We start from the raw sequence: 70,335 nt of genomic DNA on the forward strand, positions 1-70,335 counted from the left end.
CTGAGTGGTTTAAACAGGAGACATCTATTTTCTTAAGGTTCTGGAGATCAGCAGTCTACAACGGAGATGTCAGAAGTTGGTTTCTTCTACACACCTCTTTCTGTGGTTAGTGGATGGACACCAGTTTCCACCTGTTCTCCTGGGTCCTCATCTCCTACGTTTTTAGGACACCAATATTACTTTAGGGAGGGCCTAACCTAACAGCCTCATTTTAACTAAATGACCTCCTTAAAGACTTAAATCTCCAAATACAGTCACATTCTAAAGTGACTGATTCCAGGACGTGGACACATGAATTGTGAATGACATGATTTGGCCTGTAATAGATACAGGGTATTCTTTCACAGTGATGTAGGTACTCACATTAGGCTTAATGTATGTATTGAGACGTTAAAAAGCAGGAGATAAGCCCGCATCATGTGCATATAAAAGCTGACTGGTTTAAGGAAAGAATGCTTTCCAACAAGGCTTATTTGTAGCATTTTTGGATTTACTGGAAAGGCTCAAGTTGAAAATGTGCAAGCCAAACCCAGGTATTAGGGCAGTTTAATTCAGAACAAAGGCAAGATGCACCATTACTCAACTAGCATGGTCTTTCTTCTTTTCTTTTTCTGGAGACAAAGTTTCACTGGGTATCCCGGCTGGCCTCAAACTCATAGAGAACCACCTGCCTCTGCCTCAGCCCTGAGTGCTGGGATTAAAGGTGTTTGACACCATGCTCAGGCCAACAGCATTTTCTGGAATAGCTGCTGACAACCCTTGGTTATGCTGTTTCTCCATGAGGCACATGGTCTAGGTGTGGACTCGTATCATTAGCCTGTCAGTCGTCTGTCCCCAGGAAACCCAGGTGTCTGTATGTCACCCAGACAAGAGGTGAGCTCCAAGTCTGGGAGCCTGCATTTAACAAGCACTAACCTACCCACCCATTTCAGCCTGCAGCCTCTGCCCCAAACATGGGTGCACTAGGCACCCACTCTCCACAGAAGCCAAGTGACACGTTTCTAAGCTGCTAAATTGATTACATCTTTATTTTATATGCTGTATAATCTGGTATATGAAAAAAACTAGACCAGTCATAATTAATATCCTCATTTCCATTTGGTCTATCACTGAAAACCAGCCAAATCATTTAGTTTTTTAAATAACAAAAGCAAGAATTGAGCCAACGGTTACGTCCACACAGAAGTTTTCTCATTCAGTCGTCCAGGCAGCAGTGGCTGAGGGAACGAAATGCAAACCTGACAGCTACACTCCTCTCCAAGGAAGACCGAACTCTGCGCTCAAGTATAAAGATGACCTGAAGTCTATCTTGACTATCAACCATCGAGCACACAAGTTGAAAAACCAAGAGCACTGTGGAAATTATACGCTGCTGTAGAATCTGGCCCCACAATTTGTCCGAGCAAGGTCCCAGATGCTGTTGGGGTATCAGTGCTGCTGCAAGGGCCATTCCTACGGCCCTGGGAGGCCTGTTCTGCTTACCATGGCCCTTTGGACTTATGGTAGCTACGGGGCAGACTTCAGTTGGTGAGCCCAACGGTAACATCTTAAATAGAATGATGATCTCAGGATATGAAAGCCATGTTGTAGAGGCTCCTTTGGGAGACCAAGTCTTCAACAAGGCAGTCCTGTGTCTGGTGACTCCACTCTAGCTACCTCTTCTTGTGTGACCTCATGTGTGCAGCAATCGAACCAGCTATTTCTGCCGCCTTCTTGTTTTGGCCAAAGTAATCAAGAAACTCTCCATCTGGTCCCACCAAGTACATTATTATTGTATGATCAACCTGTAAAGAGGAGAGAAAGAGATATGTTACTGAAGAGAAAGAGGCTGCAGGGTAAGAGACATTAAGATCGGTGCTTAACTAACCATTGTAGCATCTGCTCAGAGAAGCACTGTCTACCAAATGAGCCTTTGCTGACTGCAACACACTCACAGCCAGGGACTACCTGAAACCTCATGTCCCAGAAATAAGCAATGGCCACTGTTGTGAGTCAGCTTAGGAATATTTTGGTACAATTTTTCATATACTCATCAGAACATTCTCTGAGAGAATTCACCTTCTATCAGCCTTCATAAATACCCTATGTAGTAAAACAGTGATGCTGTTTTGAAACACCTTCCACTTCTGAGGGTATCTCATCTAACCCCTTCTCCATTCATTCATGGAAGCCAGAGCAGGGCTCAGAACTACTCTGAGTAGTTCAGAACACAGTCTGGGTGTCCAACCTCATGTTTAAGAAGAACTGGCTCTCATTACTGCCTAATCTCCGCTTGCCATGGTTTATGGAGAAGCCAGAAAACCAACCACTAGCTGAAGCATGTAATTTGCAAATCCTAATAGTGATTTAGTCAAGATATTAGTGATTCAAACATAAACTGGAAGATGTTTTTCTCCCCTGGGAAATCTGCATTTGCTATTATGAGCTTGCAGCTGAAGCAGACTGCTTGGAAACCCCACAAATGCTGCTCTAGGAGCCTCTTCAATCCATCATCAATTCTCCTGATTATGCTCTTTAAATGCCTCAGTTCCAGTTCAAGTTGAGACTGGTCATTCCTTTTTACTATTCATTTTAAGAGTAGATATGGCATCCTAAGTCCTTGGAATTTGTTGCAGGCTTGTTCAGCAAGACAGGAAAAGACAGGAATGCCATCACACATACCAAATGGAAACTCCCCAGAATATACCCCAACCCACATTATCTGGCCATGAGGCTATTACCTTTTTATACACACACATTCATAAGGAGATAGCAAATGGAAAGAGCCACTTGTCTGCCATCAGGAAAGAATGCCACCAAGGGCTGAGACAGCTGGTGACTTCATGTGGAGAATTGACAGTAGGAGCCAGGCAAGGCCCGACAGAGGATTCAGTACTAAAACTCTGGCTGTCCCCTCAAGCCTTTCTCTGAAGCTTACACTCCTCTTTCCTTCACTGTTTCCTTTTTTAAGAGAATTTTTGAAAATTTCATACACACACACACACATACACACATATACATACTCCACATACTCTTTCCTTTTTCTCTATGCACTTTTCTCCTTAAAGAACAGAATTCAGTATGTTGGACTTCTTTTAGCAGTCTGTAGTACAGAAATACAAACCCAGCAATTTCCTATCCTTACTTCCTCAATGTGTGTGTGGTGCTTATGTACATGTAGGGTGAGTATGTACACCCACACAGATGCAGAGGCCAGGGGGCCATGTTGGGTGGCCTCTTTTGTCACTCTCAGTCTCATTCCCTTGGAATAAGGGCTCTCACTAAACCTGAAGCATCGAGCCACTACAATGTTACCGCCCCAATAGTGCTGGAGTTTCAGGAGGGCATGACCATGCCTGGTTTTAAATGTGGCTTCTGGGACTGTGATCTCATCCCATGCTTACACAATAGGCACTGTTACCCCCTGAGCTACCGCCCCACCCCTCGCTGTCATTTCAACAGCTATTTTAATATACATTTTTATCGCCTAAAAGAGTAGTGCATGCACACTAGTCTTCCATTCTGGATTCCCCATGTCCTCTGGCTCTTCCAGCAGGGAACCGCTGTCACTAGTTACTGCTATATTTGCAAAGAAATCCTCTCCATTTGCTATGTCCATACCCAGCACCACCACCACGGCCACACAACTGACATTTCTTGACAGCCTCCTGTCAGGCAACACAGAAACCACTCTTCTACATCAGGACAGATAAAGTAACTCTTCAAAAATAGTTGACTCGGGTTTCAGTCCTTGGTCTTTCCCAACAATGCTGTAAGATTCACCTGTGAGCTAATTTCCAAGTAGCACCCAAGTTGGTGAAAGCAGCTTTTACACCCTTCCGCACTGCCCTGAAGAGGGCCCACCAGATGCATCCTATCTACAGTGCACGGAAACACCTCTTGTTTGGAACTCACACCAACAACTCTAACAACAGGTGTTCAAACTTCCCAATCACAGCCAAACTAACAGGATTTTAAAAAGATGTACCACTAAACAATCCCACTTTTTTCTTATGAATTTGTCTTAGCTTAAATTTAAAAAGCCATTTGTACTTGTCCTGAACTATTTCTAACATTTATATACAATAATGTGGCATTATGTCTATAATAATTATGCATATAGTATTGTGCAAATTTGGCCTTGTGGTGAATCCTATCTGGCATGCTCAATTTATATCCACAGTCTACAGATTCTACTTCTCTCCCCACTGTCGGAAATCATGAAAATATCATCCTGTTACACCAAGGATAATCTTTAAGCGCTGCCCCCACTGGTCCTTAAACCCTAACATATTTCCATCTATCTACAGCCTTAAGACACGGAGTCACACTAAAGAAAAACTCTAAGAACCTTGGAAGTGTCTCCAGCTCCCCCTGTTGGCTGATTTAGCAAATAAATGCACAGCAATAAAGTCGCGGAGTTCAGTCAGACCAGCAGGCCAGTATGCAGTCTAGGATACACCCTAGAAGGTCAAGGAAGTCTCCATAAAAGCTATGTATGTGTACTTTATCCTTTAAGACAAAAATAACAACTATGCTTCAGATTACCTGAATCACAAGTACAGATTTCAAGGCCTAACATGTGCTTTATTGTGATGAACTCACTGGCTCCAGGCAGTGCATGGCTGCAGACCCACAGATAACAAGGAATGGCAATTTTTACTATGTAAAGGGCACCTGATGGAGGTAGACTATGCAATCAAGGGGAAAAAAAAATCAGAAAATTGTGAAGGGGTAGTTGACAGCATTGTGGGACCACACAGGCTAGCTGCCTAACCCCATTCCTGCAGATAAGAACAGCTTTGGCTTCAGTGAAATACTTGCCATTTAAATGGAATGTTTCACTTGCTTTTATTTTTGAGACAGGGTCTCACTTATGTGGCCCTAGTTGGCCTGAAACTTGCTATGTAGATCAGACTGACCTCAAACTCACCAGGTCTGGTTGAACTCAAATGCTACAAATAAAACCAGCCATTGTGTTTACTTGAAGTTTTTTAACTTCAGGTCTATAATAGAATTTAACAAAATTTGTTTATGGCTGGAAGATTAGCCCCTCTCAGGTGAACCAAACCAGTCACTCTGTGTGAAGGGGAAATTCTGACAAGTCCTTCACCCCTGAACAAACCAGTCACTCTAACTGTGTGACAGGGAAGTCTGACAAGTCCTTCACCCCTGAACAAACCAGTCACTCTGTGTGACAGGGAAGTCTGACAAGTCCTTCACCAGTCACAACTGTGTGAAGGGGAAGTCTGACAAGTCCTTCACCCCGTGGGGCTTCCTCTTTGACACTTGCACACTTTTCCACTTCTCACACTGCAGGGGCAGCAAGACAAGGCTGCAGAGGAGCCTGACTACGCTTTCTGCAAACGTAGGGCTTCAGGAAAAACTCACTTTTTTTCTTGTCCTTTCCCCTCACAAATCCCAAGTTTCTTCAATGCTATAAGACCTTAGGCTTGAAAAATATGGTGCCATGTTGGGCTTAACTGAGGCATTGTGGTCAAAAGTCTGTTTTATTTTGGCCATAGGCTATATGGGCACAAAAGATGCTACAGGCTCAAAAGGGCTAGAGAGGGGCTGAAGGGATGGCCGTGTGTGCCAGCGCTTACTGTGAAAGCAAGAAGAGCGAGAATCGCCTGCATCCAGGTAAAAGTCAACTATGGCCACAGACATCTGTATGTGCAGTGATGTGGGACTGATTTCTTATTAATAAAGAAACTGCCTAGACCCATTTGATAGGCCAACCCGTAGGTAGGCGGAGTAAACAGAACAGAATGCTGGGAGAAAGAAGCTGAGTCAAGGAGTCGCCATGATTCTCCCACTCCAGACAGACGCAGGTTAAGATCATTCCTGGTAAGCCAGCTCGTGGGCTACACAGATTAATAGAAATGGGTTAGATCGATATGTAAGAGCTAGCCAATAAGAAACTGAAACTAATGGGTCAGGCAGTGTTTAAAAGAATACAGTTTCCGTGTAATTATTTCGGGTAAAGCTAGCCGTGCAGGCGGCCAGGTGCCGGGGACGCAGCCTGCCGCTCCTATTACAACAGTGCAGTACAGGGGAGCAGAGACTGGCAGATTCTGGAAGCTTGTTTATCAGCATCATAGTCAGCATGTACACACACACACACACTTTCACACACATTCACGCGAGAAAAGGCACAAACTATAGTGGAGACCCTATGCATGTTGCTGTAGGGACAGCCTCAGGATACTGGTAAATCAGTGACTCAGGGTCAGCCTCCCTATCAGTTTTACACATAAAATGAAATTTATAATTAATCACTTTACTCAACTAACATTATAGAAAACCCAGAGACAAGTGGAAAAAAAATCAGTAACAATACTATAGCACCATGTCAACTCTGAATGCGCTGAGAAACAAGAACCTAATAGACAAGAAAAGTCAGTCCTTTGCACACCATTAAACAACCAATCGGAAATGGGCTCAGTCTCTCAAGACTTCCCAGACAACACTGATTAACAAGGAAACAGGTCCTTACTTAAAGAACCACAAAGGTAAACTGGGCAGATCCCATCTCTCATTATTAAACCCCAAGCTGAACTAATGTCACAGATATTAAAACTTGTAGATAGTCTGTTATTTGAAGACTCTTTATTTTTCCTCTTGCTTTTCAATGAAATAAAAGACTCCCTGGGGATTACACTGCTTCTAAAAAGGAGCACTTGCCTTCTACTTCATCAAGGACCCAGGGCGAACCAATGCAGATGCCGATGAACTAAAACTGAAGACCACTGATGCCACTGATGCTCTTCTGAATCCAACATGATGCCCGAGTATTTGCTTTTATAATTGTATGTAACTAGGGAAGTCAGACAAGCTATGGAATGAATATAAATTAAGCAATAAACATCCACCTTTCAAAAACGTGTGCTACTAGATTTTCAAATAATTTATGGTAGCCTCAGCTTCATTTTTAAGTGATTTTTGTTTTATGTATTTGAGTGTTTGCCTACATGTATGTATGTGTAATCATGTGTGTGCCTAATGCCTGTGGAGTCCAGACATTGGATCCCTTGGAACTGGACTGATAGTCAACTACAAGCCACAATGTGGGTACTGGGAACTGAAGCAGGCTCTTTGGAAGTGCTCTTAATCACTGAGCCATCTCTTCTGCCCTGCAGGTTTTCCTTTATCTCAGAAGCCAGTCAACATGTAAAGTGTGTGAGAACCTGGGACCTGAGGGCAGGCAAGGAGCTGAAAGCTGAGCATTTACTTACTATGTAGTCCTCATCTTCATCCTTAGGGCCAGGGCTGTAATAGACCCTGTATGCTCTAGCCACTCCATCAATCTCTTCTTTTGTACCAGTCAAACCAACCAATTTGGGAGAAAATTCTAGATATAAAAATAAGAAAGACAGTGAAAATGAAAGACAAGAAATATAACCATCTTTATTTAAAATAAAGATACATAAATAAAAACCCTAATGAATAAAAACATTGTAAAGCAGCTTTGGTGCCACTTTGTTCCTCAGTCACCAAACATTTCTACATAATTTAAAGAAAAACAGACCCAGAGAAGAAATGAAAATTCTCCCATGATAGATGTTGGATCTTCAGTGACTACAATAAAGATCTAGAGGAAACATATTCTAGTTACTTAGACTATGTTTTAAGTTAATTTAGTTACAAACACTTGTAAGTGAGGATTCCTGAAGTACTTCAGGCTTTTCACTGCATCAGATGGAAAGATACTTAGTTCAAGAGGCTGGTAAGATGGCTCAGTGGGTGTGAGAGGCTTGTGTAGTGGTCTGAAAGATTTTGGTCCCCAAGAGAGTGGCACTATTAGGTGTGGCCTTGATGGAGCAGTATGATCTTATTGGAGAAAGTATGTCACTATGGGAGGTGGGCTTTGAGGTCTCACATACGTTCATGATAGCACCCAGTGTCTCCTGCTGCAGCACCCCGCCTGTCTGCATGTTGTCCTGTCACATCACGATGACAATGGATTATATCTCTGAAAATGTAAGCCACCCAAATTAAGCGTTTTCCTTTATAAGAGTTGCTGTGGTCATGGTGTCTTCACAGCAATAGGAGACAGCTGGGGAGGACTCAGTCTGAAATGGGATGTCTTCATCAACCCCACTCCCCTCAAGGCTCAGGATCCACATGGAAGAGATGGAAAGACTGTAGGAGGCAGAAGGGATGGAGGACTCCAAGGAAATAGGCCTGATGCACATATGAACTCAGACACTGTGACAGCATGCACAAGTCCTGCACATGCTCAAACTGGACAAAATGTGAGCTGAGAAGGGAAAGTGGACACAAGTTCTACCCCCAGTCAAGAAGCTACCTGCAACTGATGATGGTTGGGAAAAGGAAACTCAGGGTTCTCCAGTGAGGTGTTAATGGGACTATCAACTGCTCTAGGACAGGCCCCATGCTCAGGAGTAGTTGGTGCCCAACACAAAAAGGACTCCATGATCCTTTTGTGAGCTTTTGTCTCATTTTATGAGCACTTTTTGTCTTCTTGGTTTTTTGCCTGTTGGATGGGTGGGAAAACCTGAGAGTAGTTGAGTGGAAAACATGATCAAAACAAACTGTATGAAAAAAACCTTTTTTGTTGTTTTTGGAGAATTTTGAGACAGGCTATCCCTATGTAGCTAAAATGGTTGCTAACACTACCTGTCTATTTAGATGGTTTGCTACTGCAAACTATTAAATAAGTCTGTGTAAATGATCAGCAAAACACACCTTTCACATAAGCTGAGATGGCTTCTTTTGTGTCCCTTTCTGGGTCAATGGTGATGAAAAGTGGAGTTAAATTCGGCAGGGACGGAATACTGTCTGAAAGAAAGTTTCAATTAGTCCAATAGTCACCATAAGGGAAAGAGGGAGGGAGGGAGGGAGGGAGGGAGGGAGGGAGGGGGGGAAGGGAGGGAGGGAGGGAGGGAGAGAGAGAGAGAGACCTAGCAACACTAGAGACAGTGGTGCAGCAGCAAAATGTAAGGGGAGCATGGGACAGATTAGACTATCTGGAGTGGAGGAGGAGGAGTTTCTGTCTGTGATGGAGCCAGCCAGCCGTTCCACCAAACACCTCTACTGATACATAACTGCTGCTACCCCAGATTACATCTTAGCCATCTCACTTCCTAATGCAATCCAATCCCTGCAGTTTTTCCTACCGTAGCTCAGGGACAAGGTTATCAATAAAGACTGAATACACCAAAACAATTTAAAGAGGTATGCTTCCTTCTAATTGCTTTTAATTGACACAAATAAAACATAACCTGCCACTCCAGATTTCCTAATCTAATAACTATCAATGTCACTGGGGAAGCACAATGAGAATGCTTCAGTAAAAGGAGATAGAGGCACAACGACATTTTGAAGTGACCCAACACTAGGCACCCAAACAAGCCTCCTCAGGTAGAGTAGGGTCCTGGAATCACACCATCTAGCTGAACATGGACCAAACAGTTACAATACCCTGTCTGACACCCTCCAGGAGGTGAGAAACAGCACCGTTCAATAGTGCGGTTAGGGCTGTGCTCTTACCTATTTCATCTACAACTTGAATCATTTTTTCTAGTTCTTCTGGACAGATATCAGGGCAATGAGTGAAGCCAAAATAAATCAATACCCACTGGCCCAGGTAGTCCTTGTCAGTCTTGGGCTCGCCATCATGAGTTACGAGGGAAAACGGTCCCCCTAGTAAAGGCTTTCCAATGCTGCGATGCCGCTGCTTCTCCAGCTCTTAAAGAGATACACCAAACAAGTCACTGTAACCAGAGTCACAGAAACATCTGACAGAGTTAGCATAATACTAGTAACAGTATGTGGGTGGAGTGGGAAGTAGAAAATAAATATATCAGCTTTCAAGACACTAACAAAAATACTGTCAGAAAAACAAGCATAAAATAAGAAAAGTAAATGCTGTAACACACGGTAAGCACTGAAATGAGTGGTAAAAAGTGTTCTCCTAGAACAACCCAGCACTAAGCTGTTCAGCGTGGGGGTGAGGGCTGGGTGTTAGAGGCAGCCTCAACGGAAAGGGAATGTTGATGGGACCTTAGTTTTATATAGAAAATTAAATAACAAAGCAAATAAACAGGAATAAGTGTTACTAATGGAAAGCCGGAACAATGGGCGGGAAAAAACTGGAATGATCTCTGTAGTATTAAGACAATCAGACGTACTGGTATAACTTGATGGTTTCCATATACAGGAATTCTCCAACGAAAAGAAAAAGTTGTTTTTGTTGTTGAGAAATGCTGAAATAAGCTGAAACAAATAAAGTTCAAGGAGAGCAGGTGGCAGAAGGAAAAGCCAAGGATGACTGAAAACAGGTCCTGTGTGAACAGCAAGCTCTTGTTTCCGGTTTCATTTCTGACACTGTGATAAAATAGTCTGTTAAAAACAAACTCAGGGCCGGGAGGTGCTGGTGCCTGCCTTTAATCCCAGCACTCAGAGGCACAGGGTCTCTGTGAGATGGAGGCCATCCTCGTCTATAAGAGCGAGTTCCAGAATAGTCAGGGCTACACAGTGGGACCCTGACTCAAAAACAAAAATACAAAGCAAAACAAAAGAAACTCGGATGAGAAAGGGTTTATCTAACAATTCCTGGTAATAACCCATGTGTGGGGAAGTCCGAGTGGGAGGCCCGCGCAGCAGCTAGTCATACCACATCCACAGTCTAGAGGAGAGGGAGAGAAACTATGCACGCATAGTTTAGCTAGCTTTCTCTATTCTTACAAAGTACAGGGCCCCAAACCAGGAAATGGGGCTGCCTGCCACTTTCAGGCTGGGTTTCCCAAAGTCAATTAGGGCAATCAGGAAAATTCCCAAGGTGATGTATGTTCACAGGCCAACTGCTAAAATTCTAACGCCTGTGCATTCTCACTCCCATATTCTAACATTTCTCTGTATTAACAGCATCAAGAAACTCTAAATAACTCATTTAAACAATGTTTATCCAAATTTTTAAACCAAATCTTAAAGTCTTAGAATATCCAGTAAAATATAAAGTTTATTTTCTTTTAATCCTGTCAACATTTCGAGACGGCATTTCCTAGTAGTTCCTGGCTTTCCCTCCATCACAGGCAGCCTGTTCCTGTCCACTGCTGCCGCCCTGGTCTGCAGTACCGTACTGGTCTGCAGTACCGTACTGGTCTGCAGTACCGTACTGGTCTGCAGTACCTACTCTCCATGCCTGACCTCTAGGAAGTCTTCTCAGATCCCAATGTCAAAGGCCCTCACATACCCTGCCCTGCCCTCCAGCCTGGAAGAACGCCATCCAGTGAAAGCTTTGGTTTCTGGGTCTGTCTCCTTGTCAACTGCATTCCAACCGCTGGGCATCTCAGTCATCTTTGTACCCACTCTCGGGACTTCCAACTGCCCACATCCAACCTATTTACAGTTGTATTTTCAACGATAAAGCAGCGTCATTTTGGATTCCATCCTTGAAAAGTTAAAGACAACGACGGAAAAATATGCAAAACTAATTAAATGCCGCAGTCCGGTTAATTAATTCTATCAACTTTAATTTCCTAGTTGTCCACGACCATATAAAATGTCAACAATGGGAGAGGGTGGATGAAAGGTATTTGGAGACTTTTCTTTGCCATCTTCACAACATTCTAAATTAGTAAATCTAAAATCATTTTTAAATTAAAAAAAATTAAAAACAGGGCAGGGCAACAGCTCAGTAGATAAAAGTGTTTGATATAAAAACCTGACGGTGCACCCACACACTGAGACAATGGGGATGTTCTATTGGGAACTCACCAAGGCCAGCTGGCCTGGGTCTGAAAAAGCCTGGGATAAAACCGGACTTGCTGAACATAGCGGACAATGAGGACTACTGAGAACGCAAGAACAATGGCAATGGGTTTTTGATCCTACTGCACGTACTGGCTTTGTGGGAGCCTAGGCAGTTTGGATGCTCACCTTACTAGACCTGTATGGAGGTGGGTGGTCCTTGGACTCCCCACAGGGCAGGGAACCCTGATTGCTCTTTGGGCTGACGAGGGAGGGGGACTTGACTGGGGGAGGGGGAGGGAAATGGGAGGCGGTGGCGGGGAAGAGACAGAAATCTTAAATAAATAAATAAATAAATACCCTGACTTCAGGAACCCACCATGAAGTAAAGAAGACACTAGCCAGGCAGTGGTGATGCATGCCTTTAATCCCGGCACTCAGGAGGCAGAGACAAGCAGATTTCTGAGTTTGAGGTCGGCCTGGTCTACAGAACTAATTCCAGGACAGCTAGGGCTGTTATACAGAGAAACCTTGTCTTGGAAAGAAAAAAAGAATACACTAGAACCAACTCCCAAAAGCTGTCTTCTGGCTTCTGCCATGGCATGCTTGCACCTGAACTCATATACACACAAGTATAAATAAACAAAATAAAAAGTTCAAAGACGAAACAAAAAAACCAATGGTCCAAAAGAATGACTACTTACGTTCGATCTTTTCTTTCTTGAAGTACTTCATTCCAGCCAATAAAGATCCTCCAATGGCAAAAGTCAACGCTAAAGACTTCCAAGAAACGGGCTACTGGGGCAGAGAGTTCAACCAAATAAACAAGTAAGATGCAAACCTTTAACCATGCTTTACCTATTACAAAGTTTTCAGAGCACGCATATGCACACAAACCATTATCACACACGTTGAATGTGTTAGGCTAATTTGGGATACATCCTGAAAATTTCTGTGAATACAGTTATATCTACTACAAAAGCACTCGTTTCCAGTTAGTTACCCAAGCTAATTTAAAAACAAAGTAAGGGTTGAAGATGGAGCTCAATTAACTGGCCGGAGTGCTCGTTTGGCAAGTACCAAAGCCCTGGGTTCCATGCCAGGCACTGCATAAAACCGGGTGTGGTGATGCACACCTGTAATCTTAGCACGCTGGGAGGGGAAGGCAGGAGGATCAAGCTCAAAGGCATTCTTGGCGAAATAGCAAGTTCTACGCGCCAACTTGAGATACGAAAGACCTGGTCTCAACAAACAGCGCAGAGCCCGTAACTGATTACTACTGGCTCAAGCTGCTACTGTACTCTTTAAAACCTAAAATGTTTGCCACCTGTGCCTAAGATTTGCCCCGCTCCCCAAGTCCACATTTCTTACTAGCACGAGCAAGGCAGAGGCTCTGAATTTGAGATACAACGAGAACGAGAGGAAGATAAAAAGGAACAGAAGAGGAAAAAAGAAAGAAGAGGAATACCCAAACGCAACAGAGGCCCACATTTTTGCTTCAATTTCAACTTACACAATGAAGCATTGAAGGGGGAATTCAATTCAGTGAGATTATAAAAGTGCTCTGAATTTTGAATCATGACAAAGTTGAGATCCTTAAAACCTAGAATTGATTTTTTTTTTCCTGAAGCAAAATTCCGGGCTGTGATGGCGCGGAGGGTGAGTAAATTTCTCAAGTTCTTTCGAGGCAGGGACTACGGGCTGACTAGCAACCAGTTCTGCCAAGGCTAGGACTACCGGCGGACCAGGAAGCAAAGTGACTCCATGGCCCTTTCAGGGCACGCCAGGGAGTTCTGAGGTTGTGACCCAGCCGGATGCAGAGATACCGGGCTGCAGAGAGCGGTGAGTCCGAAAGGCTCCACGTAAACACTCACCCCGGGCTTCATGCGGCGTGACCCGGCTTGGCCGCCCTTGGTCTCTGGCCCTTTGGCCCCCGGCGGTGGCGGCGCGGCGCTGAAAGCCCGGATCCCCAGGCAGCAGCGCGCCTCTCGGGGCCACGGACTTCCCACCGGACCCCAAAGCCCATGGCCGTGAGGGAACAGACGCCAGAGCTGGCGACACTGCGGTCGCATCCCCATACAGCTAGCCCGCACCAACGCCGCCATGAGTTTAGGAGACCACGCCTTCTTTGGGCCTCCCCTCTATTTCCGCAGGAGCTTCCGCTTCCGCAGGAAGCCGGGTGAGGCCGCTCTTTCCTCTCGGCTCTGTGGTGATGCAGTTTACCCGCGGGTTGTCAAGGAGTCCGTGGTTGCACAGCTGCCAACGGTAGGTGCTTCTCTGGCTGGGAACGGGTGTTGCGGGCAGTAGGCGGCGTACCCTGGGCGGCAGTGCTCCTGGGTCCTGAGCTGAGCCTGGCGGGTGCTGGAACAACCAAACATCCTTGGACAGGACGATGGGACAAGGTGGCCCCGGGTCTTCTAGCGGGGTTCTCCAAGCGGGGTTCGCTCCTCCCAGTAAGAGACCGGGGATCCCCTCCTCTTGCTTAGTCAAAAAAAAAAAAAAAAAAAAAAAAAAAAAAAAACAAAAACGGGCCAAGTAGAACAGCAAAGTCTCGGACCCCACAATTACAAGTATCTCATGGCATTTGAAGTAATCCATGACTTAGGGGAAAAAAATACTAATAAGACTTTGGGTGCCTAGGGTGATGAGAAGACTTAAGACCAAAGTGCCCGCGCTTGTAATTACCGTACAAGCTGCCTGAGAGCAAGGCACTGCAAAAGTGTGTGCTGCGCCATACATACCACATCCTTCATTTATCCACCGGATCATTTCGGTTCCGTCGTTTCTCATAAAGGTCTCGCCACTCCCACCCCCTACCCCCGATTTTAAAGTTTGTTGAAGGTTTCCTCCTTTGGGACTGCTTAGTTAGTTGGCTACAGCTACATACTTATTTTTCGTTTCTGGAGAAATTTTAACTCGTATTCCGCTCATTTGCTTGTTGTTATTTGCTGTGCCTGGGCTGGGCAGTTACCGGCTCTTCTTTCTGTCTCAGTGTCAGCCACCTTTGCCCCTCCCTTCCCACCCTGCCTCCGTGGTTGCTTGGGGTTTGTAAAGCAGCAGCCCCTACCCTTTAATAAAAGCTTTTTTTTTCCAACCCCAGTGAGATCCCATCATTGCTTCGGTAGTTGTTGCATTAAAGCGTGATATTGTTTATCTCTATGTTTATCTCAATGTTTGGACCGTCTGACCTATTGTGCTGCTCTCCAACACAGCAATTATCTTCTGAAATTTATGCTCAAAGCTAATAGTTTTTTTTTTTGTTTAAAGAAATCATTGTTGAAGTTTATGGAGAGGTTTTTCAAATTTAAAGAACAGCGGTTAATAGAAAGATGGTTAGGAGGAGAGTACACAGCCAAAAGCATGGATGCGGGCCTCTTAGGAGAGTCACACTTACTTGTCTTTATAACATATAAGTGTGTGTGTGTGTGTATGATTTGGATGGCTTCTGAAGGTATATCTCAAAAGACTGTCTAACATATTTTCATTTTCATTTTCCTGGGAAATGAGATTATAGACTGGCTCCGGCGGTGCACTACATAGAATTACACAAAGGCCGTGAGACGTGTTTAGTGCAAATAAAGTTTATAGTCTTGTTTGTAAAGTTTCCAGAAACTGTAGCTTTGTGTCTGGGAAAGGAGCAGGACTGTACTCCAAGGTGATAATCGTGCTTAGGCCTTAAGCATAGTTCATTGCTGTCTTAACATTATTTGAAATCTCTATATAAAGGGAATATTGTTCCTTTGTAGGTAACCTTCACAGCAAACATTATTAATAGTGGGAAAATCCTGACTCTCGGCTGACAAGGGACTCCAACCCAATCCCTTTCCATGTCTCCTACCTCACTTCCCCTCTGAGACTTTGATCCCTTGATTTTAAGAGTTAATGGTAGTTGTAGTTGGTGTTGGTTGTATAACTTATTTGCTGGACAGGGATATATACCCTGCCTATCCAGCCATCAGCTGTCTCAAGCTGTCTCGTCTGTATAGGATGAGAGGGAATCTGAGCATACAAGATCATCATTCCACGGGGATGTAGATGAGAGGATGTCATTACTCGCCACATCTAACCACAGAAACAATAAAGATTGTTACACCTGGTCCTAAGATTAGCACCGAAGTAACCAGGCCTTTAGCCACATGGTACCTGAGACCTGTGATGCTAATGAATCATTAGAACTTGCCACAAAACCCTACCATGATTTAATTGTGGTGTGTAAATCTTGGAGGATTGAGGATACATGTCCTGGTTGTTGGTATATATACCCAACACTTTAATGGTGGCACAGGTTCTCCTTGTGCTATTGACAGACTACCAGGGGCCATTAGAGTGACTGTCCTCATTTTCACTTTTGGGTTAAGAATTGGAAGAAGTATACACCTGATTATCTACTGAGTGTACGGGAAAATACAAAGAACAATGCTAGAAAAGTTCTGAAAATGTGTGTGTGCATAAGAGTGCGGGTGCCCAAAGAGGCCAGAGGTGACAGATCCTCTAGAGTTGGAGCTCCAGGTGGTTGTGAGCCACCTGACATGGGTGCTGGGAACTGAACTCATATCCTCTGCAAGGACAGTCTTCACTCTTTAATTTTTGAGCCATTGCTTCTGTCTATGGATTCTTAATTTTTTTTAAAGACTTATTTTGTGTGGATGTGCCCGATCTGTGTGGTGCCCTCAGATACCAGAAGAGGACTTTGGATCCCTTCAGCAAGGGGTGAGTCACTCAGTATGGCTGCCGGGATCTGAACTGTTTCTCAGGAATGACCAGCAAACAAACTCAACTACTGAGCCATCTCTCCAGCCCCCAAGAAAGATTTTAATGATTAAGATGATTACGTGGATAAAAGGGCAATAATGTAAAGTTGTAGCTATTAATTATGTATTATATCAACAGCACCCAGAAGAAAAACAGTGATGCAAATCGAGACACAAAGTAAGGTTTCAGTTACTGGTAGATTTTTAAAATGGGGCTTAGCTTTGTTTTTAAGAAGGTAAGCATTTTTCTCTCTTGTCTGAAAACAGCTTTCATGTCTTCTCATGCTTTGCAGAAACAAGAGATCTTTTCGTGGGATGCTCTTGAAGCAACACTACATTATGGACTGTCCCTTTGCAGCTGCCAGGAAAGGCGGCAGCCCCAGTGGGGCAGGAGCAGGAAGCAAAGCTTCCTGCTGCTACCTCTAGCCAGCTCAATCACTCTCTTTAGAGTCCTGTGCTTGGGTGAGGCTAGGGTTCTCAGCTGCAGAAAGGAGTTTCAGGATGAATCAGTATGATGCATATTTGAAGTTTATTACGACATTTTATAGATTTAAGCCTGATGTTAATAAGAAAGAGGTGCTTAGGAGAAAGAGAGCCACAAGAGCGTGGGTGTGGACTTCTCAAAAGAGTAGTGAGTTGTTAAATTTCTACTGGGCATTTTGGCTTACTGTCAGTCAAAACTCATTTTTTTCCCTCCATTTTATTTGTTTACCAAAATATCTTTATCTATTGGATGTGACACTGTATTTTAATTGTAACCAGATATTGAATGCATCACAGATATTCCCTCTAAGCCAAACTCCATAGAGCCCTGGCAAAAGTAGCTGGTTGTATAGTGTAAATTTGAAACTTTTATTATTAACAGAAACCACCACGGTATCAGATGGGTTTACTTACAATTTAGGAGCTTCTCTTGAAAGAGACAGGGCATGCATAGTACCATTTGATGCCTGTTTTATCATTAGTTGACAAGGCTACTTAAATTGTGTGCTGGCTGGGGCAGTGGGCTGGCCTAAGTGGGATGAGCTAAACTGGAAGTTTTCTCAACTTGCTGGCACTGTAGCAGGGCTGCTTCATCGTAGGTCCAGACTCTTGTGCCTAATCACTGCTAGGGTCCGAGAAATGCCCCCAAAGAAGGCCAACAACCACGTATAACAAGAGAGCTTTATTGATTCCAACGTTAGGGTGGCAAAAGAATGACCCCCAAAGTGACCTACAAGCTCCTTTAAGTGGAGTTAGGGGAATTCCAAAGAGGAGGGATTAATCTGGGTTGATTGGTGAAGGAAAGGTTAATATGGAGGTTGATTGCTGGAAGGTCCTGGTGGTTAGGGACCTTCCAGCAGCAGGGTGGGGAAAGCTATCGTTAGCCTGCAGAAGTTTGCGAGCATCTCCTGAGCCAGCACAAGGGCTTGTGGGAGTGCTTGCTGATGGTCACCCATAAGTTATGGTTTTCATGAGACCTGCTTGCTCAGCTCTGTCCCTCTCTAGTGAAGTGAAACTAAGGTCTGGTCTCCGGCAGGACTATGGTCGGCTGCCCCTCCCCCCTTCCAGCCTTTTCAGTCACAAGCGTGCCCTGCCTCACACTTTACCGTATTGACACTAACATTGTGAAATACTTTTCTTTGAGTGTTGTGTGGGTGTTTTGTGTAGATGGGGATTGTGAAAAAGTTCAATTTGTTCCTTATTCTCCATTTCCCCACTGGAGATGGATTTGAATTTCTGGTCTCTGTCCACAAGCCTTCTTGCATCTGTTTCCCTGAACCATGAAGCACAGCCCAGATCTAGCCGAATAATTTCTCTCCATGCGTGGTTCTCTTTGCCCACCCTTACTCACTGTGATCCTAACCGTCTGTCCATGAATGTAGCCTGGCCCTTCCACCTGGACTCTTAGCTTTCCTTTAAGGGGTCACAGGTAGAGCAGAGACGCTCATGGGGATAAGAGATAGGTACCCAGGCCTTCACTCATTACTAGCTACCCAGGGAAAGTAGTCTGGCTCTTGTTAGTAGTGTGTGACACCCCCCTCCATCTCCCTTATCCCCTTTTTCCCATTCTGTCACAAGTTAAAGAAAACAGCAGGTGCAGGGTCATACAATGGCATCTCTAGAGATGACTGCTCATTGATCTGTGTCTTATACAAGAAAAGGATCTCTGAAGACACATAAGACACAGAGTTTTGCAAATGCCATCATCATTGTCACTGGAATCTGAAGTTTCTGTTGGTTTCAGGGCTACTGATAAAACCAGGAGACAGAAATTGGTGGAAGGAAATTGGCTTATGAGGGGTGAGAGGGTGGACAGTTAGATGTCAAAGCTTTTAAGAGATACTGCACCAAGATAATGTGTAATTATCCCCTGGACTGTGCAACCTTTTTCTTTGAAAGTCAGAGCTGACCCAAGACTTGCGGGGAATTGGCACTTGTATTTCCTTTTTAGAGGCTCTGTTTTTCTGCCCGTCAGCTCATCTGAGTTGAGGAGAGAGGCTGCTGATAGAAACACCCTTAGAACTCAGAGTGGCAGGTGAGAGGGGGTGGGTCTGTAGAAGACGAGCAGAAGTAATTGCTTGCAATGCTTACATTACACATCAAGGAGCTCACTCTGTTAAATAGTTCCCGAAAAGAATGCTAAGTTTCAGGTCCAGTACATCGTGAGTAGAAGGAACTGCCAGACCCAGCACCTCTCACGCAGCCCAATAAAATTTGCTTCTCCTGTCCGTAGGCTTGGTCCTCATCCTTTTTCCTTTCAGGTAAATCTTTTGCCTCCCCCCGCCCCCCACTTAACTTCTCTTATTATTGAGGTCGAGGATCCCTTGTATCCAGTATCACCAGTCTAATTTTTTGTGTTTTCTGTTTATTCAAGATGATTTAGTTAATAACACTATATTGCCTCCCTTTCATTGAGCTCAGGTATATTTTGTTCAAGGCTGGCTTTGAAATCATGATCCTCCTGCCTTGGCCTCCAGAATCCAGGGTTTACAGGCATTCATCATGGGAGCTGGCCCTTGCCTTACTTATGAAGGTCGAGGACAACTTAAGGCCTGGGGTTCACTTTTTTCACCATGTGGGTCTTAGGAATTAAGCTCAGCTCATTAGCCTTGGCATTTAGCAGTACCTTTACCCAGTGAGCCATCCAGTGCTAGCAGTCTCAGAGTAGGAGAGCCCCTCATGCTCCTCCCGGCTGTGCCTGGCCCCTGCGCTGAGAATGGAGCAGGAGCCTCTGGTAGGAGTACACTTAACTGGGATTAGATAGGAACTCCAGAACTAGGTGGAACAGGTGGCTGGCGACCAGGAGTCAGAAGGATTTTAGTCAGAGAGTTTTTAGAAGGTCTTAATCAGTTCAGACAGAACTGCAGTGGTTTATCTTTCATAGTAAGAACAGTTGATAATTTAGCACCCTGACCTTCTATGTTTGTCATAATCCTTAGTATTCTTGGTTCTTTTAGAGTTACATATTCTGCTTATAAATAACCTAATGAGATTCTTTCCCCAAGTTTAAATGGAGACTATGTGTGGAATGAAAAGATTTGTTTTCTGTTCTGGTTCAGGGATGGGGGTTGATGCTAAGATTAGGAAAACTGGTTCAAATTAGAACTCAGCTGTTGAAGCGGGGCCTGCTGCTCACGGAAAGGACGAGTGCTTACAGTGATTTCGTAGTGTTTGTATTTTTATTTATTTATTTCTATATATTTACACCCACATATATTTGAGGGGCCAGAAGAGGATACCAGCTCCCTTGTGACTGGAGTTACAGGTTGTGTGAGCTTTCTGACATGGGTCCTTGCAATTCTGATACCTGCAGGAAGCTCTCTAAACCACTGGGTATCTATCTCTCCAGCCCCTGCCCTGGCTTTTTTAAACTCAAAATTATTCTTCTTGGTACTAGTTACTTTTCTGTTGTGACTTTTTAAAAAGTGGTCAAATAATAACCTGAGGAAGAGTTTATTTTGGCTTATAGTTCAGAGGGATAAGAATCTTTTTTAGCCGGGCAAGGTAGCACAGCCTTTAGTGCTAGTACTCTGAAGGTAGAGGCAGATGAATCTGTATGAGTTTTAGGCCAACCTGATCTGCACAAGGAGTTCCAGGATAGCCAGGGCTACATAGAGACCCTATCTCCAACACCTCCTTCCTCCACCCCATGAGTATGTTGTAGCAGGCAGCAGGCATGGTGGCACAGCAGAACACTGAAAGATTACATGTTCAAAGGCAGCGTGAACCAGAGATTTAACTTTAAACTCTGAAAGCCCATCCTTGGTGGCTTACTTATGCTAACAAGGCTGCACCTCCCCATAACGTCTCCAACTGGGGGCGTACACCAAATTCCCAAGCCTCTGGGGACATTCCTCCTTAAACCACCTCCTTCTCTTTTCATATCACTGTCTTTCCTTATACTCCAGACACAGAAAAGGGAGAGACTGATTCTCAGGCTGCTCATCAACAAAGAGAAAAGACTCGGCCTGCTCGAGTGTCCCAGAGTGAATGGAGGGGATGAGTGTGCGTGTCGTGGGATAGTGCCACGGCTGGGTTCCGGGGAATTGTTTGACTTGGGAGAGGGTGTGTCATCGTATTTTAAATGGGTGGGAGGTGAGAAATGGTTCCAGATTTGAATTTGGCTGTTGTAGTTGGAGTTCTGATGGTCACTATGATAGTGCCCTTTTGTAAGTTGTTAGTCTTCTGAGCAACAGAGGTTATCGTCTTTTTACAGATGAGAACTGAAGCATTTTAGAGCTAAGACTTTGGCCTCTACAGCCTGCACACTTGTCTGTCTTGCTGTCTAGTCAGTTAACCTGTTCTGTCGTTTTCTTCTGTCCATTGGAAAGCTGCAGTATTTTAACTTGAATATCTTCTCCCTCTTGGTAGCTTACTTAGAAGCCTGCTTGGAGGTAATGGCTGAGAAGCTGGACCCTGATGCCCTGTCCGATGGTTCCGAGCCACTTTTTTCCTTTGGAGTTATAGCAGATATTCAATATGCTGATTTAGAAGATGGATTCAATTATCAAAGAAGCAGGCGGAGGTACTACAGACACAGTCTTGTTCACTTACGGGGTGCCATTGAAGACTGGAATAAAGAAAGCATCATGCCCTGCTGTGTCCTCCAGCTTGGAGACATCATCGATGGCTACAACGCACAGTATAAAGTATCGGAAAAGTCTCTAGAAGTTGTCATGAACACATTCAAATTACTTAAAGCCCCAGTTCACCACACATGGGGAAACCATGAATTCTATAACTTCAGTAGAGACTTCTTAACGAACTCTAAACTTAACAGCAAGTTTCTAGAAGACCGAATTGTGCAGCATCCTGAGACCATGCCATCAGAGAACTATTATGCTTATCACTTTGTACCATTCCCTAAATTCCGGTTCATTTTACTTGATGCTTATGACCTGAGTGTCCTGGGCATAGATCAGTCTTCTCCAAAATATGAGCAGTGTATGAAGATGCTGAGGGAACACAACCCAAATGTGGAGTTAAATAGTCCCCAAGGTGAATTATTGCTTTGAACTGAGAATCTAATACATTGTCTTTAAATCTTCAGCTACCTTTTATTCAGCAGGAAGATGGATGATTAAGGTAAAAGTTTATTGTTGCCATTGTTCAGGGTCAGGATTCTTACAAGGTTGATGTCACATAAATTGGTTATAAGTAACACAAACCTCAGACATTGAGCAGATATTTGAGTGCCCGTTCTGGAATAAGATGGATGGATAGATAGATAGATAGATAGATAGATAGATAGATAACCATAGCAGTAGATAGGTAAGACAGAAAATAAATGTATACCTAAAATAATCAACTTACAAGGAGGAAAGGTCTGTCTTGGCTTATAGGTTTGGGGGCGGGGGTTAGTCCATAGTCCCTTGACGTGGTTGCATATGGGCTGTGCTGAAGCAGCATGTTAGGACAGGGAATACAAACTAGAACAAGCTGCTTACTCATAGCCAGGAAGCAGAGTGGGAAAAGAGGGCCTGAGCTCATAGTCTCCCTCATGACTTGACTTCCCTCACTAGCTACTGCCTCTAAAAGATGCTACCACCTCCTAATAGCACCACAGTTAGTGACCAAGTCTTCAACACAGGAGCCATATTGAACATTTCAGATCCAAACTGTAGCAGTAAATGAAACAAAAGCAAGGTTGTCTCCCCAGTGGTAACTATGATGAAAAAACAGTTTGTTACAGCAGAGAACTAGGGATGCTGTTGTAGATAGGTGAGCAGAAGCGCCCTGTGAACTCAGGTATTCAAACTGTTGTCTAGATGGCAGGATTTACACTTGGAAAGTGTTGGGTAGGAAACTGGCAGGCACAGGGAGACACAAATGCAGGGGCACTGGGTTGCATAAGACTTTGACATTATTAAGAAGCACAGGATCCACTGGGGTGAAGGTTACAAGTACAAGACTATGTAGTAGGGCCCAGTAGACACAGAAAGAAAGGGTTGTATTTTCAGTGTCGTGGAAAGGCAGTGAAGTAAGCAGAGGAGGCCAAGACTAGAACTCACATCGCTGTATTTATGTATTGTTCTACATTCTAAAGATGGTGATCAGAAGAACGTGTTCTTTATGTTACTCAAACTCGAATGTGCAAATGATGAGGGAATGACATGCGATGGGTCTAATTTGCTGAATTCATTCAGGACTTTCTGAGCCCCAGTATGTCCAGTTTAATGGAGGATTCAGCCAAGAGCAGCTGAACTGGTTGAATGAAGTTCTTACGTTCTCTGACCTGAACGAGGAAAAGGTGGTGATCGTGAGTAAGTATGTAAATTGTTTCTTTGGTTACAATGGCATTTTAGAAACTGGGAAGTTATCCATGAAAGAATAGTAATATTCCCAACTTTAATCAGTTTTCTCAGCTGCAAATTGGATCTGGCAGCCTTGATCTCCAGAGGTTCCTTAAAGTCCCATGCACTGTTTTTGTTCAGTGATGTTTTTATGTAACACAACCCCTGGGAAGCTCCTAACCATTTTTGTTTGGTTTGGTTTGGTTTTTTTTTTTTGTTTGTTTTGTTTTTGTTTTAAGCTACATCATTCTTTATATGTAACATTCCTATTTACTGATATCAGTGAGATTGGACTCCAGCACAGAATCTGGCTGACTCCTGGCTGCCCTTACAGATGCCCGGCACAGGATGGCCTGGGGATTCTGTGGGCTTCGGACATCATTTTTTATACAAATGTCTTCCACCTTATATCTGAACCAGCTACCCATCTGTCTGTTCTGTGTGCTGGAGATGTGGCTATAGGTTGCCCGCTCCGTAGCTCAGTCTGGCTTTGAACTCATGATCCTCTTCCTGCAGCTTCCTAAGTGCTGAAATTATAGAGCACATTGCCACCTTGGTCTTCATGTGGATGAAGAAGGATCATACTTAGGTTTGGTTTTCCCGAATACTAGCTTTCAGTCTTTTTTCCTTGATTTAATTGGCTTCTAATTTTTCTTTAACAGGCCATCTTCCCATTTACCCAGAGGCCTCTGACAGCGTGTGCCTGGCTTGGAACTACATGGATGCCCTGTCAATCATATGGTCTCACAAGTGTGTGGTGTGTTTCCTTGCCGGTCATACACATGACGGTGGTTACTCTGAGGATTCTTTTGGTGTGCACCATGTCAACCTTGAAGGAGTTATTGAAACAGCTCCAGATAGCCAGGCCTTCGGCACAGTTCACGTCTACCCTGACAAAATGCTTCTGAAAGGGAGAGGCAGAGTTCCAGACAGAGTTATGAACTACAGAAGGGAGCAGGCTGTGTGTTTGTAGTCTATTTTCTTGCCTGTCTTTGTAGAAAGAGAATGTTGCTGTTTTGTGTTTACTCCATTGCATAAAAAGTTAAACTCTCATTGGGGGTGGTGGCGCACGCCTTTAATCCCAGCACTTGGGAGGCAGAGGTAGGCAGATCTCTGAGTTTGAGGCCAGCCTGGTCTACAGAGTGAGTTCCAGGATAGCTAGGGCTATTAACACAGAGAAACCCTATCTTGAAAACAAACAAACAAAAAAAGCTAGATTCTCAGTCCCTTTCTTAAGTATTCTGTTTGTGTACAAAATGAATTTGTGGCTTTCAATATGTATGAGTGAAGATGAAATTCAGAAGTATTGTTTTTAGACAATATATCCAAGCCCCAACAGCTAGACATAAAGTAAACCGGGAAGGAGACTCATGGGCATATAGTCTGATAAGGGACTGTATGCAGCCTAATTTGAATTTCTTCTTTTTTGTGCAAGGAGTATGTGCACTTGTGTTAACTCTAGAGCTTCATACGTGAAAGCCCAGGCAAGTCTGCCTTGCTTCCCCGCTGTGTGGACCATTTTAGTTCAGGACACCTATACTTAGATAAAGGTGACATTCCTGTTCTGTGAAGAAAAACTGAGAAGTTATTTCAGTGAAAGCATGGTGCTTCCATCTCAGAAGGGCCTTCAGGGAAGTGCTAAGTAACACCAGGACCAAGTGCTGAGTGCTGGCTAGCCTGCTCTGTTTGAAATGCCCAGTACTCTGTGGGACCACACTATATAAAATGGTTTATTTTTTTACTTCTTCTCTAGACAGATGGAGCCCATTTACCTCCATTTTTGCTTGTATCAAAGCTTATCTGCAGAAAGTCTTGACAGCAAACAGACCATTGATGAGTAGAGTTGATTCAAGGCTGAAAAATAGAAGTAGTAGTCAATGTAAGTACCTGTGAAGTGCTTACCAGAAAACAGGTGCGTTTTCTGTGACTGCTCTGGTGAATTCTTGGCATAGGTGGTGGCCCACCACGTGTATTTGTTCTCAGGTCATTCTAAAGGTCAGGATTCTGAAACCATTTCATCAGGCTGCAAACAAAATGTTTGTTGGTGGGATGCTCTGGGCAGAGTCCTCTTTCTTACCTCTTCCAGCCTCTCCAGTCTAAGCTCCTGTCCATGTCAGGATTCAGGATTCTTTCTTTTCTTTTTTCTTTTTTTTTCTCTTTGGTTTTTTGAGACAGGGTTTCTCTGTAGCTTTGGAGCCTGTCCTGGAACTAGCTCTTGTAGACCAGGCTGGCCTCCAACTCACAGAGATCCGCCTGCCTTTGCCTCCTGAGTGCTGAGATTAAAGACGTGTGCCACCACCGCCCGGCTCCATGTCAGGATTCTTGATCTCATGTGCAAAGTTCATCTCACAGCGTAAGGCCCCAGGGATCGTGACTCTACCCAGCCGGCCACAGCATGACTCATGTGTTCCTGTGTACACTGATGTCACCAGGATGCAAAGAGACATACAAACACAAGTACAAATTGAGAAATTGCCCACCACATATAAAAGGACGAAAAATGTGGAAGAGAAACTTGAATTTAATTTAAAGAGACTAGGGATGACGTGGGGCGGAAAAGGAAAGAAAAATGGTTTGGATGGATGGGGAAGATGAGTGAGTGAGGGCTGGAGAGCTAAGGCCTAGGAGGAACTCTTAGTTCCTGAGCTGTGGGTGTGTCTAGAGAGCAAACTGTGATGGGCAAGCATAGGAAAAGGGAGAAGACTGTGGGGCTCTGGGGAAACATTCTGAGAACTGGAATGTTAAATCTGCTATCGATTCTTAAACACAGTAGAAAAATAGAGTGTAGTCTTTACCCCTCCAAAGCACTACGTGTACTAGTGGCTGCCCTCTCAGTATCATTTCTGAAGCCAGAAAGTTCTTCCTGTGCCATTCAGACCGATGATAGGTCAAAACTAAGTATAACTAGCAGAAATCCAGAAATATCGAGGTACAGAGAAGATTCCAGGCCAAAGTTTGATGCCCACTATTGGTTATGGGAAGGACAAGAAAACAGTACTGCCCAGTGGTTTTTGGAAGTCCTGGTCTAGATGTGCCCCTGATAAACAGCAAGTGTCTCTGTGCTGAGATCATTCAGTCTTGCCTCCAAGAACTGCAAAAACCCTCATGGAGAGAGCAGTGTAACTGGCCAGCAAGGCCACCCAAAGCAGGTTGCACAGCACAGAAAATGGACTGACGGTTCCCATACACATCTTATTTATACTGAAATAAAACCATAAATACTCAAGGAAGAGGAAGTTTAGCCTCCGTGTTGGCTAGCCTTAACTACAATGACCTGCCTAAAAATAAATAAAAACTATTCCATGGGTAAGGACCAAAGACAAGTACAGACCAAAAGTAGGAGGCGTAGATGCTGGGAATGGCCTGAGTCTTTCGAAACCTCAAATCTCATCCCCAGTGACAGCTTCCTCCAGCCATGCCACATGTGCTAGCTACCCAAATAGGGCTGCTACCTGGGGACCATTCAGGCATAGGGGGGCTGTTCTCATCCAAACCACTCATCTGGTTATGGAATTTCATTCCAGCCTAGATAAACTAGGCTAATTAAATAATCTAATATACTCAAGCAGTCACACTTTAAAAAGTAAATACAGGGCTGGAGAGATGGCTCAGTGGTTAAGAGGACTGGCTGTTCTTCCACAGGTTGTGAGTTCAATTCCCAGCAACCACATGGTGGCTCACAACCATCTGTAATGAGATCTGGTGCCCTCTTCTGGTGTGTCAGCATATATGGAGGCAGAATGTTGTATACATAATAAATATTTAAAATAAGTAAATACAATATATTTTATTTAGCTTAATTTATCTCAATTATTTTTCAGCATATAATCAGTATAAAATACAATTTGTGTTTATATCTCTAAACTTTGTTTGTACCGGAGCACAGTCTCCTGACTACACTGTTCCAAATACTTGGTGCATGCACACATACGCACGTCATTCCAAGCACACAACTTTTTCTGGCAATTGAGTACCTGCTTCTAAAAGTACAAAGTTACGAATTTACTTCTTTGTTCACCCTGCCCACAAGCCAAGTGCTCAGTAAGGTGTGGCTGCTCTGGATGGTGTCACCCTACAGTGCTCTCAGCATGGCCACATCAATATCCATTAAGAACATAGATTTCCATCTTTTTTCCCACTGAGAATAAGAAATTATGATTAATATTCCCTATCCATCTTTTCCATATTCCAAATTAATCTTTTCTATACTTTGTTTAATTTCTACGGTTTTCTACTTTCATTGCAGGACAAGCCTATCATTTGACTCACACGTCCTAGAGTTTTCTGTAGTTCATGTCACTGAGCCGGGGATTACAGTCTTTTCCTGAATTGACCGCTGTGTCCGCATATTTCCCAACCTCTGCCCCCTCTCTCTGTAATCACAGACAGTCCTTTGTAATCTGCACACTCTGTCTTCTCGTGGTGCCTTCACATCTGTTCGGTTGCAGTAACTAAGGAGCTCTGACACCCTACTTTATACACGAGGAAAATACCTATCCACCAGGACATTCCTGGTTTTGCCCCAGTCACATAGCACGAAGGCTGAATTCAAGCTCAAATTTCTGCTCAGTGCCTGTTCCGCTGCTGTGCGAGAAGAGGCCTCTGGAGAATCGGGGCCCACTTCTTATCTGTCCAGTCTTCACATTGCAGGAAGTCCTGTTAAATTCTCAAGACTCTGAATCATCTCTAGTATTCACTCAAATTTCTTGAAATAAACCGGGAAACTGTCCTATTTCCTGATTTATTTATACCTAATGTGTACAAAATATTGAAAATACTAATTTAAACGCTATTGAATTCATCTAGATGACTGTCTTGCAGTGCGCTGGCCAGGAGGACCGCATCTCCTTGTTTCTGTATACGTAGACCCATGAAATGAGTGGGAAAAGAGCGATCGCAACAGCAATAGCCAAGTGCATTCTTCCACCAACTGGATTCCTATAAAAACAAAACGTATTATAAAGTCCAAGACAGCAAATTGCCTTGGAAATATGCATGAAGTTTGAATTGGTGAAACATTACATCTTGTTAGTTTCCCTTTATTGAAACTAATATTTTGTACAACATCTTTATATACTTGATATATGTGGCAAATGCCTTTTCCCACTCTGTATTTGAGGAATGTTGATTAATTAGATTGTACTAAAATGAGTCTTTCTCTTTTTATTTTTGTCCCCTTGTAGGAAATCTTTCCCTCCCTGAGACTTTTTGCTTGCTTGAGGCAGGGTCTTACTGTAGAGCCTTGCTGGCCTTATATTTGTTATGTAGCTCAGGCTGGCCTTGAACTCATAGTAATCTTCCTGCCTCGCTCCCTGAGTATTAGTGTAAGATGTAGCTAGCACCCTGCCCAACTTTTCCAGGGTCTTGAAGACACTGTTGTTTTCTCTAGAAATTTTGTTGTTTTGTAATTTAAAATTAGATTGATAATCCACCTGGAAATGATTTTTACAGTTCTTTTTTTTTCATAACAATAAGATCTTTAAAAATAAAGATTGTGCCCTCTGTGCTTATGAGTGAAATTACTATAATTCTATTTTTTAAATGTTTTTGGTAATTTTGTTATAGAGGTTCTGCCCTCACCACGTGCGTTGGAAAGCGGCCCCTCCCTCCTGCTTAGGGGGCATTTGCTAATGGTCAGCACTGTCCTTCCTGCTTAGGGGGCACTTGCTAATGGTCAGCACTGTCCCTCCTGCTTAGGGGGCACTTGCTAATGGTCAGCACTGTCCCTCCTGCTTAGGGGGCACTTGCTAATGGTCAGCACTGTCCCTCCTGCTTAGGGGGCACTTGCTAATGGTCAGCACTGTCCCTCCTGCTTAGGGGGCACTTGCTAATGGTCAGCACTGTCCCTCCTGTGTGTCAGTCTTTGTCAGCTGTGCCAGCCAGGTCTAGAGCTGTGTTGTAGGGAAAATTAAAAAAATAAATAAGTAAAAAGTCCTACTTAACAAAAAGCCTGAAATGTGATGAACTAAACTTCCAAGACATAAGGAGGATCCAGCTGAGTGAGGATGGGCTCGTGGTCCCCTACCCCCACAACAAACTAGGGAATGTACGGTTGTTCTGGGAGGGAGAGTCAGCTTTCTTTAAGGGTGTGGTCCCTGGTAGGTTGGCCATGGCCCAGTGGATGGCCACAGTCCTGGTGATGCCGTTCTGTGATCCCAGCTACTCAGGAGAGTGAGGCAGGAGGATTGGATATATAAGACCAGCCTGATAGTGAGTTCAAGGCCAGACTGGGCAACTGAGACCTTGCCTCAACATAAAGAATAAAGAAGTTGGGATATAGCTCACTGGTTGAACAATTGCCTTAGCATGCACAAGCCCTATATTCAGTCTCCAGTACCTGAACGATAAATGAATACATTTTATAAATCAAGTCTAGGACAAAATCCCCTTAAATGCCTTACAATGTTGTTGATAACCTCTTTAAGTCAACTGAATGTTTTCATGGATTTGTTGACTTCATCTAGGATTTTAAGTACAATGCACAGTTGTTTGCAATGCTGTCTGAGGACTTGATTCATTAACTGTGTCGTGTGTTCTCATTTACCCCTAACGTTTCTTTTATCCGTGCCTCCTTTGGATCCTGCTCTTGTATGTATACGTAAAATAAATATGTATTTATTTTAGGTCTTGCCAGGGCTTATTCAGGTGATGATTTTAGAGAGTCCTTATTTGGCCTTATTGGTTTTCTTATCTTTGTGTGTCAGTTTTTCATTTAATTGGTTTTTGCTTTAATGCTTATTTCTTGTTTCGGGGGGCATTTAACTTGATGTTCCTCTAACCCTGAAGCTAGCTCATTTATCCCAGGCTCCTCACCCCTTCATATGAAATATGCACTTAAATCCAGAACTTACGCCTGAGAGTGGTTCTCATCTGCATTTCATCAATGTTAGAATTGCCCTTTCCATTCCAGGTGTTTCTGATTTCCACTGTGCTTTCTTTTTTGGCCCACATATATTTGGAAGCAAATATCCTAATTTCCAAATGTACAGCAATTACCTAATTATATTGTTAATGGTTTCTATGTCAATTACACTATGCTCAGAGAATATACTTTGTAGGATATAAGTTCTTTGAACTATGTAGGGGGTATTTTATGGCTGAGCCTATAGTGGTTTTGAAATAATGTGCCTGTGAAAAGAAAGTGGATTCTGCCAGCCGTGTGCACGTGAGCGCGTGTGCGTGTGCGTGTGTGTGTGTGTGTGTATGTGCCAGAGGTTGACACTGACTGTCTTAACACTCACTGTCTACAGCTGTTCTAAGATTTATTTTTATTTTGTGTGTGTAAGTATTTGCCTACATGTAGGTAAGAGCACCACATGTGTGCCTACCTGGTGCCCCTGGAGGCCACAGGGTATTGGATCCCCCAGGACTGGAGCTATGAACTGTTGTGAGACATCATGTGGGTGCTGGGCACTGAACGCAGGGCTTCTCCAAGAGCAGCAGGTGCTCCTAGCTACTGAGGCATCGCGCCAGCCTCACAGTCCACCTTTTTTGGAGGCAGAGCATCTTACAGAACTTAGAGCTCACAGATTGGCTAGGCTGGCTGGCCAGCAAACCCCTAGGACCCATCAGTCTCCAGTCTCTTAAACACTAGGGTTACATGTGTGCACAGATCTACTTGGTTTTACATGGGTGCTGGGAATCTGAACTCAGGTCCTCAGACTTTCACTGCAAGTACTGTCGGCTGATTGGTTGGCACCACGTTGGGCTGCTGTTTGTTGAGGACCAGTCAAAATTCCTTCCTGCTACTATCCAATATGTTTCTCCATTTTGTTTTTCCAATATTTTCAATATTTTAATTCACGCCTTCATATTCTTTACTATATTTCTAATTCCATGCCCTTACCCTGGTGAGAGGTATTTTTGTCGAGGCTGATCCTCAACAAAGTGCTTTAACAACAACTGAGCCATCATCTTTCCCTAGCCCCAGATTCTTTCATGCATAATCATGAGTCCTAGAGTGTTCATGAGGTCTAGTTTCTTATTATGTAAGTAACACCTGTATCTACACTGCCTTTGTTTGTTTGTATTAATGGATAGACGTGCGCTAATGTCTCACAAAGTAATTGTGAATTTTTTTTTTAACTGGCAACATTATTGTGGAGGCCCAAAGATGGCATCAGATCTCCTGGGACTGGGCTAACAGATAGCCAGCTATGAGCTATGCTGTGGGTGCTAGAAATTGAACTCAGGTCCTCTGGAAAAGCAGCCAGTGATCTTAACCCCTGAGCTGTCTCTCCCATCCCTGAGCCCTTGATTTTTAACTGATGGGTTGAACTTACTTTGCTGAACTGTGACACAGTGCCATCCAGGCTGTGATGATCACCAGGCCAGACAGCTCTCTGAAAAACACCATGTTTCACATTATGAAGTGACTGCCATTCCCCTGCTGTGTGTCACTAGGAGTGGTACAGCCCTTGAAAACAGCCTGGGGGGTCATTTGTCATTAGTTTTGAGCTTTTAAAGATGCCAGTGCTTTGCAGGGACTCCAACCAATACAAACTCTAAGCAGACTGAGCTAGCTGGGGAAGATTGCAGGGAGAATAAAGGCTTGCAGTGTTAATGAGACTAACTTGAGGGGACTATGTTCATGGAGCTGTGTGTCAGGTGGGTGTGCCTCTTGCATTGGCTGAATAAGCATATTGTCACTGCCACTGGAGGCCCCACTTTGAGTCTACCCTGATTCCCGGGCTTCACACTGGAGTTGACAATCCACTTAGTATAAATCCCCATCTGCAGACCTGGCCTGGCCACTTCTCCAATTTACATAGGCTAGGGTCCAGAGCAAACCACACCTTGTCAGAGACACCTCACATACAAGGCTCTGGAACACGGTGCCAGCAGACACCAGCAGCGGGAAGAAAGTGAGTGAAGGTCTCTTAGTAAGACTGGGAGCCAAGCAAAGGAAGGTCAGAATAAGTGGTCCTGACCAAGGGGATGGATATGCGATACACCAAACAAGGCTGGCAGAGGTTGATTCAGACTACTGACTTCTGAGGTGGCTGGTGGCACTTGCACATTAGACTCTGACCTAAGAGTGATTCAGGATGTCACCAGCTCGTCAGACTGGAACATTACTGTACTGTGCCCTTACTAGTTATAGGGGGAAAGGGTGTGTGTGTGTGTCAAGGTCCGCCCGCCCGACAGTAATGTGGAATTGGTAATGGTTGTGAGGAGTCTAAGAGACCACCATTTACTGTACTATGCCCTTCCTAGTTACAGTGTGTGTGTGTGTGTGTGTGTGTGTGTGTGTGTGTGTGAAGGTCCGCCCGCCCGGCAGTCATGTGGAATTGGAATGGTGGTGAGAGCTACGATAGAGGAGTTCAGAGACAATGCTGGGTTTGAATCCTGGCTCCACCATTTCCACATTTTCTTTATCCTATAATGGCTGTTAATGTCCCTGCTCCTCCAGGTACATTTTTGGGGCAGTGAAACCTTCATTTTGCACAGGCAAGTTGCCGTTGTAAAGGATTACTCAGGTCTGCCCCACCCCTCCAAAGAGCAAAAGTCACTGCTCACCTGCCTTCTTCCTCGTTTAGGATGCTCTGCTGTGCATGGCGCAAGAAGTGGTATGCCAAGCCGCCGGCCCACAGCATGCAGATCAGCATGTGTATCACAGACACACTCTTCCAGATGAAATTACCTACAAGTACATATCCTGCAGCTGTTAATCAGGTTGAATCCAGAAGCAGGCTTTTACTTGCTTTATGAGAATTTACTAATTTTCTTGGGAGAGCCACCCTTCCCACACCACTTGCCCATCACCAGCACCTGACTCCAACACTCTCTGTTGCTTAGCTTAGTGGAATAATACATGTAAGCTTATGCGAGGAGGCATAAAGCATGCTTTTGCTTGTAAGGAGCTTGCCCCTCCTGGGGTACACATAAAAGCATGCCGTATGTTGCTGTAAGTACCTTGCGTCGGGAGATTGGAAGGAGCAACATACACTAGTGAAGAAAGCAGAGGTGGTTACAGACATGACAAGCACTTTCCATACACAAGTGGCCGTTTGTAGACATAGATTTTGAAGAAATTCCAAATAAGAAAGTAGTTATCAGGAGTGGTGGTGTTCTAAGAAAGTGCAAAGTAAAGGAGTTGATCTGGATTAGAAGATAAAAAACACCTAAGAGGCAATGATTGCCCGAGTCTGAGAAGACAAGATCACTACTGCAATTGATGTCCATTAGACACCAGCTGGAGGCTTAGGAAGTCAGTGCAGCACCAAACCCATCTCCCTTATGAGCTAAATCTCATACACAACAATCAGCCCAAGAGGTCTCAAGTCACTGTTGAGAACGGCTAGTATGCCAAGACCTTGGGAAGTCTCCCTAGGATGGTCTAGCTAAAGAGGAGCTCCTCGTTATGAGAAGGGGGAGGAAATGCCTGGAATCCCAGTTTTCTCTTGGGAATGGGCCAGGTAGATTTCTCACCATTCTAGGAACTCTGATTTGCTGAGCCTCTATGGAGAATCCACTGTTCATACCTGTGACAAGAGGATTAAACCCAACAAGCAGGGTAAGCAATGCAGGGATCATATACACCACCTGTCAGCAAAAAGGAAATGGGAAGGTTAGGAAGTGTGCCCAAACCGGGGGTGTAGCCCAGTCGTAGAGTGTCCTCATCCCCAGCACTGAAAATGGGAGTGTGCTCAACAGGTAGCATGTTTGGAAGATCTAGCAAATAAATGTGTGATCAGAGGTCACCAAGCTGTGCGATTTTCTTGTTTTAGTCATCACCGAGGATGTGATAACACCTGCTATTATGACCTCATCACCACATCAGGCTGTGATTTTTTTACCTCCCTTGGTCAGCTCTTCCAAGAAACACTTTTCATCCCCAAGATGTAGGTCTGAGCAGAGTGTTTAGTCACTGTTGGCCTCCCAGTCTCTCCCAAGCAACTTCCACACCCAGAATGACCTTCCCCACCTGCATAAAAGAGCATTCTCTGCAAAACAGAGTGGAAACAGTAGCAAATGAACAGATGGCCCTGCTGGGCTGGACCTCACAGACCACGTGATTCGGTATTCCACCTCTGCAAGTGAAGTCACAGGAAAGCATCCAAACTATGTATGTGGATCTGATGTACCCAATACTGAGACCAGGCTCTTCTTTTTGGAAAGGGAGTTGGAAGATCGGCCCTAAAGAAGTCCCATTCCCAAGCCTCGTCATAACAGACTCTGGTTGCATGCATGAGTGTGTGTGTGCGCGCGTGTGTTTCATAAAACCTGGAGACTTTCGAAGTGAGGTGGTTGCTTGCACTGTTTAGAGCAGGAACCTTCAGTTCCGAAGAGCAGTCTTTTCGGAAGTTATCAGAGCCGTCTGTCTTAAGTGACCAGTTTTCACCTTGACCCCAGCGAGCATTTGGATCACAGTGTCGGCATTTGGATCCATCTTTCCTGCTCCATCCCAGCTCACGACTGGAATATCAGTCAGCTGGTAGCTGCAAGTCAGGTTGTCCCTGACAGATGGGCAGTCATGCTCTTTACGGGTAGCCCGCCACTTGCCAGTCTTTAGCATGAAGGAATCACCTGGGGTCTTGTTTAAATGCAGGTGCTGACTGGGGAGGTCTACAGGAGGTCTCAGCATTCTGCCTTTCTGACAAGTCCCTGGAGGGGCCACTGCTGCTCTTCTGAGGACACTTGGGTCAGTCCGCATAGAAAACTATGACTCGGCTCCCAGGAGTGGGACAGACCGGGATAGAGAGAATTAAAGACAGAAGACAATAGGCAAGCACCCACCATACAATATTCAATTGTGCTCTATGAGAAATGTTTGGCATAGATTTTTTAAATGTGCATCCAAGTGCCTGGATATCTGTTTTAACAGATTACACAGCCTTATTACAGTGTCTTATATGAACAAATTTATCCTTTAAACTAAGTAAGTCTCTTATGGCAATTGTGATGTGGTAATCCTTATTAAAATGCTTTTCCCTATCTATAATGGAAGAAGATGAAAAAAAAACAAACTGGGGGCAGAGAGACCGAAAAGAACTCCTTCTAATACACAAGCTCAAACAGTGCTCAGCAAAGATATAAACCCAGTACAATCCACTTATAATGTTCTTTTCTGTTACTGTTGGGATTTAATAAATGTAATTAGTTTATTGTTTTACAAGTAAATGATTGTGTGTCTATATGTATCTATGTGTGTACAATGTATGTGTTGTGGTCAGAGGACAACTTTGTGAGTTTAGTTCTCTCATTCCACTTTTATGTGGATGACCAGGGCCAACATCAGTTTGTCAGGCCTTGGGGTGAGTGCCTCTACTCACTGAGCCATCTTGCCAGTCCTTTGTTGGTATTTTACAATGGAAAAACTAAAGGTATCATAGTACTCACTTAACAGAACTTAATTCAGTGGCATCGTAGAGTACCCTGGACTCATTTCTAATTCTTGTCTACGGCAAAACTTTGTTTTCTACTTCTTTGGCAGCTAGAAATGGTTCATGTCCAGAAATAATTTTAGGTGATGCCTTCCAGGGTCCTAGTTAATCACATACAAAGCACTGTTGCTTAGGCATCAGATTGGGACCTCAACAACATGGCATGCTGATTTGTGAAAACTAAAGAGCTCTTGTCCAAGGGGCTCCTTGGAAAACATTTTCTCTGTAACTTAAGGGATGAAAGCCCAGGAAGAAAACCATCTTACCCCGGCTTTGATTCTTATTACATTAGATTTACTTCTCTGGGGACGGGGGATCTGGAGCCGCAGCAACTGTTCTGTAAACATGAAGGCGGCTCAGAAGAGAAAGCCCGAGCTGTCTGTGTCACTGCTGACCATCAAACAACCCCCTGAGTTTCTTTTTTATAATATTTATTTGTTTATTATATATACAGTATTCTTTCTGCAGTCCAGAAGAGGGCACCAAGCCTCATTACAGATGGTTGTGAGCCACCATGTGGTTGCTGGGAATTGAACTCAGGACCTTTGGAAGAGCAGGCAATGCTCTTAACCACTGAGCCATCTCTCCAGCCCCCCCCCCCCCCGAGTTTCTTAAGTGACATGTCCTGTATTTTTATAAACTATTGTTGCAATCCATATCCCATTATTTGCCTCTGTGAGCATCCTATGCAAATAGTCTCCATGAACAAGAGGAAGCAGGGACCACAGGAATGAGCTGGGTGAAATCCTAGTCCCCAGAGCCCAGAGAGTATTGTACTATTGTACATCTGTACATCCGTTCAATCTGCACTTTCCTCGGGAGGATTTCTATGAGGAAGCTTTGGTAAAGGCTCCTAAGAAGAGAAAAGAGCGTGTCTTTGTCCCCCTGGAAGCTGGCTGCACAGAACACAAGCCAAAGGAGTTGTTGCTACAGTAAGAGTTCAAAGGAAAGATGGTCAGATCCTCTGGGGGAGAGGCAGAGTAAACTGCTTTTGGGTGAGACAGCATCTGGGATAGTTCCAGAAGCCTGGGCAGACAGCGACACACTAGGAGCACGGTGCAATAGCCATCGTTTCTGGACTAGACTTCACGCTGGAAATGTGGGCAGGGCCATGCTACGAGGAGCCTAAAGACCAAATAGAGGCTCTTCAACTTAGCTTGAGGAATAACAAATGTTTAGAAGCAGACAGTGACATGCAGGTGACCTAGGAACAGGCGACAGGAGGCAGGCACAAGAGTTAGAAGGCTGTTTGTCAGAGGAAGTGAGGGAGGGCTGAGTGGAAATGAGGGGGGCCTGTTTGCCATTATCCATACACAGGTGAGGTGGAACGCTCAGGCACCGGGCCCATAGCTTTCTCTAGAGTGGGTTTGGTTGAATTCTTTTTTACTTTTACCTCGGATGGCATTTCAAGGCAGTGATGTGCAAAGCTGCCTGAGTAGTTCTGCTGAGAACAGAAATGGCTGAGTCAGCAGGAGGACGGGGCTGGGGAAGGAAAGGGGTTTTGAGGAGCGGTATGGTGGCACAGGTGGCGATTTGCTGCAGTCTTTTGGAGATTCATCATGACCTTGTATTGTCATGACTGGTGACATGACTGTCAAGGGGATGAGAGTTGCTGGAAAAACTTCCATGTTTCCAGAAAGTTCAGAATTTACCCCACCAGGAGCAAATTTTATTATCACAGTGATTTTCCCCCTCAAGGAGAAAAATTTAGAAAACAAGCTCCCAAGTGTTGATTTTGCAGGTTTTAGGCAAATGCTGCTGGCATCAGAGGCACAGTTGTGTCAAATGGAGGAACATAGTAGCTCATACTCACCACCCAGAACTCTGCATCTGGATCATTCACCTAGAATGTCAAAACATCAAGATGTTAGCTGACATCAGACCCGAAGCGCCCTATGTCTGGTCTGACCTCATATTTACTATTCGTTGCGAAGAGCCTAGCGCTGCAGTGAGCTTAGGGTACTGAACACCTGCCAACTCGTCTAGGGGTCTGCACAGGCACAGAAACCCATTCACTCTCACGGGAACTGAAGATTCGGAAAGGTGCCCGAGTGGCAGGCAGTTCTGGGTCCCTTTCTGAGAAATCAGCCACCAGGTCAGGCTCTCAGTGTGTTGCTTAATCACACGAACTTATCCGTGTTCTGATAGAGAGGGTTCAGCAGTTTGGGGAAACGGAAACCCCCGTTCTGCTTCACCCTGCGAACTGGCTGCCCGGGCGTCTCCGCGGTGCCGCTGTCCGCCCTCCTCAGCCCGTCTGACCTGCACCACGGCGGCCAGGGCGAAGAAGGTTGACATGAGCAAGTTGCAGGCCCGCCACAAGCCGGGAGCCCAGGGAGCTCCTGTGGGCGCCATTGCCTGGAAGCGGGAGGAGCAGGCGTGGCCAGAGGCCGGGCACGGCTAGTGGGGCAGGACCCAGAAGGAAGGGCGGGGTGCAGAGGGCGGAGGCTGGGCGCAGCGAGGGCAGAACTCAAAAGGCGGGGACGGGCTAGAGGGGCAGGACTCAAATGGTGGGTGCGGGACTAAAGGGGCAGAACTCAGATGGCGGGGCGGGGCTGGAGGGGCAGAACTCAGATGGAGGGGGCGGAGCTAGCAGAGCAGGACTCAGATGGAGGGGCGGGGCTAGAGGGTCAGGACTCGGAGGGGCGAGGCTAGCGGGGGCAGGACTCATATGGCGGGGGCGGGGCTAGCCGGGCAGGACTCGGCGGGGCGGGGCTAGTGGGGCGGGACTCATATGGCGGGGCGGGGCTAGCGGAGCAGGACTCAGATGGAGGGGCGGGGCTAGTGGGGCAGTACTCAGATGGCGGGGCGGGGCTAGTGGGGAAGAACTCAGATGGAGGGGCGGGGCTAGTGGGCCAGGACTCAGATGGAGGGGCGGGGCTAGTGGGGCAGGACTCAGATGGAGGGGCGGGGCTAGTAGGGCAGAACTCAGAAGGCGGACTGGCCTCCCCACACTCCCTAGTCCTAGGACGGTCTCTCGGTGCCCCCTAGCGGAGAAGTGTGGCATCGGCCTTGCTGTGCTGTCTTCCTTGGGGTGCCCTGGAGGCAGGGTTGACGCTGTCCACATTTTACTGTTGGAAAGTGACTCCTACAGGGTCCAGGTGACTTGCTGGACCTTGCTAAGGTCGCCCAGTTGGTGGAGAGATAGAAGGAAATCGGATTTGAACTCTTGTAGAGAGGTGTAGTTCCAAAGGCTGTGTCCCCTAGGCTAAGGCTGTGCTTTCTTATACTAAAAAAAAAAAAAAAAAAAGCAAACGAGAAAAAACAAAATAAGCACAAACCAGAAATGGAAGTTAAGAATAAAAAAAAAGGAAAAGAAGTCTGTGTGTGTGTGAGAGAGAAACAGATAAAGAATATTCCAGTTAAGTTTCCCTTCCTTCTTTCTTTCTTCCTTCCTTCCTTCTTCCTTCCTTCCTTTCTTTCTAATGCATTCCTTTCCTTTTTTGTTTTGTTGTTGTGTTTTTTGTTTGTTTGTTTGTTTGAATCAAGGCCTCACTACGTACCCCTGATTGACCTGGAATTTACTATGATAGACAGACTGGCCTTGAACTCAGAGATCTGCCAGCCTCCAGTGCTGGGATTAAAGGCCTGCACCACCTTGCCTGGCCTTTTGGGTTAGTATGTATGTGCTCCTTTCCAAAGCTCCTGTACTTTCAGAGCCAGAAAAGGGCTGTGACAATTTCTGAAGTGAGTGACAGACACAGCTGTTCGGCAGCTAGCCTCTTTCACCTTCATGCAAGCTCTCTTACCACAAAAGATATTTCCATATTATACACATTTACATTTCCCTCCCACCAGCAAAACCAACATTTCCAACACTCATTTGCTCATCCACTTTTTAGAGAGAAAGGTATGACAGTATTCGCAGCTCCCTGTTCGCCTGCTTCAGCCTGCTCTGTTGTGTAAGCTTCCCTTCTGACAGCGCTTCTCTGGGTTCATTTACACACCCATCGGCCTCATCAGTTTTTATTCTAAAGAGTCTTTGTCACCTCACATCCTGCACTTGGGGTTTCACTGTCCCCCTTTCCTTTTGACTAAATTTCTTTAAACTGCTCAGAAGGGTTTTCCCTTCTGCTTCATTCTTTAGACCAGGGTTCCATGTCGGAGACCAACTTTGACAAAAATACCACTTACCAGGGTAGGGGCACAGGGATCAGATATGTTAGTAAAGAGTACGAAGATGTAAGTAAAATAATAAAACAGAAACATAGGATAGTACCAGGAGGGAGTTCCAGTGAATCCTGAAATTGCCTGCCTGCATTTTAACTTGCCCTGTGCTTTCAGACACCAATAGAAGTGGAGAGGAGGCAGGAAGAAGGCAACAAAAGACTTCTTTAACATGACACAAAGGACAACTGGAACAGTTAACTGCTTCAACACTAGGAGACATCAAGTCATCAGCACTCTGTTGTTTAGGCAGTGAACCCACCCTAGACCAAATATCCTGACGGTAGCCATTTGCTGGGTCAAACCTCCTGTTACAAAAGAAAAAGCAGAAGTATGCTTGACTATCCTGACCATTGGTCAGAATGGAATGGATCTACCCGTGTAGGCCATCTTAATGTCAAAAGCACCAAGTCACCACATCCTTGGGTCAGGCTGTGTAGCCCTGGTTGTTGTCAACAATTCTGAGCAACCTCAAATTCTCTGACCTTTAGACAAGTGGAAATAGGCTCACAATTTTGGATTTTCACAGTTTCGCAACCTGCAACCTATGGGACCCAACAGATGACCTCCTGAAATAAGGGATTTCTGTGGAGCAGTAGTTCTCAACCTTCCTAATGCTGCGACCCTTTAATCCTGTTCCTCATGTTGTGTTGACCCCCAATCATAAAATTATTTTCATTGCTACTTCATAACTGTAATTTTGCTACTATTATGAACCATAATGTAAATACCTGTGTTTTCTGATGGCCTTAGATGATCCCTGTGAAAAGATCATTCAACCCTGAAGGGGTCACAGCCCAGAGGTTGAGAAACACCGTCCTGGTGTGGGATGTCCTTCTGCAGACGGGTGGCCGGGAAACAACTGCGTGGTCTCTGTCTATGCTGCCCTTCAGGGTTTTGAGATACACAGTGAAGATTTCCAGGGAATACTGCTTTCCCTCCCTGCATGACCTAGGGAGGCTTAAGGGTCTTCTGTAAGGTGTGGTCTCATTTATCCAAGTCAGAAAGAGGGATTCCTTAGGACCTGATTGATACCACTTTGATCACCTCTTAGATGTTTTGAAGACCAAAAGAATTTTCCACCCACGGTCTTGTCCTTTTGCACTAATAAGATAAAGGACCGGGGTAGACAGGAGATTAAAACTCATCTTGACTTTGGAGTTTAAGGATTAGGCTGTTGGAACCATGAGTGTCCACAAGATGGCGGACTTTCGCTGCGAACCGAGTCCTGGGAGCGGAGGATAAGCCTTCCCTTGGATCTCCCTGGAGAGGTGTGTGATGTAGATTTCCAGGGTGGATATGAACTTGGAGTCAGCCCTAGGTGAAGAAATACAAATAGAATTTTGTACCAGAACCTTTAACATTCAAGCCGAGGCGCCGCGAGGAACGAGCTAAGCTTTGCTGTGCTATTGGCAGAGCTTAAACCCATTTGCTACCCCGAGATTCCAGGAAAACCAGAAGAGATTGTAAAGCACGATTCCCGAATCAAACAAAGATGAGAATAACTGTCGATTGCTGAGTCTTTATGCAAGACCGAGGAAGCTTTGGGCATCTTAACGCCACCTCAGATTCTGCCTTTGTAAATCTAAACGACTCCCAGGAGACCTGAGCTTCTCTGGTGCCCTTCTCTTCACGGATGACACCATCACGGTCATGTACACAGTTGCTCTTTTTGTTAGTGGTATAAGGGTGCCTTAGCAAATTAACATGAAAGCAAAGAAAGGATGATCTCACAGTTCTGGAGTCTGGAAGTTCAAAGTGAAGGTGTCAATGGGAACACATTCCCCGGAAAGCACTTAGGGGAAACGCCTGCCTTGTTCTTTCCGGGTTTTGGAGATTTCTTCTGGCCAGCTCTGTCTTGTAGACTCTGTCTTTGCCTACTCTTCTCTGTGTAGGCACCTTCCCTCTGCCTTCATCCTTTTCAAGTGTGTGTGTGTGTGTGCTAAGGTGTGCTTGCTGGAGTCAGCTCTCTCCTTCCAGTATGCCACGCTCAGGGGTTAAACTCAGGTCACATCAGGCTTGGCAGCAAGCACCTTTACTCACGAGTCATGTTGCTGTCCCCCTCTCTCTGTCTTCTAGGTAGACTAATCATGGGACTCAAGGCCCACCTGGAGAATCCAGACTGATCTCATTTCTAATTATCAAGTTGGTCATATTTTCAATGATTCTTTTCTTTTTCTTTTTGTTCTTCAAATAAGGTCATGTGCACAGACTTCTAGGGTTGAGGGTGGACATATCTTCGGGGAGCTACCATCCAGCATGTTAACTGTAGAAACCTATCAGTCCCTCCCTCCTCCTTTCTCAGGCAGCCCACCTGTGATTCTGGTAGACCTTTCTGCAGTGTCACCCCATCTTCACTACTACACCCCCCAAAAGCTGCTTATGTGCCCTCCTAGGCCCCAGTGATCTCCAGGCTGGTTTCTCTCTTATCGTGGACTGTGTTGAGTTCCCCCAAGTCCATATACTGGCTGTATGCAGACAGGGCTTTTAAGGAAATAGTTAAGTGAGGTCGCTAGATCGGGACCCTAATCTATAGGATTAGTGTTTTACGGAGAGAGGATTCAATACAAAAATCTACACATCTTTCTCTCCTCCTGAGAGTGCCCAGAAAAAAGCCACAGGAAGGCCTGTGAGCAGAAGGCTGTGTACAAGTTAGGAGGAAAGCACTCTCTAGTCGTCAGCCCTGATGGCATTGAGAACTCCCAGCTTCCAGTAGTAACACATGACAATAACCGTCTGTTGTTTAAGCCGCCCTGCCCCATGTAGTACCTGTGAGCGAAGTCAAGCCAAAGAAGACCAATGTTCTGAGCTTGCTCTCACCCACTTTGCAACCAGTAATCTCTACAAGACACAAATCTCAAAACTTCTACATCAAACCACCCCTCCTTCCTTCTCTACCTCTTTCATCCTTTCTTCCTCCCTCCCTTTGCTCCTTCTTCAGATTGATGCAGGGCACTGCTCTGGGCATCATCAGAGTGAGCAGAACAGATAACCTCAGTTAATCCTCACCTGGGAACCTCCAAAGTCAGGGACCAACGGTTTGAACAATCTGCAATGCCCTGCAAAGCTGGAGACAGCAGGCTGAGCCTGCTGCCCGAGCTTGCTGTCTGCTGCCCTCCTTTCCCCACCACCTCACAGGGCTTCGTGTGCTCACAGCCCTGTGGTAACACAGGCCTCCTACCATGCAGCTCTCTTTCCTGCACACGTGGGCTCTGCATGGTTCCTTTCCCTTGCCTACTTAACTCCCACCCCTGTTTGCACTCTTTCTCCTGGAGCAATCCAGCCACACCCTCGGCATCTGCTTTTCGCTTTGGTAGTATTGATCACACCGGCAATGACACAATCAGTTGCTTGGTGTTTGTGTAGCTTACCAGACTGCAAACCTCATGAGGACAATATCTGCGTCTATTGTGTTTTTCTTCCTGTTGCTTTCCCACTTAGCACAGAGCTGGTGCTCATTAGCATTGACAGGAATGAGCCGCAGATTCAGGAACCATCCTGATAAACACCTGCCATCCTTTACATCTTTTTAGAGCGTAGATGAATTCAAAGTGAATCCTTGGCACTCACGGAAACAATTACCTAGGAAAATAAATACTTTCTCTGACAAAAAAAAATAAGGTTTGGTTACATATTAAATGACCAGAGCAAAATATGAAGCAAACTAAGACATCATATTAACAGGCAGCTGTGGCCTAGGCCTGCCCTCATGTCCTATATCACGGTTGCTGTGTGGCAGCTTTTAGATGTTTTATTCCCAGTTGATGGATGTGTTAGCTTTATATTTTAATATATTTGTATTTGCATGTGCTTGTCTGTACATGCATGTGGGGGTGTGTGCATGCATGTGTGTGCATGTGCATGCATGTGGGTGTGGGCGTGTGTACATGCATGTGTGTGTATGTGCATGCATGTGGGTGTGGGTGTGTGTACATGCATGTGTGTATGTGCATGCATGTGGGTGTGGGTGTGTGAATATGCATGTGTGTGTATGTGCATGCATGTGGGTGTGGACATGTGTACATGCATGTGTTTGTATGTGCATGCATGTGGGTGTGGGCGTGTGTACATGCATGTGTGTGTATGTGCATGCATGCGGGTGTGGGCGTGTGTACATGCATGTGTGTGTATGTGCATGCATGCGGGTGTGGGCGTGTGTACATGCATGTGTGTGTATGTGCATGCATGCGGGTGTGGGCGTGTGTACATGCATACATGGAGGTCAGAGGATAACTTGTGGGTTTCAGTTTTCTGCTTTTACCATGTGGTTCCTGGGATTGAACTCCGGTCCTCAGGCTTGGAGGCAAGCGCTTTTACGGCTGAGCTGTCTTGCCAGCCTCCTGCCTGTTTTAAATGATAAGAGAATTCTTAACAGAATTATTTTTCAATTCACATATTTATTATTACATGCAGGCTTGAGAATGCCACAGCACACAGGTTGAGGTCAGAGGCCAAATCTCAGGCATTGGTTCCCGCCTCCCTCCAGGAGTTCTGGGAATCAAACTCGGGTGTCAGGTTTGTGGAGCAAGCGCCCTTTCCAGCTGAACTGTCTCTCTGACCCTTAGCACTAAGAGGAAGTTTGCTAATGAATAACACTTTTCTTTATTAAGTAACTGTTGCCGTCAGGAGAACAGTAGTCATACTGTCTGCTGACAGAAACAAGAGGAAAGGAAGTCCTTAGCATCCTCAATAGAGAGCCATGCTGGGAAGGAGGGGAACAGGGAAGGGAGGCTGTTTATGAGACAAAGCCTTTGCTGCTGAAGTGCATCCCGCATCTCATCCCTCATTCCGTCAGCAGTTCCTCCGGGATGAGTGGGGACTGACTGGGAGAGGTCATGAGGGAGGGGTTGTTATCTGTGCGTGTGTGCGCGCGCACGTGTGTGTGTGTGTGTGTGTGTGTGTATGTGTGTGTGTGTTTGTTAATACATTAGTGTCTGCATGCGTCAGAGTTGCTGATTTCTCTGTTTGCAAACCATGTCACCAAAAATAAACCCTTTGAGCAGACACTGGACTGGGGTTGATGAGACACACACTGGAGCGCTTGGGGCAAATTGCACAGTGGCTTAAAGAAAGCACGGATTGATGGTGGCAGAAGGAGGACTGGATGGGTAGCTGTGTGACAAGCAAGGTGGACTGAGCTGTCCCTATGAACAAGAGGTGGGGGATGGAGAGTGGCTCCCTGTACAGTGCCTTCCAACTTTGTCCTGTGTCTGCACATTTTCATAATAAAATGCTGAAAAAGAAAAAAAAAAACGAAACACAGTAAACTACAAAAGAAGTGTTTCAAAAGTAGCTAAAATTCACTGTATTTATAAGACAACACAGAGATATATGGGTAGAAGATAACTCTTTTTTTTAGTTGTTTGTTTTATTTTATTTATTTTTGATTCATCGATTCCCTACATAGCCCAGGTCAGCCTAGAACTTGCTCTCTATCCCGGGGGGTTCTGCTTGTCTTTCAAGTGTTGATATTTCAGGCCTGTGCCACTATATCTGACCACTTGTTCTTGATATTACAGTGGCTCCCCTTATCCTTAGTGGACATGTCCGAAGTCCCTCAGCGGATGCCTGACACCAGAAGTAGCTCCAAACCCTATCTACGTACACAATGCTCTCCCTCTCTATACACACACCTCTGACTGAGTTTAAGCTATAAATTAGCACAGAGAATCACAACTGATAATAAAATACAGCATGTGCAATGGCATGCTGTACTAAAAATAACATGAATTTGGTCATATTAATCTCTCCAAACTGCTGCTCCTCGTGGGTGACTAAAACTCTGAGGAGGGAAAGCAGTTAAGGAGATTGCTGAGGGTGAAGGGGGATGATAAGCAGGGAGGATGCTGAGCGGTGGGGGTGGGGCAGAGGTCAGGAGTCTTGGCAGGATCTGAGGGAGGAGGCAGCCAGTGGATCCTCCAGCACAGAGGAGTGGAAGGCAACTGCCTGCTTCTTGGTGTTCCTGACTTGTGAAACTGGTTCTCCAAACTTATTTCTCTATGGAGACGGCAAAATCGACCAAGTGATAGTGTATTGTGACCTGCCAGGAACAAAGATATTCTAAGAGAAATGTGTCTCTCAGTGGAAACAATGGACCCACAAATAAACGGGAACTTCCTCAGGAATCTCATGCTCTGAGAAGCAAAGGACACCGTACTAGTCAGAGGGGGGAGTCTGTCTCCCTGAAAGGGATTCCACACATTCCTAAGAATTTGGCAGGCCTTCTTACGGGGTGAGACTAAAACCCAGATGCTGATGGGTCAGTGGTGGGCAGGAGCACATCTGAGATGCGCTGTCCTTAGGTTCCTGGTCTTACTTCTAAACCCCTCAGACTGACTTGCAGGGCATTGCTGGATCCTTTTGTCCTCCCCTCCCCCCCCCCCCCCCCCGCCAATGCGGCCACATTGAATAAACCTTCTTTTCTGCTTTCTACTTTTAATTTGGCTTTTTAACTCGGCTTATTGAGGATGAGTGACCACACCTCACGTGGTTATGATCTCAAGCCTGATGACATTAGGAGTAAACTTGGCAGGAGAGAAGTAGCGAGTTCTGCTTTGAGCTGGATCAAGCCCTTCCGAGGGCTGCAGGCCCATATTTCCTACTTGATAGTACTGTAAACTCACACCCTCCGTGGCTGGGTGGTTGCTTTGACTCCATGGCCTGGGTGTGGTGTTTTGATGAAAATGGTGTCTCAAATACCTACAATCTAATCGTTCTCCCAACACTCATAGGTGTGTGGCCCTGGCACTATCTGTTAAAATGGAGATAGCGATATTGGGCTGGCAGAGTTGTATGGCAGCTTTGTGTTATGACTGGTTCAAGTTCAGCTGTCATTCTCGGATCTGAGGCATACTCAGCCTCTATCCTCAGCTTCTGCAGTAGGTGACTGAACCAAGTGTACCTAAAAATATCTGAAAAACATTGTATCTATATTGATTATGTACAGACTTGCTTATGACCTAACAATACAATGTATCTTATGTTATACTAGCAAGTGATCTGAAAGATTTTTGAAAGTGCACAGGAGGACTTGTGTGTATTCATGCAAACACTATACCTTTTATCATTTTATTTATTATTTGTGCATGTGTGCATATACACACACACATGATGGGGTGTGCTCACCTGTACTTATGCGTGTGTAGCCTCACAGTTTGATGGAAGGGGTCTTCCTCGATCTAGCCCGACTATTTCTTGAGGCAGGGTCTTTCACTGGGCCCTCACTGGCCAACTACTCTAGCCAAAAGGGTTCCAGGATCTTCTTGTCTCTTCCCTCTCAGCACTGGGGTTACAGGCATGCACCTGGCTTTTACACACATGAGCTTAGGCCCTCATGCATGTACAGAAAACAGTTTACCCATTGAGTCATCTCTCCAACTGCTTAAACATTTTTTAACTTAAAATTTTTCATTATTTTTTCTATGACATTTTATGTAAGGAACTTACACATTCAAGGACTTGGGTGTCCATGGTGGGGCCCAGAGCCACCCCACATAGATATTGAGGGGTACTCTGTGTGTTTTCCTTAATCACAGGGACTGGCTCTTTTTTGAGTCTCTCCCAGCCTGCTTGACTGAATACTCCTTTGGTTCCCATCTCCCACTGGTTCCCACCTCCCACTGGTACCCACCTCCCATTGGTTCCCACCCCCATCTGGTTCCCACCTCCCATCGGTTCTCACCCCCCTCCCCCCCCACACACACTGGTTCCCATCTCCAACTAGTTCCTGCTTCCACTGGTTCCCACCTTCCACTGGTTCCCACCTCCCACTGGTTCCCACCTCCCATTGAGTCACCCTAGTGCATCTTCTGCCTTCTTCCCACCTTCCTCACACATTAAAAAAAAAAGACTTTATTTATTTATTGTGTATACAGTGAGGGCACCAGATCTCACTCTAGATGGTTGTGAGCCACCATGTGGTTGCTGGGAATTGAACTCAGGACCTTTGGAAGAGCAGTCAATGCTTTTAACCTCCAAGCCATCTCTCCAGCCCCGTCCTCACACATTTTTATTTTAATGTCTCTAAAGTCAGGTTTTCCAGCCTTTTCTCTACCAAGTACTGGCCTCCCCTCCAAGTCCTCCTTAGTCTGTAACTGGCACCGCCAGCTTCACCAGAGGCTCAGGCCCGAATCCCTGATGTCATCCTTGACCAGTTTTGATCTTCTGAACCTAGCACATCTTGTTGCTTTAGAAATATACCCACAGGCCGGGTGGTGGTGGCGCACGCCTTTAATCCCAGCACTCGGGAGGCAGAGGCAGGCGGATCTCTGTGAGTTCGAGACCAGCCTGGTCTACAAGAGCTGGTTCCAGGACAGGCTCCAAAACCACAGAGAAACCCTGTCTCGAAAAACAAAAAAAACAAAAAAACAAAAAAAAAAAAAGAAATATACCCACAGTTGGGTGTCCCCTCTCTACCCTCAGGATCGGTGGCCTAACCAGAACCTCCAGCTCTTCTCACTTAGGCTGCAGTTGCTGCCCAACTAATTAGTCTCCTAGCTTCCTTTCTTGTGAGATTCTAATCTCACACACATACCCCTGACAACAGTGGTCACAAGTGTCCCAAACAAACAAACAAACAAACAGCAAAACCCACATGGGACCAGCATGTCCAGTGTGGCTCAGTGTGGACAAACACCTGCTCCCAAACTCGATAACCAGGATCCGCTCTCCAGGACCCACATGCAGGAAGGAGAGAATGGACTCCTGCAAGTTGTCCTTTGACCTCACACGCACACCATGCCACCCCCAAGAAATAAATAAGTAAATAAGTGTAAAGACAAAACAGAACGAAACCCCCCAACAACTCATGACTCTCTTCACCCCAAAGCTCTTTAACAGTTTCATAACAAAATCCCCATCTCCTAGCCAGGCCTGGTGATGCGGGGCAGTGATCCGAGCCCCTGGAGAGACAGAGGCAGGTGGAACTCAAGTTTAAGGCAGGCCTGGATTCAAGGCCAGCATGAACACTCTGTGTCAAAAAAAAATTTTTTTTAAGTGCCCCCTCTACAAAAAAAAAGGGCTGGTGTTACAGTCTCGGGCCTAGCATGCATAAGACCACAGCTTCAAGCCCCAGTGTTTATTAGAGAAAAAACAAACCCACGTCCTGAGGATTTCTGTAGGACTCAAGACTTCTGATGAGTAACTGTAACTGTAGCTGGCTGGAAACTCCATGTGTAGACCAGACTGGCCTCAGACTCACAGAGATCCCTCTGCCTCTGCTTCCTGAGTTCTAGGATTAAAGCTTAAAGGTGTTCTGTGTTCAACAAGGTCTTCCCTACCTTATGCTCTCTAATGAACTATTACTTATTTGTTTATTTATTTATATTGTTTGGGTGGGGCTGAGGATCAAGACCAGGGTGGGGAACATGCTAAGCACACACTCCACCAATGAGTCATTTCCCACGTCCTGACATTTTTTTAGATACAGACCTGGCTGAGTTGACTCACTTCTTTAGGTTCCTGATCAGATTGTGCCTCAAAGGAAGGCCATCTCCCCGACTCCATGAAGGCGCACTCCATCTCCTGACTTTGTCATGATTTTCTTTCTAGGGCCCGTGTTGCTTGATGTATGTTCACTCATGTAAAGGCTCAGAGGGCAGGTGAATGAAGGAGAGGACACTTGGCTCTGTCCAGCTCTGTGCAGGGCCTGGGAAATGCCCCCAGTAAACTGACGGCAAGAGCCATGCTCATATTCCTTTATGGAGAAAATGGGCAGTATTGGAGGAGGTCACAGGAGTCCTGAATCAAAGCTTGGTCTTGGATGGAAAAACAATCCCTGGGCCGTTTGTTCACGGGTTGCCTTTGGATTTGGAAGTGGAAGCAAGCCCTGGTCTGCGAACTACCGCCCCTGATTTCTGAACAGTCATTCTGTTTTCCTAACCAACTCTTCTTCACCTGGCGCCTGGTTTCCGGGCAGCGATGCTGAGTTCAGCAACAGCTATTGAAAGACGTTTGTCAGATCTGTCTACCGGGCATGCTTTGAAGTCACTTCTGCTGAAATACTGATTTCTCTTGTTCCTGCAGAAAAAAATGGAAGCGGTCCTATGCACCACTGGCAGGAAGTGAGACCTTTCATCTCTGGTGGGCCCTTGCTTTGTGCTCCTTTAAAAAAAATCGAATTACATTCAGTCCAGTGTAAGTGTATTTTTAAGATGCCATGGCAGATAGAAAGAAGCAGGATTCCCTTATCAGAGGGAGAGTGTAGTTCTCACAGTAATACAGGTGGAGTGTGTACTTGGCTGATTACACTTGGGACAATTTAAATACCTGATGGAGTGTAGGACGACAGACAGGAATACTGGAGAGATGGGAACGTGGAAGCTGGCAAGGGGTAAAGGAGGAGGGGAGGCAAAAAGATGTACAGAGGGAGGGGAAAGGGATAAGGAAGGGGTGAGAAGAGAAAAAACCAGGAGAGTCACACCAAAAAGAGAACAGAGAAAGAGAAAAGAAGAGAAAAGAGGAATAGAGGGGGAAGACCATAAAGAGCAGGAGGAAGGAGAAGGGAGAGAAGGGAAAGAGGCGGAGAGGACAAGAAGGGAGAGGGAGAGAGGGAGGAGATAGAGACAAAAAAAGAGAGAGATAGAGATGGGAATGCGGAGGGGGCAGGAGAAAAGGAGAGAGAGAAAGGGAGAGGGAGGGAAAAGGAAAAAAAGGAGGGATAGGAGAGGGAAGTAGGGAGAGGAGTAGATAGAGAAAGGAGACAGACAGACAGATGTAGTGGTATATTATTTGTATTTTGATAAATAAGTCTTGCCTAAAGACCAGAGGCAAAGCTAAAGCCACTGGAAGTCAGACAATAGTGACACACACCTTTAATCCCAGGATTGGGGAAACAGAGGCAGGTGGCTCTCTGTGAGTTCAAGGCCACCCTGGGCTACACAAGATTGATACAGAAACAAATCCAGGTGGTGATAGCTCACACTTTTAATCCCTGTACTAGGGAGTCATGCATTTAATCCCATCACTAGAGGGAATATAAAACAAGAGGAGAGAGGGGTTTAGTCTGCTTAGTTTTGCGGTGGCCCAGCCTTGGTAGAGGTAAGACTCTCTAGTGTTTTGGTTGCTTTGCTTTTCTGGTTTCCGGGTTGAACCCCAATTTCTGTCTCTGGGTTTTTATTACTTGTGCTACAGGCAGACACAACACACTTGAAGAGAGAGAGAGAAGGAGAGAGAGAGAGAGAGAGAGAGAGAGAGAGAGAGAGAGAGATCAGTGAAGAAGAGAAGCCTAGCCTAGTAACAGTCCACACTTGAGTGAGAGTGGCTCCAAGTTTAAGCCCACAACAGATGGAGTCTCTCTGCAGTTTGTTTCTGAATCCAGTAGGTGAACTGGGAGCAAAGTAAGGTTTGCCCCCTCCTTTCCTCCCTTCCTCCCTCCCTCCCTTCCTCCCTCCCTCCCTCCCTCCCTTTTCCTTTTCCTTTTCCTTTTCCTTTTCCTTTTCGTAGCGTCTAACCTTTCTGGACCAGAGATCACTGGCCTGGTCTAACCCACAAAGAACAGACTGTGATGTGTAGAGACTGTCTGGTCCCTTATGAGTTACAGCCCAACTGTGACACCTGAGGGGACACAGAATCAGAGTGAATGGAACTCTCCCCGGAAATCCACAGTGCAGAAGCCCCACCTCCTACCCTCCTTTGGCTCAGATTACCAAATTCAGGGTGGGGTAGGAACACCACAGACAGAGAGATGGACACATATCTCTGAAGACCAGGCTGGGTTTTTGAATGCAACGCTACTGTGGTGTGCTTCCCCGGTAGGCTTTTGTTGTGATGGTCCATTGCTAATGACCCACAGCTACTTTATAGCTTATCTTCTGCTTGTTCTCCTGTGCCTATCCCTGGCTGGTCTCTGTCTCCCCCTCCCTCTTTCTTCTCTCTTTTTCTCTCCCTCCATCTCTCCTCCCTCTCTTCTTCCTTCCCTCCCACCCCCTCCCTCTCTTCCAGCTTCTCCCTGCCTTTTCTGCTGTCTCAGTGCATAGCATGAACATCACAACCAAATTCCAGACACATAGCACAGAGCTGTTTTGGGACTCACATTGCTCTCCTCAGCAGTTGACTATTTCAACCATCTGCCTATGATCCATTCATCTTTCCATTATTTGTTCAGGGATTGATTATCTTGTCCATCTGCCTATGATCCATTTATCTTTCCATCATTTGTTCAGGGATTGATTATCTTGTCCATCTGCCTATGATCCATTTATCTTTCCATCATTTGTTCAGGGATTGATTATTTCTTCCATCTGCCTATGATCCAGTCATCTTTCCATCATTTGTTCAGGGATTGATTATCTTGTCCATCTGCCTATGATAGTCATCTTTCCATCATTTGTTCAGGGATTGATTATCTTGTCCATCTGCCTATGATCCATTCATCTTTCCATCATTTGTTTCTAGTGGGTGGGGATTTCCCTTCTCATTCTCCCTTCTGTCTTTGGGCTTGGTGGCGATAGACCCACCTGTGTGGGTCAGCTTTCCGTTACTGCAATAAATAGCAGGCTTTAGAGAGAGAAGCGTGGTTTGGGCTCACAGTGTTTGAGTTTTCAGTCCATGACTGATTGTTCCTGTGACAGCACACCATGACATGAATGCATGGGGATAGCAAAGCCACTCATCCTAGTGGCCAGGAACAAAAAAGAGGAAGCTGGGGTCCTCCCATCCCCTTCAAAGCCACATCCCTAGATTTAAGACCTCTCATTAGGTCCCACCACCTCCCAGTGCCACCCAGCTGGGGACTAGACCTTTAACGGGACCTTTAGAGGACATTCCAGATCCAAGCTGTCACCACCCCAAGCTCTAGACATTCCAACTTTGGGTGCAGGGATGGATTAGTTCAGCTAGTGAGAGGGGGCTGCCTCCCCTCTCCTGACTATGTTGTTGTGTGAGAAAGAGATCTGGCCTACCCAGAGTGGCCTAAGGATAACTCTAACAGTAGATGAAGGGTGTGGTGTGTGTCTGTGTGTGTATGAGAGAGAGAAAGAGAGAGAGAGAGGGAGAGAGAGAGAGAGAGAGAGAGAGAGAGCTGGATTAAGGAGTTGAATCAATTTTCACTTGCAGTTAGAATGGTTTCTCATCCCCTAAGATTCTCAGAGATTGCCTTTTGTTAGCCAGTTTTCATTGCACACCCAATTAGGTCACTCACAACTCAAGGGATTCTGAGACAGCAGCCAACCAGCTAACATTTAAGGGGTGAGTGCTCCGTGCCAGGTGCCTTGCCCCAGATCAGTAGTAGACTTGGTTGTATACCCCCATCTTGAGGCGACATTTCACTGTAAAAAGAGCCATGAATGCCATGGCAACCTACCATGGCCACCCTACCATCATAATGCTGTTGGAACATTGCACTCTGTGTTTTTAATACTGGTATTTACATATCTTCATGTATGCCTGTGCATAGGGTAGCGTCAGGGGGCTGTGACTTGTGGGTGTAGAGGTGATATGATTTGCTCAATTCTACACCATGCTCTATTTTTTGCAATGAACCTTAATTACTCTAATGATCTAGAGGGGAAATGCTATTAAAATAAAAATGATAAGCACCAAAGTGGGATACCGGAGAGGACTGGATGCTCTTAGGAGCACTTAGCACGCATTAGCTCTGGGTCCTTGTATGACTATGCAGGGAGCAGCTGGAGAGAAGGCTCCTGAGGTTCTTCTGTGCCTGGAGACCCACCTGCTCCTGCCTACACTTGTGGGGTAGAGGGTCAGGGTGTCAGGGAAGCCAGGTGCAGAGTCTGCCAGGTACTTAACCTGTCCCAGATCCAGCGGGGAACAGCATTTCTGAAGCTCATTTCTCCCCCTTAGTGGAGAGCTGGTTACTGGAAACACAAGGCGCTTTGCTCTGAGGCTCCAGAAGCCAAACATTAAGAAACCGTTGCAAATACAGTAATTGCTCAGAATGAACATTAATGTCCTATTAAGAAGAGTCGCTGAGCAGGCTGCAACCTCTAATTCAGCAGCTGAGCACCATGCTAATGTGATTTGAGCTCCTTCCCTCCCCAGGGCCTGGGGCCCAGGCCAGAACTGTCTTAGCTTCCTGCCCTCCCTTCTTCTTGGCAGATGCTCAAAAATCCCAAGTTCTCTCTTTCAGGGCAGATATCCTAGAGGAAGCACAGCCGTCACACAACCATTGGTTGTTGCCTCTACTTTGGACTAGATGTGTGTATCAGTGGGGGTTGGCTCCAAGAGATTTATTAAATCTGGAGTACCTTTGGGACTGCAGATATTTGTCTAAAATTTTAGGATAATTGTGATCAAGAGATCAGAGAGTTGGAGGATTAGCATACTGTCTTAGTTTGCTTTCTGTCACTGCCTTGGTAAAAGCAAATTGGTGTGGTGGGGGAGAGTATATTTGGCTTACACATTCTGATGACAGTCCATCAGTGAGGAAAGCCAAGGCAGGAACTCAAGCAGGACTGGACCTGGAGGCAGGAACGGAAGCAGGGACCATGGAGGAGTGCTGCTTACTCTTTTGCTCCCATAGCTTTCCCAGCTTGCTGTCTTCTACAACCTGATGGAGGAGGGTCATCTTTCTATTTGTTGTTTCATTGGTTAAATAAAGAAACTGCCTTGGCCCTTTAATAGGACAGAAAATTAGGTAGGTGGAGTAAACAGAACAGAATGCTGGGAGAAAGAAGCTGAGTCAAGGAGTCGCCATGATTCTCCTACCGGACACAGACGCAGGTTAAGATCTTCCCTGGTAAGACACCTCATGGTGTTACAGGGATATTAGAAATGGGTTAGATCGATATGTAAGAGCTAGCCAATAAGAGGCTGGAACTAATGGGTCAGGCAGTGTTTAAAAGAATACAGTTTCCGTGTAATTATTTCGGGTATAAAGCTAGCCATGCGGGCGATTGGGTGCTGGGGACGCAGCCCGGCTGCTCCTATTTCAACAACAACAACCCAGGACCAGGACCCAGCGGTGACATTACCCACAGTGGGCTGGACCTGCTCACATCGGTCATTAATCAAAATTATGTCCCTACAGACTGGCCAAAAGGTCAGTCTGATGGAAGGTCTTTCTCAACTGAGGTTCCTCTTCCCAGATTCCTCTAGCTTGTGTTAAGTTGACCAAAACGTACCAGGACAGACACAGAGTGCACTCTTGGTTAGGTGTTTCCTTCTGGGGATACACTGGTCACAAAGACAGCTTTGGCCCCTCTATCATGGAGCTCATATTCCAGTGAGACAGGCAGTGAGCAAGCAGTTACACACTACAGATTTAACTATGATAGTCACATGCACAACAAATAATACAGCGGTTCCTGATGTTCCTGCAGTGTTTAGCTTGAAAGCTGGGTCCTGGCAATCTCAATAAGCAAGGTTTGGTTACCCATCCTCAATATACCAACTAACCAGAAAACAGTAGAAAGCAGAGAAAGGAGAATTATTCACACACTGGGAAGAGGGACCAATAAAGAGGTCCAGCGACCATCCCTCCAAAAACCATCTTGGGAGTACTGACCTAAGGTTTAGGTTTCAGTGTGGAAGCCAGAATGTCACTAGCAATCCTGGTCAAGGTGTGGTCCCACCCATCACTGACTCATGATTTGCTTGGCTCCAGTCTCTCTTGCAAGTGTTCTGATCAGCTGCCAGGACTGGGACATCTTTTCTCAAAGACAAGTCCCTCCTCTGGCTGGCACCGGGGCTTTAGCTCTTTTCTCCCTCAAGCATGAAATCTGGGGAAACTGTACCTTCTGGGAGGCCATTGTTTCAACAGTCAGTCTGATTGCTATGCAGAGGGCACACGTGTCTCTCTGAAGAGGCTATCTTCTCTCTTCTCAGGGATAAAGGGGACAATGGGGTGGGGCTGATCTAGTCTGGAAGTCCAAAAAAAGCTCCCTAAGGGAGATAGGTGAGTACTGGGCAGGAATGAGGATCCAAGGGGAGAAGGGGCTTGGCAGGCTGAGGGGAGAATCAGTACTGCTGGAGAACATGAGAGACTTCCTGCAAAAGACAAGGCAGTCTGGCATGGTGCCCAAGACCAGGAGTCAGGAGACCCTTGGGGAGAGAGGGGTTCTAGTCCACCTCTCTGTCATTAGCTTTATGTTGTTGTACAGGATACTTATGTGATACTGAGAACCCCCACTTGGCCTGCATGGATCTCAAATCCTCAGTTTCACTTTCTTAACATTCCATGGTGTAAAAAAGTTGCAGATATGCCTTCTCATCAGTCTTTTTTATCTTGGTGGAAAATGCAAGATGACGAAGGGGATCTTACCATGTGAAGGCATCATTACTCGACACACACACACACATTGAGCTATGCTGTGGCTCTATCACCTTCAGAGGCGGATATGTAGCAAACGTGGCTGCCCTACTAAGTGCAAGAGAAAGTGGAACTGGAGTGCCAAGGCTCGGAGAGAAACTACCCCCGGGACTGGGTGAATGAGGTTCCTATCAATGGTCTATCTCCTGGTTAGCTAAGGACTCTGTGAAGGAACCAAAACCAAGAGGGGTTGCTGCTGGAGCATCCAGTTCATCTCAAGGATTTCAGCGACTGGCTTTAAAGGAACGAAACATTTACAATTTGACTTCTAGGCTCTGAGTTGGGGCCAGTTGGTCAGAAGATAAAGTGAAGCCAAGTTAGACTATACGATAGAGGTGTAAAGCAAAGGGTGACCCACCCCATGACCAGGGCTGAGTTCTGTACTTTTGCAGACCTTGAATGGCAGGTCTGTACACTATGCTGGGACTGTTTTTGGGGGGTCCATTCCTCACCCTTGCAGTTTGAGAGGTTACCCTGAATGTCTTAGAACCCCAGTCATGAGATCACTCGAATTCTTCCAATTGGCATGAAGGCTGGGACTTGATGACAGAGGGAAGGGGCTATGCTGAAGCATTGGAGTGGAGGGGGCATTTCCTGCCCTGCTCTTCATTACCGAGTGACTGTCAAATGCTACAGCCTGTGCCCCCACCCCTCTTCAGGGATGCAGAAATTCTTTGCCCTCTACCATCTCAGGTAGCTCTCAGCAATTCCCTCATGTACCTAGCCTGAGGTCATACCTCCCATAATGGGCAACCTACAACAGTGATGATCAAAGCCAGGTTATAAAAGTATGGCTCCTTCTTTTCTGCTTGGGGCGGCCCCCACAGCACTGATGGGGCTCTTCATTTCAACTATACTGTGGCTCCTTTTTTCTTCTTCTTCATCTAACTGTCTCAACACCATACACTTTGTGTTATGTCTGTCTACCTGGGACACTAACCTGCCATAATGGTCTTTAGCAAATCTCTCTAAACGTTGAAGTCTGGGCTTCCTGGTTTACGAAAGAGAATATTAAAGCCCATGCCGTAGGTTGTGAGAATTGAAAGCACTCATCCTTGGTGGTATGGTATTTATCTGTGGGTTGGGCAAACAGCTCAGGTGTTAAGTCCTTATAGCACAAGCATGAAAAGCAGTGGAGACTAGAACTTGGATCTCCAGAACCTATGTGTCTTAGTTAGGGTTGCCATTGCTGTGATGAAATGCCATAACCATAGGAACTTGGGGAAGAAAGGGGTTATCTGGCTAATGCATTACTGTTCATCACTGAAGGAAGTAAGGATAGGAACTCAAACAGGGCAGGAACCTGGAAGCAGGAGCTGATACAGAGCTCACGGAGGGTTGCGGCTTATTAGTTTGCCCCTCCTACTTTCTTGAAGCACCAAGGACCACCAACCCAGGGGCAACCCCACCCACAATGGATCGAGACCTCCCCCATCAATCACTAATTAAGAACAAAGGACATGTATGTGTGTTGTATTTGTGTGTGACGTCAGAAGAACATGGTCAAGGCACTGAGTGGCTTCACCTCTCAGTTATAATAGGGTTTGCACTCAGGAATGAAAACTGACTTTTCCCAACATCCTGGAGACCACATCCATGCTTGATCTGGGATATAGAACCTTGTGATGAGGGAGAGCTAGGCTGACTTCCGTGAGTCTGATGTGTGCTCAGAGGTCTTCCTTTTGGGTGAGCGCTTGCTCTCAGTCCCTCTTTACTCAGGTGGAGGAGCGACTGTGGAGATCAAGAGCAATGGGGAACCCTTCTTAGTTAAGACTTCATTCCCTGAAGGTTCCCTGATGAGCCTGCCTAGATGATCTTGATTGGCAGCCAGACTGGCAATGTTGGGAGGGGTGAGGGAGTAGTAGGTGGAGTGGGGCTAGGGGCGGTTAGACGTGTGCACAGATGAACACCAGGGCCTGAGACCACTCCCATTTCCCCTAGTCCTTATCATCTTTCTCCCTCCCTGAATTCTCAGGTGAACACAACAAAAGCCCTCTTGCTGACTGAGGTTGAATTTTTCTTACCTTACTCAATAGGAGTTCCCAGATTCTTGACTTTCTGCTCTGCCTTACAGTTCATCCCTTCCTTTGATGGCAAAGGAAAAGGGGGAGTGTGGAGGGACCCAGGACAGCTGTATATCTGTCCCTTAGTGGTGAGGGACTCCTGACACATAGTCGGTGCTCAATGATTGTTCTCTTTTATTTCTTCCTATTCCTGCCGCTGATCCACTGTGGTGATAAGTGTGTGTTATGTCTTCAGAGAGACTTAGAGATACAAAATGATGGATGTTAGAGAGGACTCCACTTGGATGTAACTCTACGGTGTTGGTTACATCCTAAGCCTCGGCCATTCTCAGAGCAGGTGTCTCAGCAGTGATGACATTTTGGGCTGAGTAACTCTTTGCTTTTTTTCTGTTGTTGTTCTGTGTGTGGTAGGTTGGTTAGACAGCCTCTCCAGTCACCAAATGCCAGTAAGACACCCAACTCATGCTAATCAAACCTTTCTTCGGATGTGGCTAAATGTCTCCGAAGACTGAGGGAATCAGCTCCAGTTTAGAAGCCCTGGTGTCAGTGGTTTGGAAGAAAATAGAAAGTATTCCTCCACCTCCTTCAGAAGAACACAGCATGGACCCCCCCCCACCAAACCCCGAAAACCCCAAACCTCTCAATATGCCATCATCTTCACTGTCATCCTGACTTGTACCCCCTGCTGCCCATCCTGCTCTGGGAAAGGCTGAGAGCCACTGTTTCCTTCCTGGAGAAGCTGGGCATCTGACCATCTGACTTCATCTGGTTGACAGGGAGTAGAAGGAACCCCTAGTTCGTGTAAGAGAACACCCAGGTGAGGTGCTTTTGGTTTCCTCACAGTCCTTTCAGGGGCTCTCGGCAGCAGGGAGCAGAAGTACGTTCAGACCGCAACTCTTCCGGCACTGCTCAGTGTTGCCTAGCAACAGCGCGGGGACCTCAGCAGCCCCAGTAGTGCAAACTGTGGACAAAGAGCAGAGAAGACAAAGAGTCGTGCCCTGCTCTTTGCGGGCTTTGTATAAAGTTGTTTGCACTCACGATCTCCTGGCTCCATTCTTGCCCCTGGTCACCCTGGCCTTTGAGCCTCTCACAGAGCATCAGCCTGAGCTCTGGGCTGCAACCCTGAGAAAGAACCCAGAGGAGGGTTTGTCCTAGGTCCCCTTTCCAGCCTAAACTCCATGTAGACTGAATTCATTCATTTATTCACATTCCCAATCACTCATTCGGCAGATTAATTTTGTGCTTTGGCTCTGTGTTGATTAGATTACTCTGTGTGAATGTGTGTGTTTCTAAAAATACTGGAATGACTGAGGCATGACCTAATACTCGGTGCAACAGTGAGGATTTAATTTTATATATTTTTTCAGACAGTGGTGGGTCAGTGATGGACAGGCACATACCTTGACTAGGACTACTTAGCTATGCCCAATTCCATTTAAATATAAGCCTCGCGTCAGCACTGGGTCACTGGGTCTCTTTGTTGACTCCACCTCCCAATGTAACCACATCAAATCCATCTCCTCCCCCTATTTACTGTTACTTGACTCTTTAGTGGGTACACTGAGGATGAGCGAATGAACCTATCTTGTTTAGATTGCCATAGACCAGACTCGTACCCTTAAACTTTCGGTAACTGACTCCACCCACTAGATGCCAGTAATAACCTCCCATGATGTTTGATGACTAGAAAAATCTCCAGACATTGCCAAATGTCTTCGACAGGGGGTGGGTGTGTAGCAAAATCACCCTGGTTGAGAACCATTGCTGTTGATCTTGGTGGTGGTGGTAGGGCTTAGGGGAACAGTGCCTAGAGGCTTGGCCGCTCTACTGACTACATACTAAAAGTACACACCCCTGAAGCCTAATTGAGTTAGTTGGAACATGCAGCCCATGCACTGACGTGTTGTATCCATTATATTTCTGCTGCAAAAGACAGAGCTGAGTGGCTATGACAGAGACCGTCTGGTTTATGAGCTCTGAAGTGATTACTACATAATGCTAAATAGGAAAGCTCAGGGTCGTCTCTAGTTTTCGAAGGGATCTAGTGAGATGGGCTAGGGTGGGAAGACACAGACCCACTGAAAGGAAAAGATAAATCTTCATCTCTCCCGCTCTCAGTGGCTTCCTTCATGTGCCAGCTGGGTGCTATGGCCCAGCAGGTTTGGTGCCAGGCTGGAATTTTCCACTGCTGTCTGGCTCCTGGCCAAGCCGTGCCCAGCTCCCTTTGACCAGCCCTCAGATCTACTTATCTCTAGGGTAAACAAAATGCTGTGCCCAGAGCCTAGGGAGGAACCGGGCTCAGGAGTGTGGCAGAGGGTACAGAGAATCAGAGTCTGATCTGCCCGTGGGGAGAAAGGAAGAAATGGTGAACCGAGTGAAAGAAGGAAAGATGGTTCATTGTATTTGGCATTTACAGAACACCAACTGGGTTCTAGTCACTGTATGAAGAACAAACGCAGTGAGATGCTGTCCTTGTCCTGTCAGATTTGATAGGGTTTGGGGAGAAAATCAGGGAGGGGATCGGTACCCTGGGGAAGCACGGAAGGATGAGAACATGCAGGACTGACCCACCCTTGGTTTTGTTAGAGGTCAGAGGGGCTTTGCGATAGGACACTGATGCCCATGTGTGAGCTCCAAGTTTATCCTCTTCCCCTTGCCCTCACCGAGCAGCCTGGAAGCTCCCCAGACACATAACTGTCTGCTCTCCATCATTCACGTCTGTGCCTTGATTTTCATGTCTCCCTGAAAGTTAAGACTATAGTCTCCAAGGAAGGGCCTCAGTCATTCCCATTTCTTTTCTGCAAACCATGCGACATGCTGGGATGTTTGTGGTGACCACATAGCCCAGTAGAGCAGCTGCTGCTGGGCGATGGCTCATGCCAGGCCCTCAGCATGGTCAGCATCCCTCTGTCTTCCAAGGGAACTAAATAGAAACCCAGCCAGTCTACCTCTGCCTTCTCACGTGCTCTCTCATTGTGTTGAGGAGGGGCCATAGGTTACAGTGCATTGTGGGTGATGGTTACACAGGCACCTGTCTTCAACACCAGGTCCTGTATTTCATAAGGCGAACATGGATGAATGTCTGAAGGGCCTGGGGGTGAGGGTGGTGCTGTTGCCAAGCTTTTATTATTCATACCTGTCCGGTGCTTAATAGTTTGCAAAGCAGTTTGAAGCTACCTCATGAATCACACCACACGAGCTCTATGAGGCCAACAGGGTGAGCACTATTTATCAGTCAGGTGTTTTTGGATGCTGAGAAAATGACTTTTGCTCTGTGGGGGTAAGAAAATGAAAATCAATCAAAAGAACTTGTGAGGAAAGACAGAGGGAGGCTCACAGATTCGTCGGGGTTCTAAGAACCAGCTCTTGGGTCCCAGACAAGGGACACAACTTTTCAGAGCCACTTGACAGAGTAGGTTGGTCCTGGGTCTTTCTGTTCAAGGCTCCATCCTGTGGGACAGTACTGGATGAATTTGGTTTAGGGCAGGCACACATGTTCACTGGACAGAGCCCTGGAGGTGTTCTTGGGTACCGTGTCTGCTCTTATAGCTACCAGCTCCATTCTCTCCACAGGCAAATATACATGTCCTCCAGGGCCAAGCTCAGGTCAGGAACCTTCACCCCCGGACACTAGGAACACAGTCTTTTCCTCTTCATCCTCTTTCTCTGAGTCTTCAGGGAACTTGTATCCCCCTTTCACCTTTGGCTTCTAGTTCTCCACTCCCCTCTATATGAGCATCAGCGGAGTTCATCCCTCTGTTAATTGCCTGTCTTCTGGGCTTATCCTCCAGGACTGTCTGCCTAGCTGGTGGCAGAGTGATGGTTCCATGTTGCAAATCCCATCATGCCCTTGTCCAAACACACTCAGTGATCTCTGGGCTGCCTGTGACATGATTCTCAACTTCCTGTGACCTTAACCTACTGTAAAACTCTTTTCAAAGGTTGCAGTGGAATTTTCTAATGCATTTATTTATATAAAGGAAGCAAAACTTACATGAATCAATACTTACCTATGTTTCTGGTCTAAATCACATTTGGGAGCTGCCTATCAGAATCCACTAAATTGATTTCACTATCTGCTAGTGAGTCACCTGTTTAGAAACTACTGACTCAGGAATCAAGTTGAATTCCTTTGAAATGATGGAAAAGATCTTGTCCACCTCCTCTGTTCACCTGTTTCTAGTGTTTTGGTTTCTTGCCTGTCAATCTGTTTCTTTGGTTCCTCTGTATATGGCCTGTTGTAGGTGAGTTCGCTCACCCCATTCGCTCTCCCTCTGCCTCACTTCCTTCAAGTCTTAGCTCACCTCTTTGGCATAGGTTCCAGCATCTTGATGCCCTCAGGGTACCTTGTGTGTGGTGTTGGGGTCTTCTTAGGTGTCTCTAGTATAGAGATTTGAATTTATAGATATTCCAAGCCCTATAAAACCAGTCTTTTGAATCGGTGTGGTTTTACTCCCTGACCCCAGTTGACTCTCATGCTCACAGACCTTAGCGCTGAAGACTGGACTGGTCATAGAAGCGGACAGGCCCTGCCGTGCTACCTCATGGAAACACTGAAAGTGTCTGCCTCAAGGAAGGGGCTTCTGCAAGGGTACTGTTTTAATAAAGAAGCGGATCATTAATAGTGATGTTCTGGGTAGCTTAGAATGCCAAGTGCCCATGCAGGGCCAAGGTTAGAACTTAGATTCTAGTTTTCGACCAGGAGGAAGCAGCTGCTTCTTAATGGGCTTCCACAAAGCACAGACACATTCACTTTTTCATATGGTAATTTCAGTCCTAAGGAATGGCAAAGCTGATGCTTACCTGTCTAGGGCTACCTGGCCTGAAGTAACCATGAGGGGGGAGAGTCATTCTCATTGGTCTCTAAGACCATTTTTTCCTGTAATAATATCTGTATAAAAAGAACAGAATTCATTACGATGTTTTCTCACATGTACACAATATCTTCTGATCGTATCTATCCCCCCCCCCCCCCATTGCCTTCCCTGGTCCCATCCACATCCCATTGGACTCCCCCTGGGAAAATTAGAGCCTGTTGTAGTCTCACGTTTCTCTTTTTAAAAATCTAGATTCCATATATGAGAGAAAAATATGTAATATGTGTCTTTCTGGGTTATTTTAATTAATGTGATGATATCCAGTTATATACATTTTTTTCTGTAAATTACATGATTTTTGTTCTATACAGCTAAGCCATGCTTATGTGTGTGTACGTATATATTACATTTTCCTTATTCCTTCACCTGTTGATGAACACAGAGGCTAATTCCATCACTTGGCTATTGTAAGTAATGTCACAATAAGCATGGATATACAAGTTTCTCTGTAAAATGCTGACTTTGCTTTTTATTGGTATGCTTGGGAGTTCTGTCATGCACCTTAAAATTTTTTTAGTTACATTTTAATTATTTATTTGTGTGTGTGTATGCGCACACGCAGCATGGTTCATGGGTGGAGCCCAGAGGACAGCTTGAGAGAGTCAGTGAACAGTGCTCTCCATCCACCTTGTGGGTCCTAGGGCTTGAACTCAGGTTTCAAGTCTTGGTGACAAATGCCTTTCCTGCTGAAACTTTTTACTGGCCCCCCTCCATCTTAATGTGAAACACTACCCATTATCCATAATGCCCAAAGATCCAAAGGACCAGACACTGCTTTTCCTTTTCCCTGGCATTTCTCCACAAGTCAGGCTTGTGGTCCAGTATCAGCCACGCTGGTTCACACACAAGGGAGCTTGAATCAGGAGCTGGTGATGGGAAGCGGAAAAGACGAGGATTCAGTGACATAGGCAGACCACTGAGCAGAATAACAGGGAACTGACCTCTGGATTTACTGGCAAGATCATTGGTGCAATTTAGCTTAGCTTCCCCTTGCTTTCTGTGTTAGGAAACTGACTCCCCAGCATTTGTGGTCATTAGGGGACCCATTCTGCGTTAATGACTTTCTCCCTTAATCTACCAACGTTGACTCGCTTGCCACTTGCAGGGACAACCCTCACAAACGCACTTTGCAGAGTAAATATTTACTGCCAGGAGGATCAGTGACTCTATGACCCAAATAAATCTACTCTTCTGGCTTTCACTTAATTATTTTTAATTCCACCCTGGCCTCCATCGCAAGCACCTAGCAACAAGACCTTGATCTTGGCCATCTTTTCCACCAGGGAGACCTAATATTGACAGAGACACAGCTGGTGTTCACTCCCTAGGGAGATAGAGTCAATCCCCAGCTGACTCCTGGGGCTGCAAGGGTAGGTGGGTGGGGGCAGGGAATGCTGCTCCTGTAGAGCAGGAAAGGTAGATTCAGGATTTTAATGTGAGGGCGCAAGGCATCACAAAGAAATTCTCTGGTGTAGGCTTGCTAAGGAAGTGAATGAGCTTGCTTCCAGAGAGCAGGGATTCTTGCGGAGAAGACACATTTGTCCTCACTGTCAATCATCTTCCCATTTCTACAAGTCCTGAGCCAACCAGCTAGGGCCAGTGAATAAGACTTCAGACATCAAGAAGAGACAGCCAGTGTAGCTAGCAGTTCTCGTTTGGATACTGGCTCAGATGCAGAGTATGATGCCAACAATGTATCAAGTCAGGGATGCAGTTGGTGTGATGCCAACAATGTATCAGTAACTCCCTGGGCATGGCTGGTAGGAAGCACCATAAGAGACATGGAGAAGGTCCAGAAAGGTACTGTCCACAGGGTAGAAGGATGACAAGAAACCATGGCTAATGCGCCAGGAACCAGTCTCTGCCAACTCTATACTAGGCAACAAGAGGATGGAGCTTAAACTTAGAGGCGAGGGAGAGGGACAGCATGCTCTCCAAATATTTCTAAGACCTTAGAAGAATTTCCACTCTCACTTTGGCTTCTGGAACCTGGCTACTTCCTCTGTTTAGAGGTGGGGTTTGTGTGCTTGCTCCTTGAGACTGCTTCAATGGGTTACTTTTGGCAGGAGAGATGCCAGCTGACTTTGAACACTGCTATCATGTTGTAAGGAAGTGCAGGCTGCACAAAAGTGACCTGCAGATTCATCAACTTGGGCTTAAGCCAGCAGGCAGCATCATGCTCTAATAGCATGAGAGAGTGCGTCTCCAGATGTTTTCAGCCCGCATCTTCCAGGCTGCATGCAACAGAGACAAGGTACCTCTGTTGAGCCCTACTCAACCCTCACATCTGTTCATCAAATGATTTCTATTATTTGTATAAGCCAGTAAAGCTTTGTTATTAAAAAAAAAACCTCTAAGTGGAAAACCCTGTGCCCACCCAGCTTGTGTGCCATGGCCTACACAGGCCTGGACTTTGTTCATGAAGCCTGATACCAGCTCAAAGCTTCACCAGCAGAACGTGGCGTTTTTGGGCCTCACATCATTACCGAGCATCTAACTCTGTTTTTCACAAGGACACCTGCCTCCCTGCTTACATTGATTTGAGTTCCTAGAATGTTCTCTTGGTAAGCCAAAACCTCTTCATTTAAGTTCCCATTCATTTTTCTCGATTCTATTTTCTGTAGAATTAACCTAGTTTCTTTCTTTTTTATCGATGGTTATAGAAGTCACATGGGATCTCCTGGGACTGTCCCCTTGTATGGCTAAAATATCACCATTATTTTGTTCTTTCATATTAGAGGAAAGTTCATAGATTGTTCTGTGTTCCTCACTACCTCATCCTTAGTCTGTGGCGGAGGCAGGCTCTGACCTAAGCATCTCTGCCCAGGTAGAATCTAGCTTATATCTGAAGTGATTGGCGGCTTCATGGGGGTGTTGATCAGAGGTCTAGAAAGGGCAGTTTAATCAGGCTTTGAGAGGTGACATCTAGAAGGGAATTGTCTCTCCGACTGGAACATGTGGCGAGGACCTCTTATTGCATAAAGGACAGAGCCTCGCCCCTTGTGTCTGGGAATATAGACCAAGCAGGCACGCTGGCTGCCCTCAGCTACCCACCATGCTTCTCTCCACTACCCGGGACTGCAGAGTAGCAACCATTGGCCGCATCTAGTTTCCAAACATTTCTCTCCGCTCCTGGGGAGACCCTGTACTCGAAAGCAGTTATCCTCCGGTCTCATCCCGTGCCACAGCAGCAGCTCTCTGCCAGGCCCTACATCTTCCTCTTCTGGACAACACATGCAAACAGAATCATCGAATAGGCTCCTCTTGGGTCCGGCTTTTTTACTCAACAAGATGGCTTTGAGTTTCCTCCACATTACAGCATCTCTTTTCTAGCTTTGTCCCATCAAATATATTGACCCTGGTGAGTGGTGGTCCCTGGTTTCTGCCCTTTTGCCCAGGGAGAATTTAGGTCTGTGACTGGCCCTGGATGTGAGGGCCCAGCATCTGCGGGTCATTGTCCAAGGGCCAGGCCATCCTCTTCTGGTCAGGAAGGTAGGTGGTGGGCACCTTTGCTGATCTCAGGTCCTTTCTTTCTTGATATGTGAGAAGGGATTGCTGGCCTCTGGTTACACAGACTGGGCCTTGGATAGGGTCCTAATAAGGGGACAGTGTAGAGTGACACCCACCATGTCATCTTCCACACAACATTTGGAGCAAGACCAGTGAGAGTCACTTAGCTCATTCTCTCATGGACCCTTGTCTTTCACCATGCACAGGACCTAGCCCATTGGAGCAAAGGTTGTGACACGGGCCACGATCAACTCTGAGGATAGCCAGGTCTTGCTTAGGCAAGGATATATGTTGGAGCATAGGCAGATGGGATGATGTCTGCTTAGATTTCCTAAGGTGTCTATTTGACCGGGAAGTGGGAATGGGAGGGAGGTGCATCCATAAGAGAAGAGCAAGTACCAGGGTGTTTAGTGCCCCCTCCCATGCCTGGCTGCCAGACATCCCTCTGTAAACACTTCTTTTCTCCCCCTTCCTTTTCCATTTCCCCTTGTCTCTACCTGACTCCTTTTAGGGTCTCATCTTATTCAGAGTAATAGCCAAGGCTTTAAAAAGTCCTCTTTGTGTTTCTTCCTTTCCTGATATCATCGTCTTGCTGTTTCTTGAGTGCCCTGGGCCCATGGCTGCCCCAGGATCTTTGTAACTGTGGTTCCTATCCGGCATCCAGATAGTTCTACACTGCCCGCTTACTGACTTCAGTCAGTATTGACTCTGCTACTCTCAGATTCCAGTATTTCCTCCTGCCCTTTTATTAACGTGTCTTCTACTGAGTATCAGTCACTAGCAAGCTAGTGTATGTGTGTGTGTGCATATGTGTGTACATGCATATATGTGTGTATATGCATGCACACATATGTGTTCATATGTGAATTAGTAGCCATCTTGTTCGATCTCTTCACTGACTAGAATGGCATCTCCATGATTTTGTCGGTGTGGCCCTTTGCTATGCACCCAGTACCTGGCACAGTGTGTTTGCTGAATGAATGGATGCTCTGAATTCACACCCAGGGGACCTGAAACCCTGCTGGGCTGAACTTGAATGTACAGCTGCCTCCATCTTCATCGACATCAGTGTGAGTGTGGCTCTCTTCAGCTCCAGCTGCACCAGGGGTCTGGCCATACAGGTCTGGGGGGACACAGCAGGTGTCTGATTGTTGACTTGACTTCAACCCAGTCGAGGAAATGCGTGGCTCAAAAAACGTGTCATAACTTGTACAAAGGAAACCTGAGGTAGTTTCTCCAGTTTTCTTCCTGGCTGGCCCAAGATCTTCTGAGCTTCCTGGTCCTCAGCACTCTTTTGAGTCCTGTCGTCTGACAAGGCCATGTCCAATGTCCAAAGGAGATCCCATAACCCTGGAACCTGGTAATCTCTTTCTTAGGTGTGGGTGTGGGTTATTTAGAGAAGAGGGGAGTCCAGCTCAGAAAAGTAGTGTGCATCCCTTGTGTATTGAGAGATTCTCAGGTGTGTGTATGTGCGCGCACTAATGTGCGTGTGTGTGTGTGTGTGCATGCGTGTATGCATGTGTGTGTGCATGTGCGTGTGCGTGTATTGAGGAAGAGGGAATCACAGGAATACTTTCGAGTTCTTCCCCTGTGACATTACTGACAGTTCCTGGCACACCCCAGGTTTTAGTGACAATACAGTTCTCTAAAATGTAATCATGATTGTTTTATGTCCTTCTATTTTATTTCACTGATAACACTGATTTTCATCCCCAACTGCACCTTAGCCTCACTGGAGAGCTTCAGAAGATGCTGCTTGCTGTGCAGACTTTTCCCTACAGCAGGCAGCTGGGAGTCTGGACATGGACTTGGGCTATCAGCATGCTGCTGAGCCCTCCAGGTGATGAATTACAGCCAGGGCTGCGCTTTAGTCTTGTGGGAGGATCCAGACGTTTTATTGGGACTTCAGGAAAATTGCCCTGAACTTGTACTCTGGGGAGTGGGGGTGGGAGAGGGTGGGGTGGGTCAGTAATTACTTACACCGTCCTATCATCTTCAGCCTTGAGCAGGTTTCTGGGTCTTTTTGATCCTGATTCTATTCTTTAGTAAGGGGAAGATGCTGTTTCACCTGCTGCTGGACCATGGTTGAAAAAGGCATATATGTGCAAAACAGCTTTGTAAATCTTGAAAGGATATACAAATTCCAGAAAGAAATTATTAGAATTATATGTGCTGGTCTTTTGTAGAGACCACAAAATGGGTGCATGCTCACAGGAAGGGTGTAGGGAAAATGAAGCCATGGCAGGCTCCGCTCAATTTGCTAAAGCCGGAAATCAACCATGCTTGTGATTCCAGGATCCGGCACTAGAGGGTGAAAGCTCCATGGCACAGCCTCTAAGTTACCTGGTTGTGTGTGTGGTTGGGGGGGAGTGTGATAATTTTCTGCCTTCCCTTGGCTAAAATGCAATTATCTGTGGAAAGAATCATCTAAATATCAAGATCAGAGGTCAGGCACCCTTCTTGCACTATCCACACACAGTCGGTTGGTGGATTCCTTCTTCTCTAAGCCCCTTTTTTCATTCGTTGTCAATATTTTTAGTCATTGTAATCAACATCCTCTTTGGCCTGGCGGGTTCAGATGTAAGAGCAGCGTCAGAAAGCTTTGTGTCTGGCAGAGACCCAGGAAGGAGGCCTCTTGGCTCCCATGAAGACTTAATTAGCACCGGGGCTGTTCTTCCTCTCATTCCGGGCTCTGCTGACCTCCTCTGGGCTTTCCATGGTGGGAGTGGGGGTGTGTATGGATGTAATGCCACACTTCCTGCCTCCTCCACTTCCCAGGTGGGCCCACTCTTTGCAAGTCACAGTCGGAAGATGTAGATGCCATGGAGGGTAACCTTAGAAACTGACAGCTGTCATTTTGCCATTAAGGAAGCAGGGACTTCTAACTGAAGGAAAACTGACCACAACGCTGCAGCTTACATCAGGTTTCTTAGAAGACTCTAACACTTGTCTGTTGAGTTTCCCCTGTCTTTCTCTGCTGTTTGAAAATACATCTGAAATGTGGGCATCGTTACGGCTCAGCTGGTGTCAGCACAAGCATGCATTTTGGAGCAACAAACAACTCCCAATGGCTGTCTCTTGTGAGGCAACTGTGTGTTGAGCTGGCCCACGTTTTCACACACAGTCCCTATGACAGAGAAGGCTGGGACTTTCCAATGGCTCCTGTCCTGTGCTACTCCCCACCCTAGAGAGCAGGAAAGGGTGATGGAGAGCAGGAGCCTCACTCTTTTTACCGTCCCACTAGCGCCCTGGGTCCCCAGCGGCCCAAGGTTAGGGCTTATGGGGCATGAAGGGTGGGCTTTCTAGATAAGGTATTGAGGCAGAAGTGCACAAACTGCTGACTAGTGGAGCGATGTGACGTCATCCCCGGTGGGCCACGTCTAGTGGAAGAACGTGAACGAAGCAGGGAGAGGTACCTGGTCGGAGTGAAGGTGAGTTGTACAAAATTTGTCTCCCAAACAAGGTCCCTGCTGTGGCCTTTTGCCAGGTCCCTGTTGTGACTGTTTGGTTTTTTCCCACTGTGGGCTCTCCCTGCTCTAGGGTAAGATTCCCCGGATTACTCAGCCTTTGCCTCTCTTCCTGTCCCGTTTCACAACACCCTTCAACCACTCTCCTTCCTCCTAGAACCTCCTTTTGCGTCTCTAAGGAACCCTTCTTTTCCAGAGGCACATGTGTCCTTTTGTTCTTTGCAGACTGTGATGGCCTATTTGACTCGATTCTAGGCCAAGCACAGAACTTCCGGGTGGGCAGGTGCCCATCCCTAATCATTTTAGCAGGGCAAACATTATAGGTGGGGACCGCAAAGTCAGATCATAGTTCACATCACAAGGAATTTGAGGGAAAGCACCTGCATATAACAGGTGTTTACATTCAAGGTGGGTCT

At 45.9% G+C, this 70,335-nt stretch overlaps 3 protein-coding genes across 5 annotated transcripts; 1 reads left to right on the forward strand and 2 right to left on the reverse strand.

The window, feature by feature from the left end:
- Positions 1 to 1,002: 1,002 nt before the first annotated feature.
- Positions 1,003 to 13,823, reverse strand: LOC121457130 (protein SCO1 homolog, mitochondrial). Its single transcript, XM_041665818.1, has 6 exons — positions 13,572 to 13,823; positions 12,402 to 12,492; positions 9,496 to 9,693; positions 8,692 to 8,784; positions 7,218 to 7,333; positions 1,003 to 1,784 (listed from the first exon to the last, which is right to left on the reverse strand). Exons 1-6 carry the CDS (start codon positions 13,800 to 13,802, stop codon positions 1,653 to 1,655), a joined length of 861 nt encoding a protein of 286 aa, XP_041521752.1. The 5' UTR covers positions 13,803 to 13,823; the 3' UTR covers positions 1,003 to 1,652.
- A 55-nt stretch (positions 13,824 to 13,878) lies between these two features.
- Adprm (ADP-ribose/CDP-alcohol diphosphatase, manganese dependent) lies at positions 13,879 to 26,889 on the forward strand. Its single transcript, XM_041664544.1, has 4 exons — positions 13,879 to 13,962; positions 21,303 to 21,929; positions 23,078 to 23,194; positions 23,887 to 26,889. The coding sequence occupies exons 2-4, from the start codon at positions 21,329 to 21,331 to the stop codon at positions 24,195 to 24,197; spliced, it is 1,029 nt and encodes a 342-aa protein (XP_041520478.1). The 5' UTR covers positions 13,879 to 13,962; positions 21,303 to 21,328; the 3' UTR covers positions 24,198 to 26,889.
- Positions 22,986 to 37,991, reverse strand: Tmem220 (transmembrane protein 220). 3 transcript variants are annotated; one of them, XM_041664547.1, is made up of 7 exons: positions 37,870 to 37,991; positions 37,424 to 37,453; positions 33,709 to 33,769; positions 32,744 to 32,867; positions 31,507 to 31,566; positions 24,997 to 25,078; positions 22,986 to 23,166 (listed from the first exon to the last, which is right to left on the reverse strand). In XM_041664547.1, exons 1-6 carry the CDS (start codon positions 37,960 to 37,962, stop codon positions 25,021 to 25,023), a joined length of 426 nt encoding a protein of 141 aa, XP_041520481.1. In that variant the 5' UTR covers positions 37,963 to 37,991; the 3' UTR covers positions 22,986 to 23,166; positions 24,997 to 25,020. The 3 variants fall into 3 exon arrangements, with proteins under 3 accessions (XP_041520481.1, XP_041520479.1, XP_041520480.1); XM_041664545.1 differs by lacking the exons at positions 22,986 to 23,166; positions 24,997 to 25,078 and adding an exon at positions 26,900 to 28,162; XM_041664546.1 differs by lacking the exons at positions 22,986 to 23,166; positions 24,997 to 25,078; positions 31,507 to 31,566 and adding an exon at positions 26,900 to 28,162.
- Between the last annotated feature and the right edge of the window lie 32,344 nt (positions 37,992 to 70,335).

This window comes from Microtus oregoni, unplaced genomic scaffold (genome assembly GCF_018167655.1).
Source record: "Microtus oregoni isolate MIOR12 unplaced genomic scaffold, Mior012 000015F_ref0000493, whole genome shotgun sequence".
Lineage (NCBI taxonomy): Eukaryota > Metazoa > Chordata > Mammalia > Rodentia > Cricetidae > Microtus > Microtus oregoni.

Bases quoted from the DNA above. Each gene is read 5' to 3' on its own strand.
- Tmem220 (XM_041664545.1), bottom strand. From the start codon at position 37,962: ATGGCGCCCACAGGAGCTCCCTGGGCTCCCGGCTTGTGGCGGGCCTGC. The intron at 37,454-37,869 runs GTCAGACGGGCT...TTGACATTCTAG, and splicing joins CCCTGGCCGCCGTGGTGCAG to GTGAATGATCCAGATGCAGA. The intron at 33,770-37,423 runs GTGAGTATGAGC...TTTTGCTGACAG, and splicing joins CAGATGCAGAGTTCTGGGTG to GTGGTGTATATGATCCCTGC.
- Adprm (XM_041664544.1), top strand. From the start codon at position 21,329: ATGGCTGAGAAGCTGGACCCTGATGCCCTGTCCGATGGTTCCGAGCCA. The intron at 21,930-23,077 runs GTGAATTATTGC...GAATTCATTCAG, and splicing joins GGAGTTAAATAGTCCCCAAG to GACTTTCTGAGCCCCAGTAT. The intron at 23,195-23,886 runs GTAAGTATGTAA...TTTCTTTAACAG, and splicing joins GGAAAAGGTGGTGATCGTGA to GCCATCTTCCCATTTACCCA.
- LOC121457130 (XM_041665818.1), bottom strand. From the start codon at position 13,802: ATGGCGGCGTTGGTGCGGGCTAGCTGTATGGGGATGCGACCGCAGTGT. The intron at 9,694-12,401 runs GTAAGTAGTCAT...TATCTCTTTAAG, and splicing joins CAAGAAAGAAAAGATCGAAC to AGCTGGAGAAGCAGCGGCAT. The intron at 1,785-7,217 runs GTAAGTAAATGC...TCCTCTTTACAG, and splicing joins ATGAAGATGAGGACTACATA to GTTGATCATACAATAATAAT.